Source organism: Paralichthys olivaceus, chromosome 6 (assembly GCF_024713975.1).
Source record: "Paralichthys olivaceus isolate ysfri-2021 chromosome 6, ASM2471397v2, whole genome shotgun sequence".
Lineage (NCBI taxonomy): Eukaryota > Metazoa > Chordata > Actinopteri > Pleuronectiformes > Paralichthyidae > Paralichthys > Paralichthys olivaceus.
In genome coordinates, this window is record NC_091098.1 from 27,829,422 (window position 1) to 27,901,510 (window position 72,089).

A 72,089-nucleotide genomic window follows, 5' to 3' on the forward strand; every position below is an offset into this window, starting at 1 on the left:
CTCCTTGTGGAGCTGCAGGTCTGAGTGTCATCGTGTCAACGACCTCACTTCCTCCTGCACTTGAGCACGTGCATGTTTGCATGTTAATCTTTGGGTGCAGAAGTTTCAGGGTTGAACTGAACAAGTCAGAAGGTGAACGAAGGAATCAGGAGGAGAAACAGATAAATGATATTCATCAGGTTCATCTGCCTCCTCCTCCTCTTCTCCTCCTCTACTCCTCCTCTTATCGACTCTGTCTAATAACATCCTTTCTTGCTGGATGTTGAACCCAGTCCTCCCGTGTGTATCCCCTTGTTATTATCGTCCCCTCCTCCTCTCACAAAGCTCCATCGCAGACTAACGTCTCATTTCTGCCTCCTCGTTCCTCCTCTTCTCCTCCTCCTCCTCCTCTAAGTGGGGAAATCGTTCTTTGCAGTAATCATTAATTAAACGTGTTTGATTCCTGTAATCAATCACGTCTCCTCATTAGTCTGTCTGTCCGTCCCCGGTCTGGTGTGTCTGGTGTCCAGAGGATGAATGTGTCACTGAGGCTCCTGTGATTCATTTATGTAATAAACTTAGTCTGATTCTATTCTAACAAGTTGTTTTGAGTCAAACACAGTTTCCTCTTCGTTAGTGTGGTTTGTCGTGTGATGGGAGCAGAGAGAAGCAATCAGACACTGGTCAGACCAATGACTTTCTGTCATGTCCTCCAGGTCCTGTGCAGCTGAAGCATTGTCACGGGTCGATTCCCCAGAACTCACGACACGGTGTCGTCTACGTGTTTCCTCCTGTCACAGATAAACACCAGAGAGAAATCTGCACGTCTCTCCCTGGACGGCAGACGGGTACGTTCAGTGGGGACGGCCGGGTTGTGGCTCGATGATTGAACCGTCGGTGGGAGTTAAACAGTGTTTACACCTGGCTACAGCGAACAGGATGTTTGTTGTCATGGTTACAATAATAAGGTTAAGGTCATGTTTCACACACGATCACGTCTCCTGTGTGTCGTCCACTCATCCATCTTCTCCAGGCTTTGTTCCCGTCATCGACACCAATAAAAAGAAAGTTGCAGTTATTTTACAGGAGAACAGTTTGATCGCTGCAGCTTCCTGTTCCGTGACTGAGCTCATCGATCACAGCTCGGGGTCGGACCCCCCGTTATGTTCATGATCCGGAATAGATTCAGAGATAATGAAAGAAATCCAAACTGCTGCTGCACTTTTCTTTGTCCTGACTCAACTGTCAGTGAATATTGGTTTAATGTCAGTAATGATCCTACGTTAACTTTATAAAAACACATTTACACATGGTTCGATTTCAATCTGAGCAACGTGCAGAGATCAGATCATCAAGTTTAAATAGGAACCATCCTGCATCTGTTAAGATTCAACCAGGAGAGTCTGGAGACAAACTCAGATTCAGACATTTGAATCGATGCTGCTGCATGTTTCCTGCTTCACAACATGTTTCATGTATCTATCACAATAAGCTCATATATTATTATGAGTCATGTTTTAGGCTGAGCTCTTTAATGAGCGAGCACAGTGCTGTATCAATCTGCTGCAGCCATGTGAAGCTTCTTTTTCATTCTGTTTCTCCCTTCATTAGCAGAGTGCCAGCTGAGGACACACACTGTCCTTCACATGCACACCAGTCAGGCCTCGTGCATGCTGCCCGAGCACAGTGCTCCACTGTCGGCCGCTGAGCTGCTCCACTCCAGAAGTTGGCAGAGGAGCTGTTGGATGACAGGGTCGTGAAGATGTCCTGCTTCTCTCAGGTTGTTGCTTTGCCTTTCGACTAGTTTGGCTGTTTCCTGCCACCGTTTCAGTCCTGCTCTACTGAACTCTCACACACACACACATATATACATACATATATCTATATATATATATATATATATGTATATATATGTATATATATGTATATACACAAATGAAGACACATTGAACAACAAAGAGAAAAATCACAGCACTAGTACAGGACTGGACAGAATACTGGAGTCATAGCTGAATCTGCTGTACGAGAGGAAACAGCTCGAGCTTTTGTTTTCAGTTGTTCACGCAGCCGAGGGCGACGAGGTCAAAGGTCACTGTGACACATGTGGCAGATGCTAACGAGCCTGCAGCTGCACATTCCCTCATATCTGACACAAAGAAAATAGAGAGGACAGGTCACAGCCCCCCGGAGGTCAAAGGTCATTCTGTGGCAGGAATAGTACCGTGAGTTTGTCACATGCGTCATCATCAAAGATTACAATAATAATGATCGACATCTTTTCTCAGCTCAGAGATTCTATGATGCATTTACTGGACGAAGCTGCAGGACGACAACCTTTGACCTTTGGAGCGGACCAATCAGAGCCGAGACCCTGAGGCTACGTTCGTACGTTCCAAACAATGTCCGAGCAGCATTTTAGATCCGTATCAGACCGAAACACATCACATGAACTCTCGTGCACGTCACACATGGCTGACTCCGCTACGCTATGTGGCGCTGTGGCCCTTTCAAGGTGGTTGTAGAGCCACTCCCGGTTGACCCACACGTCACAGCAACAACAAACTAAGATGGCGTACCGGGTCTCCTCGTCCGTCCAGAAGTGAGTTGTTGATTTCGTCGAAGCCATGGTGTCATTTGACCTTTTCCGGAAACAACACTACTATTTATTACCAGAGCCGTCTCCTTCCACTTCCGGGTAAAGGCCCCGGCGGAAATTCTCAAGCATGCGCAGAATGCAAAATTTAATTTAGCTACGATGGCTGAGCGTAAATGGCGTTAGACCGCCGACAATGAACGACTTATCCAGGTGTCCTTTTCCGATTTTGAGATGTCCTTTATGGAACGTGGAACTCCACTGAGTGACTTTCATGACGGTTTGATATTCCTGAGTATTTGTGAAATTGACCCTGATGACTGAGCAACAGCAAAGATCAGGTTTCATGAGGATTAATAAGAATAATGGTCTGGACGGACGTCTCGTCTGCTTCTGTGAGCGCTGGACGTTTGATGTGAGAGGACGGACAGAGCTCATCAGCAGCTTCACTGTGATCCAGGAACCATCAGAGGCTGTTGACAGATCTTTTCTGGACCAAAGTGTTTGATGGATAAAAAAAACCTCAGTGAAAAATCAGTTTTCTGTCACTTCAGAGAAAAACAATCTGGAGGAGCTGGTGTTCAGAGCGGAAACACCCTCAGGGCCGGAACAACGACGGGAGGAAATTGCTTTGACCTTTTATATCTCACAACTACTTCGATACCTGCGAGGCAGGAACTCCAGAAAGAATCTGAAAAGGTCAGAAACTCAGTAATTCATTATTAACGTTGTGTCCTTCAGGGACACGTTCTGTCCCCCCCACAGACGATGCTGAAGTGTGTGTTAGCGGCTCAGCTGTAGATTATTTATTATGTAGCAGGTTTGATGCTTGTGAAAATGGGGGACAACAGCCAGAGACCAAGCAGTTGTCTTCAGCTTTTTATTCTCAAGACATTCAACCAACTCAACTCAAAGTGGACATGTTTCTGCTGGAGGGACAACTCATGTGTCTCATGTCTCTAATGTGTCTTCATGTCTCCTCATGTGTCCTCATGTGTCTCTAATGTGTCTTCATGTCTCCTCATGTGTCTCTCATGTCTCTAATGTGTCTTAATGTGTCTTCATGTCTCCTCATGTGTCTCTCATGTCTCTCATGTGTCCTCATGTGTCTCATGTTTCTAATGTGTCCTCATGTCTCTCATGTATCTCACATGTCTCCTCATGTCCTTCATGTCTCTCATGTGTCTCTCATGTCTCTAATGTGTCTTAATGTCTCTCATGTGTCCTCATGTGTCTCATGTTTCTAATGTGTCTTCATGTCTCCTCATGTGTCCTCATGTGTCTCTAATGTGTCTTCATGTCTCCTCATGTGTCTCTCATGTCTCTAATGTGTCTTAATGTCTCTCATGTGTCCTCATGTGTCTCATGTTTCTAATGTGTCTTCATGTCTCCTCATGTGTCCTCATGTGTCTCTAATGTGTCTTCATGTCTCCTCATGTGTCTCTCATGTCTCTAATGTGTCTTAATGTCTCTCATGTGTCCTCATGTGTCTCATGTTTCTAATGTGTCCTCATGTCTCTCATGTATCTCACATGTCTCCTCATGTCCTTCATGTCTCTCATGTGTCTCATGTTTCTAATGTGTCCTCATGTCTCATGTCTCCTCATGTGTGCTCATGTCCTTCATGTCTCCTCATGTGTCTCATGTTTCTAATGTGTCCTCATGTCTCTCATGTATCTCACATGTCTCCTCATGTCCTTCATGTCTCTCATGTGTCTCATGTTTCTAATGTGTCCTCATGTCTCTCATGTATCTCACATGTCTCCTCATGTCCTTCATGTCTCTCATGTGTCTCATGTTTCTAATGTGTCCTCATGTCTCATGTCTCCTCATGTGTGCTCATGTCCTTCATGTCTCCTCATGTGTCTCATGTTTCTAATGTGTCCTCATGTATCTCACATGTCTCCTCATGTCCTTCATGTCTCTCATGTGTCCTCATGTCTCATGTCTCCTCATGTGTGCTCATGTCCTTCATGTCTCTCATGTCTCCTCATGTGTCTCATGTTTCTATGTGTCCTCATGTCTCTCATGTGTCAGTTCAATCATGTCTTGTCTGTATTTAAACGTCCCAGAGTTCATTAGTCAACATGAGCACAATGTTTGATGTAAATGCAGCAGAGTGTCTCATGTCTCTAATGTCTCCTCATGTGTCTCATGTCTCTCAAGTCTTAGTGTCAGTTGATGTCAAGGACAACAGACCATCAGATCACTGACAACTCTCTGCTCTGCACCAACACGGAGCAGATCCATGAATCTTCTGACTGAAAACACTCAAGCAGGAGTGACACACGACCATCAATCATTTATTTCATATGCAGAGAAAATACACAATTTAAAATTCAAGCTCAGACAACAAGCGAGTGTAGTAGTTTCAGTCTGCGGACAATACGACACGTTTATGCAGCTACAGCCAGAGTCATGTGATCCAGTCACCTGACCACGTCCATCACACACGTTCAAATCCCACGAGAAGCAGCGTCACGATCACATTGAAACAGATATAATCACTTTTTATGCATCAAGCTGATTTCCATTAGAAGAAGAGACAAAGGTCTCATGAACGGTTTCACGACTCCGCAGCGATCAGAACGCAGCGCACAGAAAATACAAAGAATGTACAAAGATACCTGCAGAGCAAAGTAAATGATCTTACAACACGTTCTCTTTGATATCGTTATATTCACAACATGTACATCGTATGCTTTCAGTTTGGATGAACAGATTCTTTATTCGACATTCATGTGGTCTGTAAAATGTAAACGGATGAAGGGAATCTCCCTGCGTTTGGATGCACAGGCAACAAGTTTACATCGTCTTCATTTCTACAGCGAGAGCAAGAGACTTTTATACTTTTACATGTATTCAAACAGGATGTCTGTACAAAGCTGGATGACACGAGGAGTTCACCCTCCTGGAGTTCTCTTTAAGTTCTGTGCTACAAAAAACACCAAACAGTTATAGAAAATATCCTTTCACATTTGAACGGTGACACTTAAGCACAACGAGCATCACAGCTGCGTTATAAGACGTTTTCTATCGTCTCCATACACATCGATGTTGAAGCCAGTGTCCTTGATGCTTCAGCCATTTTTCCTACATCTGCCAGGTTGTACAAAAGACGAGCAGTATTCATAAAGTTGTCTCAGGACAGGAGGGAAACACTCACTGAGCAAAGTTAGTACTCACTGTTCAAAGAGTTAAACGATCCCGTCACTGAACACTAATCTGAGGTGAGTCCAGTGTTCTCTCCACAGATCATCAGGTTTTTATGGTGCTCATGACGTGGAAACTTAAATCTGGTGAAATGAGTTTGTAGAGTTTGACGGCCCCTCAAAGCACAGGTGTTGTTGCTATGGTTACCATTAGTAAAATGCACTATGAACGCTGAGTGGTGTTTTTACCTCATTGACATAGTTTATTAACAGCTAATGTATAAATCAGTTTGTTTAATCTGTGTCAGATTGAATCAGGGGGAATATTATTCATAATATAAATCTGAGTTCTGCCGAGAGTCTCTCTGACTGAAAATCTGTAGTTTGTGTTTAACTCGTTAAATTCTGCTGTGGAGTTTCAACACGTCAGAAAATCATTGATTCACCTTGATTAAAACAATAAAGAGACAGATTTCATATTTACAAAGGTCTCGTGAACGTACATATTTTTGAGTAGCACGGTGAACAGAGAAAATACTACGTGATCCAGGAGCACGTGATTGAAGAGCGAGTGTAGTGAGTGATTGTCAGTGAGCGTTTCCAGCCGACACATTAGTGGCTGCTCTCAATGAAAAGATCAATTTACTGTTGTGGTCACAGTTTAAAGTCTGAAGATCACTTTTGTCCCTGGGTTACTGGAGTGATCACATTTTAATAGGCCACAGAAGAAAAGGGCTCCAATTATGATGTGAGGGATAATTAACTGTGACTTATTATTTCATTCCAATTATCAGGAAGAGGAGCTCTGTCAAAAATAACATTTCAGTGTCATCGCTTTTTAAAAATGTCCAATAAAACACAAGAGGATTAATCTGACACTTCAGCAAGTGTGGTGTTAATAGAAGAAAGGCTCAGAGAGAGAGAGATTCAAACTACAACGTGATCCTCTGTCCTGATGACTTCTTTATGAATGCACTTCTGGACCAATATCAACAAACAGCGAAGCACCAGTAGAAACTAGAACACGTTTTAAATCCAGCCAGAGAGCGACTTCACTTCATATTTAAGGCAAATGTACGTTCAGAGAATTGTTCCTCTCAAACAAAAGAAGAAAATGAAAAGAAGGATTTTCACAAATACAAATATTAGTTTGTAAAAAGAAGAAGAAACACATCAACAGTTCAAATCATGTGGAATCAACTTGTTCTCCAGAAAATAATTCAAAGTACAGAGAGTTTAACCAAGAGAACGAATAAAACAACAAGAAGAGACACAATAGAAAATTTAAGGGAAACCGACCCTGACCTCACGTTACCATCTGGACAGTTTGACCATTAACCGCTGAATCAAACTCAACAAACACGTTTAGATTGTTTCCTGAAGATTTGATCACATGAAGAAAGTCGTGACATGAAGAAGCAGTTTGTCAAAGTGATGTAACGTGACCACAGTTCTCGTCTTCACCATCTCGACCAGAGAAAACTGTGACGGAGGACAAACAGGTTGTTCAGGTCTGATTTAAGATGATTTAATCTTATTTGTTCCGTCACTTGAGTCGACGGACTTCAACCGATGATGTCATCGTCCACAGAGTAACACTGAGGTGGGTCAGGGCAGATTTCCCGGGTAAGACACTGAGAAGAGAGAGAGCCCCTTTGTCCCTTTGGAGCGAGGTCGAGCACCGTGACCCCGCCTCCTGCTTCACCTCCGAGGTGCTGGGAGTCAACTGAGCTCCTGTGTAACCCCCCCCCCAACCCCCCCCATGGAAAAAAAAACAACTCAACTCAGAGTTCACCCCAAACCAACCAGAACCAGAACCTGACTCAGACCCTGACACAGACCCTGACTCAGACCCTGACTCAGACCCTGACTCAGAACCTGACTCAGAACCTGACTCAGAACCTGACACAGAACAGAACCAGACCCTGACTCAGACCCTGACTCAGAACCTGACTCAGAACCTGACTCAGAACCTGACTCAGAACCTGACACAGACCCTGACTCAGAACCTGACTCAGAACCTGACTCAGACCCTGACTCAGACCCTGACTCAGAACCTGACACAGAACAGAACCAGAACCTGACTCAGACCCTGACTCAGAACCTGACACAGAACAGAACCAGAACCTGACTCAGACCCTGACTCAGACCCTGACTCAGAACCTGACACAGACCCTGACTCAGACCCTGACTCAGAACCTGACACAGACCCTGACTCAGAACCTGACTCAGAACCTGACTCAGAACCTGACTCAGAACCTGACACAGACCCTGACTCAGACCCTGACACAGACCCTGACACAGACCCTGACTCAGAACCTGACTCAGAACCTGACTCAGAACAGAACCAGAACCTGACTCAGAACCTGACTCAGACCCTGACTCAGACCCTGACTCAGACCCTGACACAGACCCTGACACAGACCCTGACTCAGAACCTGACTCAGAACCTGACTCAGAACAGAACCAGAACCTGACTCAGACCCTGACTCAGAACCTGACTCAGAACAGAACCAGAACCTGACTCAGAACCTGACTCAGACCCTGACACAGACCCTGACTCAGACCCTGACTCAGACCCTGACTCAGACCCTGACTCAGAACCTGACACAGACCCTGACTCAGACCCTGACTCAGACCCTGACTCAGAACCTGACTCAGAACCTGACTCAGACCCTGACTCAGACCCTGACTCAGAACCTGACTCAGAACCTGACTCAGACCCTGACACAGACCCTGACACAGACCCTGACTCAGAACCTGACACAGAACCTGACTCAGACCCTGACTCAGACCCTGACTCAGACCCTGACTCAGAACCTGACTCAGACCCTGACTCAGAACCTGACTCAGACCCTGACTCAGACCCTGACTCAGACCCTGACTCAGAACCTGACTCAGAACCTGACTCAGACCCTGACTCAGACCCTGACTCAGAACCTGACCACCATCTCATCAGAGGGTCGAGGCTTCGACTGGAACAGTGAGCGCCTCGTTCCTTCACTTCTGTCGACATCAGGAATTCGGTGACGTTCCCACTGCAGAAACTCACACAGGGATGAAGGCGGAGTTTTCTACAGAGTTTTTCATGACCTACTTTATACTCGGTCTATATTTTACACCTCCAATCATCTGGAATCACAGTCGGATGTTCTGGTTCAGCAGACGCTGAACATGTGCATGGCAAGAATAACAGAAACAACGATATGATGACAGATGCATAATGTCCAAAACGCTGCGTTCACACCGAATGTCTCTTTAGGAAAAGACAAGACGGGGACGACAACTGATGGTTGAACCAGTTGAGAAAAGGTCACAGAGGAAGTTTCACTGTCTTCTGCCGGCGTCTGGAAGTCCGATGGTTCTGAGCCCCACCAGTCTGGTGACCCACCGGCTGGGATCAGTGCCAGGACCCGTCTCCAGTGACTTTCAACAATGGATAGAATAAAGTTTGATGTGTAGAGAGGCGTGAACGCTCCATCACAGTTTGCCTGCATACGTACAGGACAGTAACGATGCTTCACATGTAAACTTGCTCAAGTGGTTAATGTTGTGGAGCCGTCGTCAGTAAAACAACTTGACACATAGATGAACAAAGGTTCTGTGTGTAAATCCTGAATCACGCCTTTTTTCATCACTTCCTCCTAAAAGCAACAATCATGAGCCGACCAGCTCAGAGGACATCACCGTATTTATATGACTTCCATGAGACGATGCAGATACTGTGAGTGAAAGGTACAATCACAGATGTGTGATGAGTCTGGTGAGCCGGCCTCAGACTGTCCTCATGATCTTCATTATCATTAATCACTGGATTTATCTGACAAATGATGATTCCAGGTGAACTTAAGGCATCTTATCTTCCATAAGTGCTTGATGTAAATAACAGAAACAGCTTTTACGTTTTTTTTACCAGGTGATGTTCAAAGATTGGTTTTGGCAAAAGCTGCAAATGTCATAAAGGAGTTTTCCTGTTTGGATCAAGGAGAATTCATAATTCACATGTGGACGCACCACAAACAGGAACCGTCCCAAAAACTCTGGATCTCTCGTGTGTTTGAATTTGTCGTCCCTCACTAACAACTCTACATTTCAACAGCCCTCAGGTGACGGTAGAAAGTTTTCAAAAATCACAAAAACTCTAAGAATCGGTTTTAGGAAAAGAATTCTTAGAATTGTTTCACTTCACGTTTAGAAATGTTGCTGCTGTGAGAAATAACATTCATGTGACCGTCTGTGGGTCGAGACACAGCTTCGGAAATATAGTTCAAGATTGGTCTGTTTGTCATCCAACGTCTAATTGAAACATCGTGTCACACACTGTTCAGACCTGATATCACACCAGCAGCAGATTATTCAGTCACAATCACATTTTTCTGTTCACTGCTTCAAACCACTGGGGATCAAAAGTTCTTTCTACAAGCAGCACACGGTGGTTTCAGAGATTTGGTATCAGCAGCTCCTTCACTTATTGTTTGTTCGTTCTGTGGAAGTTACGCTCCAGCCTCTCCAGAGCTCGAGCTGCAGCGGCTGGTTGGTAACAGACCTAGTTTTTGTTTTGGCTGAAGTGTTTGGAGCTGCAGTAAAAGTCAGATTACATCATGTCTACGTCCATCAAGGTTTCTCTCATCTGTCGCTCCATCGTAGCACGAAGGGTTCAGCTGCTTCTGGCACTATCCTACCCAAGGTTTCTACGTATCCCTCCGCCCATCACGAGCACTCTACCCGTCTTCGTTCCTAAATTCTTTTCCTTTCGGCCTCATCCTCTTCATCTCCCTCCCCCCCGCCCCAGGCAAGTCTTCTAGTCGGAGGGCGGGAGGGCTCGTGCCGCTAGAGAGCTGTAATCTGAGTTAATTCTGTGTTGGAGTTCCCTGTGCCCTGCGTCTCCCTCCTCTGCTGGGGGTCTACCCCCACCAAGGGGAGCTCCACGCCTAGTCATGCGGGATTAGGTGTCCCTCCACCGAGCCCCCCACCATCTCCAGCCTTGCAGCTGTAGGCGGCTGCCACCTCCCTGGCGATGCTCCTCATCCTGCCTGACTGCTGGGTGTCGAGGCGGAACGGTGACGGGAGGCAGAACTCGCGGAAGCAGCGCTTGAAGTTCTCATCCAGGAAAGCATAGAGCACAGGATTCAAGCTGCTGTTGACGTAGCCCAGCGCGATGCAGAAGTGCATCAGGACCAGTGTGAACAAGCTGCTCAGGTTGAAGCCCAGCGACTGAGCCAGGACCATGATCTGGATGGGCGTCCAACACACCACGAACGCTGCCACCACCACCAGAACCATCCTGGTGATGCGCCGCAGGTTGCGGTCCTTTTCCTTGGAGCCAGACAGGATGCGGACGCTGCGTAGGCGCTTGACCATCAAGCTGTAGCAGATGCTGATAATAGCTACAGGGATGAGGAAGGAGAAGAAGAAGACGCAGGTGCCGAACACAGGATCCCAGTGACTCCTTGGTTCAGGTAAAACCATGATGCACTCAACACCTGGATGTATTGAAAAGAAGCAAATAGACACAGTTATGTTGGAGATGGTGTTTGGGTCAAAGATTTACTAGAATCAGTTAAAGAATAAAAGCACAGAAACTTTGCTGGTTTTATTGTTTTAGAGCTGAACACGTGATCAATTATATGATTGTTGAGCGAACTGGAGACAACGATGCATCTCAAACCTCTGCGATCGGTTGTATCTGAAATGAACAAAGACCCGAACTCACAACTTCCTCCAGGATCAAATTAAACATCTGCTTCAAAGATTTCTACCATTTTGTTCCACAATGGACAAAATCTTTTTCAACCAAACCGAGAAAAACTAGAAGCACAAAAAGAAAATCTATTTTCTCATATGACAAAGGTGCAGTTCCAAAAATAAACCATTATTCCCTCAATGAAGTCAAACTGGGATCAAACCCACTTTGTCCATTATCTGAATACTAATGTGCACTGAACATGTAAATGAGGCAGAATGCTATAATAACATCAGAGGGATTCAATCTTCATCTATTGGTGGAACATGATGACAAAGGTAAAAGGAGAGAAAGGATGAAAGGATGAATAAAGAAAGAAAAGAGAGACAGAGTCTGAATGTTCATGTCGCAGATTCTTCATGAAAATAAGAAAGAACAAGTATCAGAACTTTGCAGTGACGTCAAAACATGTCCCCGTCCTCCTGATAGAGCTTATCTGGACACATGAATGTTTGGACACAGGAGGACAATCCTCTTCACAGACAGGAACCAATCGTTTATTTAGAGCAAAGCCGATAAAAATGATTCATCACACTGAAGATGACATCATCAGTGTTGTTGATCACAGCTCCTGCTCGGACATAAAAAATGATATGCTAACACTAATGCTAAAGGCAGAACATTTTGATCCATGTAGCATGTAGCATGTAGCATGCACAAGTTAAAAACATGCTGTCAGTGTATTTCACTAAAAGTATCAACCTACTAATATTTTCAAAGTTGTAAAATGTGTCTTTAGGGGACCATGAAGTTTTTTATCAAACTTCATCGTCAATCCATCCAACGATTTCCGTCTGGACCGAAGACGTGGACACAGACAGACACTGACACGAGTCAAGCTCAGAAATCTCCATCATGGCTCTGAAATACATGTGACAGTCGTCTGCAGATGGTTTCACCGGACAACACAAAACTTTCTGTCTTCAATTATTGATTGAATTTTTCTAAATCTAAATCTATTCTGTGCCGGAGAGAATTGAAAACTTGTGTTAATGAAATGTGTTGATTATCAGAGGAAGACAACACAGTGTGAGTCTGGAGCACGAAGACGGAATCTTACATCGAACAAAGACATTTCATGTTTTAACCATAACTGAAGATTTGTTTGTGTTGTTTTATCCTGAGGCGACTTTTAAAGGGCAAGAAATCAAAGCTGAGTTTAAGTGATGTAAAGAGGAGATGAAGTGAAGCAGGAAGTAGAGAACCTCTGACTGATTATTATCCTGTTCGTTAGTGTTGATTAAAGTGAAAGCTCGAAGACAAGAGCTTTAAAAAAAACTTATTCTGATTTCAAACCATCTTAAAAAATTGTATCTGTATTTTTTCAAGACAAAATCCTCACATGACGTCTCACACCTCTGATTTAATGCTTATGGTTTTCAAAGAAATAAAATGTTAAGGACACACAGGCAGACACACACATAATCACAATAACGTCAGATCAAACAAATCGGAGGGGCCGGGAGAGAGTGGATGTATTATTCCGTTTGGTGGAAGCTTTTATGTGACGCACCGTCACCGGTGCACATGATTTACAGTCGGTAATAAAACCCAAAGCTCCATTACTGCACATTCCAGCCGCTGATCAGAGACACAGTAAAAGTGTGTGAGAGGACGGGAGCAGTAATAACACACCGACAGTTCATGTGTTTTATAAAAGTGACTGTCGATACGAGTGGGTTCCCGACGGAGATCTGGAAGAAACAGCCACAGAAAACCCAAACAAATAGAATAATGGAATCGATCCCTGCAGGGAAATAATCTGTGTTGACCGAGGGTCAGAGGCCAAACGGAACAACAACCAAACGTAATGCTGAATTCACACTTTTCTTTTCCTGTGTGACGAACATCACAGCCAACGTGCCTGAAGACGATCGTCTCAGTTCTGCCTCCATGTTCTCACCCGTCTCCGTCCGGATGGATCTGCTTCCCTCTGTTTATCAAACGCTGCTGACAGTTCTGACAGCGAATCTCACAGACACTTGGATTTATTATCACTGATGTCATTCTGCTCACAGATGGGCAGCTCATCTGCACACGGATACACACCTCAACATGCAGACACCAACAACTGCAGCCGAGCATTAAAACATCTGAATATCCTTCTTCTGGTCTGAGTCCTGAAGAAACACGTAATGTTCCACCACAACAAACTTCCCAAGAGATTCAAATCACGTCCACACGTCATTTCATCGTATCAAACAGATATTTCTCTACATCCAAGGCACCAGAGAAGAGAACGTGTCAAAGACGCCAGAAATAAGAATAGAAACAGAATCTAGAATCGTTAAGATCAAAATAAAAATACTGGCTGTTTTATAAATGTACAATAAAAAGATAAAAGTTGTGTTATTTTAAAAATTCCTTGTAAAACACAATCTGTGCAACAGTTTTTCACACACACACACACACACACACACACACACACACACACACACACAGCAGTGTCTCTCTTTGGATGTTCTTCAGTAAAACGTCGAGCGCCTCACAACAGAAGGTCGAGTCCTAATCACTTGACAGCTGTTAGCAGCAATCACTCGATGGCTACTGGAAATATTTCACCTTCTCAAATGTCGGTGGACTTTTCCTCCCGTGTCAGTTCGGTGACAGACGGGTCTGGATTCAGACAGAAATGATGAGGATTCATAGAAAACGTCTCTCAGAGACAAATATACAGAAAACCAGTGACTTCCTGCTGAGCTGTTGTCTCCTGATTCGTTATCTGGAGCTTTCCTCCTTATTTTCTTCTCTTGAAGCATCTGATGTGTCGAATGAAACACATTGTCGTTCTCTTCTTCTCCTTCAAATGTTTAAAAACAGGTTTTCTCTTTCTCGTCTTTTCTTCTATTCTCTCTCTCAGTAAGAGAACTTTGTTCATGCATCCAGATGAATTTCCACCTGAACTCATGACAATGATATTTACCAGGAGCATTAGACGCCTTCTTACTGAATGAGGGATGATAAAGGAAACATGATTCCACTACTTAAATCATGTGGAATATCCTTCACCATGGCTCATTAAGTGAAATCCACTTACTGGGTCACTGATAAAGCAACGGAACGTGAAATGAAATCACGCTGCACATCATTTACTGACTTTCTCATGAAAGTACAAGGTTCCCTGATATTAACTGGAGTAAAACAGTAACAGAGCTGGATCTGATCTGCAGGACGTCATCGTGAGAGCAGGTGAGACTCACCCCGGCTCATTATTCTGTTCATGTCCTCACACACACAATTTACAATGATCACGAGCAGATACACGAGTTAGCGTCGACTGATTTTACAAACAAAAAGTACTTTTGATGACGACCTTCGTGATGTGGAAATAAGCCATGACACGTTTAACAGGAGGATTAATAAAGAATCACGCAAACAATCGCCCCCTGGTGGCTGGCTGCAGTAAACAACATGTATTTTAACCAGAAGTAACCATATTTGGAGGAGCAGGGGTGGAGCCTGACTGAGAGCTGGAAGACACGCCCATCTACTTAAAGGGATAGTTCACCCAGAAATACCAATGACGTGTTTCAGGTGTTAACAGAGTTAGAGCGGAATCCAACGGAAGTGAGCGGAGATCGATTCTTCAGACGTAACAAAAGAACAGAAAGAAACACAACACGCCTCCATCCTGCTCCCGTGATGTCATCACGTGTCCACAAGCCAGACATTCAAATTCAATGGGAGTCAATCTGAGTCATTTGCACCGTGTCCACTCAATGTCCACTGTGATCCTCCGAGCTCTCCTGGAAATCAGCAAATCACAGGGCAGACATACATCTGCATGTCGTCATGTCCTGAGACTGGAGCAGGACGCTGGAGTCAGAGGACAAACTGAAGCTGAAGCTCCCAACGTCCCATCCAACTGTCCTGGTGGCTTCGTGAGGTCTCTGCAGCTGTGACTGCAGGTTATAACTCTGTCTCCTCTCTCTTCAGAGGAGACATGAAGACCAGCAGGGACCAGAGGAACATTCCTCCTGAACGTCAGTTCACTCAGTCATGGGACAACGAACAGAGGAAGAGACAGAGAGGGACAATAGAGTGCAAACCTCTGCCAAGGTTAAGTAACCTGGTTCTTAGAGTAGAAGTGCTCTATCCCCTCAATGATTGGTCTGTTGATCTGATTAATGGGTCACATCCACCACTTTAGAAGCTTTAGAAGCTTGTGAAGCTCCTGAAGCTAATGAAGCTCCTGAAGCCTGAGGAGCTTTAGAAGCTTGTGAAGCTCCTGAAGCCTGTGGAGCTTTAGAAGCTTGTGAAGCTTGTGAAGCTCCTGAAGCTCCTGAAGCTCCTGAAGCTCCTGGAGCTCATGAAGCCTGTGGAGCTTTAGAAGCTCGTGAAGCTCCTGAAGCTTGTGAAGCTCCTGAAGCTCCTGAAGCTCGGCTGTAGAGTGGACTAATATAAATGATTATAGGATGAGACCAGAGCAGAGACTGGATCAATATCTAAACACTGTTGTCTCTTCCTCTACAACGTTCTCCTGGAATCATCAGCCCCATAACAACTGAACAAGAACGTTAGATTCTAAGTTTTATATACACACTGTAGTTTTATAACCCTGTTGGTTAGTAATATTTTATATGAAATACTGTATATGTTATGTATTTGACCTCGCTCTTCAACCCCCCCATGTGATTGTTTGGCCTTTGTCCGGCTCCGAGGTGTGAAATCAGTTCCTATGTAGAAGAAACAAGTTTAACATGCAACACTTTTAAATCCAGTGGAGGAGCCCCTCCTGAAGCCAGATTATTATTCATCGTTAACATTTAAAGTGTTATTTGTACTTGTGCTGCATAACTTTTCTACTAGAGCCTTCACTTTTAGTTTTTAATAATGTCAAACACTGTGTCTGTGACACCAAGTGCGACTTAAGCTGTCATCAAGTGTGAGAATGTAAAACCACTGATGCTTTATCTTCAAATGATGAAACTTCTCCTCTAACTTAGTTCAACATGTTGTAAAAAGGAAAGTCACTCTGTCACAACACAGATGAGTGAGATCGCTGACGGAGCCGAGTGTGAAACAGACCAGAGACCAGGAATCTTTGTTCTCTGATGAATTACAGTGTTTAAATACTGGTGACATGTTGTGGTCATTTCTGCTGCAGGATTATTGTGTACACACACGTAAACACACACACACACACACACACACGTCATTATCACTCTCACACGACCATATAAGGTAAACACAGAGCTGTGAACTACACACAGTGTGAAGTGTGTGTAGTTCACTTCAAGATGTTTCCTTGGATATTAGACCATAACTGTGTGTGTGTGTTCTCTAAACTAGAATACATGAATGGCTAAGTGAGACTATTTATGGCAACGTGATGTGCACATACATGTACACACACACACACACACACACAAAGGACCCAGATGGATCCACTCAGTAAAGTGAAAAGCAGCTTGAAGACAATGAGTCGATGTGAAAGAGAGAAGCTGCTCTTTTCCATCTGGAGTCAGTGAACAAAGCTCAAACCTGGAGGCCACTTAAACACAGAGACTGAGCTGCAGCCCGAGCACACGGACAGAATCAGAACCATCGGATTATTAGATATGGTCGATATTTTAAAAACTATTTCGGGTCTTTGTTGATGATACAACACATTGAAGTGAGGCGCAGCAGCAACGTGTTAAGGACGAAGATCATTGTAAATAAATACTTTTAGATTTAATGGATGAGCCAAATGATGAGTAATGAATTCTACAGCTGTATGACAACATTTGTTTACCAAATTACCATAATATTTGATCACTTTATCTAAAAAAAAAAGTCTTTTTATTTCTGCAAATTTGTATTAATTTATTTAAAGGTACAGTGTGTAGAATTTAGTGACATCTAGAGGTTCAGTAGCATGTTGCAGCTGAACATTTAGGCCCAGCTTCATACTTCACACTTAAATAAAGCAGCAAATTCTTTTTCATTGAAAAAGATAAAAAACAAAACACTTGCATGGAAACATTTTTTAAATTAAATAATCGACAGTGTTTCCCAGCATGCAGTGGGACTGGGACCTTATATAAGCAGGTGTCTGATCAGTTCCGTCAGTGTTGAATCGTTGAGTGTTGGAGGGACTCACTGTTGTGCTCCTGCTCTTCCTCAACATTCCCCATCACCATGGCTGGAATCCCGAAAGCCGAAGCCAACACCCACACGCAGATGTTCACGACCTGAAGACAACATGATGGTGATTCACTTAATAATATTAGCAACATCTTCTACATTAACTTATAGATCAAATAACCCTCATGGTTTTTATCTGTTCAATATAATAATAATAGATTTTCATTCAGTTTAGTTTTAATATTTAAATCAATAATAAATATTAACAGTTAAAAGTCTTTGGAATGAATCAAACCAGATCCTTTTGATTTCACTTTGACACATTTAATTAAAAATGATTTCCTGAACCTCCATCAGACTTGTTGTTGTGCGAGCTTCAGATCACACACACACACACACACACACACACACACACACACACACACACACACACACACACACCACACTCACACACACACACACACCACACTCACACACACACACACACACACACACACACACACACACACACACACACACACACACCACACTCACACACACACACACACACACACACACCACACTCACACACACTCACACACACACACACTCACACACAAACACACACACACACACACACACCACACACACACGCACTCGTACCTTGGCCTTGTGGGGCGTCCTCATGTCCAGAGCTTTGACCGGGTGGCAGACGGCCACGTAGCGGTCCATGCTCATCACCGTCAGGGTGAAGGTGCTGGTGAACATGTTGTAGTAGTCGATGGAAACCACCACTTTACACAGAGTGTTCCCGAACGGCCAGAAGCCCAGAAACACATCGGTTCCCTGGAGGCGTCCGAAAAACACAGCATGAGCAGAGAGGACAATATATCTATATATATATATATACTGTTTATATATATTGTATATATATATATACTGTATATATATATATATATACTATACTGTATAAATATAACTTTAGACTGTTAATATATAACTTCATACAGAATATATATCTTCAGAAAGAATATATAACTTCAGACTGTTAATATATAACTTGAAACAACGATTGCTCAAAGGAAAGGAAACATACCTGAAACGGTAACGTAGCGAGGAACAGAGAGTCGGCCAGAGCCAGGTTGAAGATGTAGATATTTGTAGCTGTCTTCATCTTCGTGTATCTGGAGGAAGAAGAGAGGAGGAAGAGAGGAGGGAGAGAGGAAGAGAGGAGGAAGAGAGGAGGGAGAGAGGAAGAGAGGAGGGAGAGAGGAAGAGAGGAGGGAGAGAGGAAGAGAGGAGGAAGAGAGGAGGGAGAGAGGAAGAGAGGAGGAAGAGAGGAGGAAGAGAGGAGGGAGAGAGGAAGAGAGGAGGAAGAGAGGAGGGAGAGAGGAAGAGAGGGAGAGAGGAAGAGAGGAGGAAGAGAGGAGGAAGAGAGGAGGAAGAGAGGAGGAAGAGAGGAAGCTCATGTTACAGGAGGTCACGTCTTTAACACTGAAATCAAACACAAGCTGCTTCAGGAGTGAACTCAGTCTGAGGGGTGTGCACGTGGCTGCATGTGCACTGTCGGTGTGCACGTGGCTGCATGTGCACTGTCAGTGTGCACGTGGCTCAAGGTGGCGATGGATGGATGGAGAGATAGATAGATCACATGCACACGTCTGATCACATGCACACGTCTGATCACATGCACACTTCTGATCACATGCACACGTCTGATCACATGCACACCTCTGATCACATGCACACGTCTGATCACATGCACACGTGCACACTTCTGATCACATGCACACTTCTGATCACATGCACACGTCTGATCACATGCACACTTCTGACCACATGCACACTTCATGCACACCTCTGATCACATGCACACTTCTGACCACATGCACACTTCATGCACACCTCTGATCACATGCACACTTCTGACCACATGCACACCTGTGATCACATGCACACCTGTGATCACATGCACACCTCATGCACACATCTGACCACATGCACACCTCTAATCACATGCACACCTGTGACCACATGCACACCGGTAATCACATGCACACTTCATGCACACATCTGACCACATGCACACCTGTGATCACATGCACACCTGTAATCACATGCACACCTCATGCACACATCTGACCACATGCACACCTGTAATCACATGCACACCTGTAATCACATGCACACCTGTAATCACATGCACACTTCATGCACACCTCTGACCACATGCACACGTCTGATCACATGCACACGTCTAATCACATGCACACATCTGATCACATGCACACGTCTGAACACATGCACACGTCTGATTACATGCACACGTCTGATGACATACACACATTTGATCACATGCACACCTCGTGCACACGTCTAATCACATGCACACCTGTAATCACATGCATACGTCTACATGCACACCTCGTCCACACGTCTAATCACATGCACACCTGTAATAACATGCACACGTCTACGTGCACACGTCTGATCACATGCACACGTCTACATGCACACTTCGTGCACACGTCTGATCACATGCACACATCTGATCACATGCACCCCCCCCACTGCCCCCCTCCCTTCATTCAGTTCGGCCTCCGGCTCTCTTCTCCACCTCTTTATTCTCTTCTTTCTCTCTATCCCGTCTTCCTCCCAGTTTCAGATGATGTTATTAACACTCATATCTTTGGGTCTCTCACTCTTCTATTCTCTTGCATCTCAACATCTGTGTCTTCCCTCTTTCATCCTCTCATCCCTCTCTTTACATCCTTTCGATTTTTACTCCTCTTATTAATTTGTAATGTCTTCACAGCTTCAGCTCTCTCATTCTTCTTGCATGAATCTTTTAGGATTTTTGGTTTTAATTACTTATTTGATTATATAAAACCGAGCAGAGACATCATGATTGACAGCTGAGACTGACTCAGGATGTAGTGTAGTCAGATGAAGTGCGTGTACGGGCGGAACATCGACATCGTAGTTCCTTCCCCGATCAATACTGCGCAGACTGACTGCAAATGCACAAGATGGTGGAGTTTGTATCTGAGATATTTTGGCTTAATTTCTTCTCCATCTTAATTTACAGTTTATGTAATTGATGTTATGACAAACATAAAACAGCTTTTCTCGTTGAGACCCTGCAGGTACAGAACAAACTGGCTCACTTGGACCACAAACACTGAAACTGTGGAGAAACTCACAGCACCAGCGTCACACTATCTTCAGGTGAACTTTGGAATGAGTTTCTTCACAGAACAAAGACTGTGGGATTTTATCTTTAGAGTCTGATCCTGTTATGAAGGGATAACGTCATGACCGCTGTGTAGAGGACAAATGACTGCACCCACCAATCACTGAGTGTATGTAATATATATTCATGGATGTATGAGGCAACCGGCCCCTGCAGGAGCCCGGCACCAGACTGAGATAAACCATAAAGTTGCTCCGTTGTTGTTTCTTTGTTTTCTGTCTTTCTCTTTGTCTCAACATGTTTTAAATCTCTTCACACTTATTTCCTCTTTGTGCTGACTCACATCTTTTCTAGTTCTGTCTCTTTGTGGTTCTACGTCTATTCTGCAACTCCTCCCTTCTTTACTCCCTCTATCACATCTAAATATGACTTCATCGCTTCTTTCTCTGCATCCCCCCACCCTCCCCCTCCCCCTCTCTGCGTACTGCGGACCTGCAGGCCGACCATCTTCAGAGAGAATATTTCATGGCTGTTCAGCGATCCTCCTCCTCTCTTTCCATCAGGGACTGAGCCCAGTGTCTCTGTCTTTCTCTCTCCTGCAGAATATTGTGTCTTCTCTAAGACCATGTCGGTCTCTTGTCCTCTGGCTTTCTGTCTCTCTTCTTTGGACATAAAACTACCAATGTTCTGACCTGTTCCATACACAATCTCATTTTCTCTCTTGCCTTCCTCCCCTCCTCTGTCTCTGTCATTCAGTGAAAGTATGAAATCAGCAGCAGAGAGACGAGGCAGAGAAAAATAACAGAGGACGTCGTGGGAAAGGAAAGGACAGAGATTGAAGCCCCAAGCAAAGAGAAGGTGCAGGCAGTAACTGAAGCTGCTGTCAGACATGCACTGAGCTCCAGAGGAGTATGTGTGAATGCTAATATCCGAGTGTGAGCCTCTGGAGTTTCTGCAGACTTTCTTCATCTGGTTTAAAGTCTGCAGGAAGTCCAGAGGAGCTGATGTGAGACCACAGCAGGAGATCGACTTCAGGATCGAGAGCGAGTCAGAGGGTTGATGAGCTTCTGTCACGACGCAAAACTGAAAAAACCAAAAAGAAAACCAATATCTCTGCGTCAAGGAAATGTGGAGTCACAGACGAAGACGTGAAGAGAGTTTGTGGGGATAAGAGCTGATGACGGTGTGATGTCAACATGATCACATGATCTCTGCAGCTGAATCATACACAACATAATGCAGGTGTTTCTACAGGAAAACAATATCACACAGAAAAATACAAAGAATCAAATCAACGGACTGATCCAAATGTCTCTCATATCTAATAATTCCTTTGAAATAAAAAGTTAAATCTTGGTGACTGGATTTTCAGAAAAGATCTTCAAGGTCTGACATCAGTAACTTAATAAGTCAAATTGTCTCTTTCATCCAAGTCGAGGCTTTTATTTGATCAGATATGATTGACAGCGGCGTCTCCCTGGCAACGCGACCCATCTGCTGTCATCAGCTGATGACTCCGCTGGACGAGAGGAGGATGAGGCTCAAAGTCAATTTTCTTTTTTCTCTTTTTGACAAAGTGTCGTCAGGTTCTGGTTCAGTCTTTTATATATCGAGTGGTTGTGATTGGTGTTGGGGGGGTGACGGGAGACATTGATTGTACCAATGATGAGCACGTACGTGATATTTGTGATATGGAACATTATGCAGCCTCTGCTCCTGGTGAGTTTTACATTATAAACACATTCGTCCTTCTCTCACCTTCTGTTCTGACCACTTGTGTTTCTTTAATAATCTACAGGTCTGATGCAAAGTTCACTTTGAAAATGACAGAAAATGTGATAAAGCTTTGACAAAAAGCTCAAATCTTCATTTTAACGGGACACAAACTCTTCTTCCAATTAAAGGTCAAATTTAAATCCAACATCCCAACAACTGCATCTGTGATTCCAACACACACACACACACACACACTTGAAAACAAATCTTGTAATTGATAAAAAATACACAATGAAATATTTTGTTCCACAAATGCAGTGATAGAAAATAGTCCCATCAAACTGTCTGGAGGAGTTGGGGGGGGGAGGACAGGAAACGAGGAGGAACGTATGCACCACCTGAACGGGACCTCGAGGTCGGACCTCACTCTGAACCTGGAGACCTGATGAACTGCTCTCAAACACAAGTCTCGTCCAGACTGACAGCGTCTCCAAAAGACTTGAACTCAGTTGAAGGAATTCAAGCTGAACATTAACGCCTCTCTTTGTTGTCCCGCCCTCACGTCCCTGTGGTTTTGGCTCATTTCCTTCATGTCGATGAGGCTTTATTGTTTGTTTTTAGAGAGGAGAGCAGAAATCACATTTTCAGTGAAAGCGTGTTCTCGTCTGTGGAGCCACTCGAGACAGATAACATCATCCAACCAAACAAACTGAAGAGGGAAACAATCGCTTCAAAGATATCACTCTGTGTGACTGATGTGAATCCTCCTCAGTAGAAATCACATCTATAAATCTGCACAAACTCAATAACAACCATATGAAAATAACAAAAATCACGAATCTCTCTTCCTCGTTGATAATATTTTCTTTTTCCTTCCTTCCAGAAACAATTGCACAAAGAAGACAGTCTCCTGCTCAGATCACTCAGCTCCTCTCCTTCGCCCTTTGATTGCATGTTTCTCTTCTAATCTTCACCCCCCCCTTCATCTTTCATCTTTATTAGCACACGACTGTGATCTTGCAATTAATGGAGAACCTCTCTGAACCTCAGGAAACACATTTGCAGCTGATTATGAAAGAGGCTGGATTTGCTGGTGCACGGTGCATAATGAGGGCGACGTGGTCAACACCGCTGATTCCATCGTCTGTCGCAGGACGGACGTGCAAATCACAATCACGAGCTCAGCGGCAACAAATCATGGTCAAATTTAGTCAGTGTTACAATTCTGTTGCTAATGAGAATGCACTCACACACACACACACACACACACACACACACACACACACACACACTCACACACACTGAAGCTGGTTCTGGTAAAGCACCAAATCTCTACATTATCTGAAGGCACTTCACACAATGTGGAAAAGACCTCAGATCAAAAACTCAACAGTTCCCACAATGAGACCAATTCAAGAAGCAGCAGCTGAAGCAGACACACACTGTTGTGTAGCTTCGTGCTGAGGAACTGTTGCTGAAGACTGGTTACGCTGATTAGAACTTTATGATAATAATAAACATATAAACCTGAAATCATCATATTCACAGAGAAACACGCAGGAGAGCTGAACTGCATTATGGGAAATATAGTTTCTCTCGGTGCTCTTAGCCTGTAAAGTTTTTAATGTAACGTTTCAGATGATGACAATCTAAGAGAGGGGAGCGACACAGATCACAGACGAGTTCATTAAGGAAACGATAGAAGACAAATACTGACTTTATCAAATGTTTTCAGAAGCTGAGAAATTCAAGTTGATCAGTCCTGTAGAAAAACCTTGAGATCCTTCAGTCTTCATGGGTCATAAGATGATAAGAACAATGATGATAAGAACTATAAGAACTATATAACACATTATTATTGTATAAGACATGTTTATCTAATTCATTTATCTATAACACCTTTTTTAGAAACTTTCCCTGAACTAAACCAAAACAACCTGTGGAGGACAGAGAGCTGCTGCTTTATCTTCTATCTCTAGAGTCAAGACTCAATACACAAGTTATAGTTGTTCCCTTTTTTCAAATAAGAAGCCGACAAACAATAAACCACCATTTCAATCAGAGAACGTTCGAAGACACACGACAAAAGGTTCGCTTTCACATTAGTATGTGATTATATATTAGTATATATATTAGTATGTGATTATATATTAGTATATATATTAGTATGTGATTATATATTAGTATATATATTAGTATGTGATTATATATTAGTATGTGATTATATGTGATTATATATTAGTATATATATTAGTATGTGATTATATATTAGTATGTGTATATATATTAGTATGTGTATATATATTAGTATGTGATTATATATTAGTATGTATATTAGTATGTGTATATATATTAGTATGTGATTATATATTAGTATATATATTAGTATGTGTATATATATTAGTATGTGTATATATATTAGTATGTGATTATATATTAGTATGTGATTATATATTAGTATGTATATTAGTATGTGTATATATATTAGTATGTGTATATATATTAGTATGTGTATATATATTAGTATGTGATTATATATTAGTATGTGATTATATATTAGTATGTGATTATATATTAGTATGTATATTAGTATGTGATTATATATTAGTATATATATTAGTATGTGTATATATATTAGTATGTGATTATATATTAGTATGTGATTATATATTAGTATGTATATTAGTATGTGTATATATATTAGTATGTGATTATATATTAGTATGTGTATATATATATTAGTATGTGTATATATATTAGTATGTGATTATATATTAGTATGTGTATATATATTAGTATGTGTATATATATATATATATATATATATATACATATATATATATATATACATATATATATGAGTATGTTGAGTCTGACTGAAGACACGTCTCTGTCTGACCTGAGGACCTGCTGGGTTTCACTCGGCCTCAGGTCTGAGGACCTGCTGGGTTTCACTCGGCCTCAGGTCTGAGTCTCTGGTGAATCTTCATGCATCTGATTCAGTCGCTAACATTCTTCATGAAAGTGAAATGAAACATTGAGTCTTTGCAGATGATGTCGTCCTGTTCTTCTCCTTCATTTCTCACTGAGCTTGTTCTCTCCATTGATGGAGGGAGGAGTCTGTGTGATAACTCTTTCATCTGCCGAGCTGTTCGCTTTCAAATATTAATCCTCGACTTTGAATTATTCACACGCTGCAGGTCTGCGCTGTCGGCTTGGGCCGTCACTTGTGTGTGTGTGTTAATGAAAGATTGTCCGTGTTGATCTAAACACCACAGAGACAAGTGCAGAAGATCACATCTCTGGGAAACAGGACAAAGGCAGGAAGGACAGAGACAAAGAGCGAAACGGAGAACTGAACATAGAACAGAACACAAGTAACAAAAGCCCCAAATACGACAGACAGCAGGTGAGTCCAGAGATATATATATGTAGATATATATATATGTAGATATATATATATATGTAGATATATATATGTTTAGAAGTCCTGCTTTTTATAAAGCTGTGGAGAGCAGAGCCCTTCAGTTCTGACAAATGTGCAGGATAAACATCATTGGACAATAATCCCTCTGATTTCTCTGTTGTGTCGTCCTCACTCTCTTCTGTCCCTCTAATGACAGCGTTTTATAAAAACCTATGAATCTGTGTCCTGCCACAGTAGAAGACCTTTCACATCCCTGTTTGACTTCAGAGGAAAGAGCTCTTGAAGAAAAAACTATTGTGGATCACAATCACACAATCCCAGCTGGGTAATATGATCACAGCCCTCCTCCTGTGACTCCAGCCCGATGTCTCTAAACCTGTCGGCGTCTCACAAAGCAAAGCTGAGGATGTTCTATTATCTCCGTGGAGCCGACAGGGGATTCAGTGAGCAGTGAGGGATTATGGGAAAACACATGCTGATGTCAAACAGTGAATTGTGGTTGGCTACAGAGCCACGGAGCTGAGGGGTGTTGATCTGAAGCGTTTCACACACATCACCACCTGAGCTGATGTTCAGTGATATCAAAACTTTCATTTCACACAAAAGTCTCATCGGAGACAAAGATGAGTATTCATGTGAAGTAATATTAAAGTCTGGTACTTCTGATCATGTTTTCTTTTTTTTTAGGATAAAACTTTTAGTTCAACTGTAAAGTTTCATATATAACTTCAAGGCTATATATTGGCACATAACTAATACGTGAAGTATTATCATCAGCACCAAAACATCTCTGGAGCTTGAGCTGTGGTCAAAGGAAGAAGTTTGGTTTTTAAAGTTATAAATCAAGATGTTGCCCTCAGTTTGCCTCTGTTAATGATTATATGTATAATATTGTATACACAACTATATTTAAGGCCTTCGGTAAGGTCAGAGACATTTTGCAGTTATTTATAACATCTTTTATCTTCATGAGTTGAATAGAAATAAAGCAGAAGCAGACGTTTGACACACACACACACACACACACACACACACACACACAGAACATCAGTATCCCAGCAGGTACAAATAATAACTTGTCAGCAGGAGCGTTTTCTTTTCCTTCCAGTAGATTCTTGAAAAGCTGAGTGATGCTCCCGCTGGGACAGGAAATGGAAGGACAGAACCAGAGGACAGAACCAGAGGACAGACGCTCCTGAGACGGGCGGTTTTACCATGACTGCAAAATGTAGGCAACACTTTTCTCCAACGAGCTAAAGTTACTCTCTGACCGCTGCAAACATTCAAAAGACGGAATAATTGACATCCCTAAAAAAATCTAAATAACAAATCTATCAACATATCTAAATAACGTGTGGGTAAGTAAAATACGTTTCAGACCAACGTTAGATTTCATCTTTTCAGCTCCAGCTTTAAAATAGACCTTGAGCTCGACACGAGCGTGAAATCAATCAAGCATCTGTTCATGTCCTCGTTATAAACGTGAAGGTGACAATTAGATCCAGTCTCACACGTGTTCATTCAAAAACCATCACAGCTTCTTACTGTGTGAAAAATACTTGAGTGTGAGAATCAATCCAGAGTTTTTGTCTTCAGAGAAATAACTGATCCATTTATTGTCTTGTTCCATCCTGAGGACATGAGCCGGAGGTGTGAGGGATGTGTGAGAGGTGAGTCTGCGTTCAGACGACTGATGCACAAGGATCAACCACCTTTTCATTGACATAATGTGAACACAGTATATTGGAGAAGGTCTAATAGTTTAATGCATAAGAACAATGGAACAATGGGAACATCATTTAAACCATAACTCGTGGTATCGTCATTACACAGCAGCCATATTGATTCCTACACACCACGTCTCACTGTTTCCTAATGAGGCCGGCTGCTCATTTAAAATCATGGATATTGATATTATGACTCAGGATGCAGTGAGATGCTCACACTGTAAAACAGGAAACCATTAATGTGTTCTCGAACGTCAGCAACATCTCTCACGGACGGAGTCAGAATAAAACAACCTCTTTGAGACAGGAGACAGGTTCTGGTCAGTTCAATCGTTGTTGGTGGAGGTTTGTCCTCGGTGGACGGAGATGCATCTTTTTTGAATGTAGTGGTCAGTAAAACATTATTGCATCATTGATTTTAAGCTTAAAGTCACTCCCCTCATGTCCATGTCTCAGTGTCCAATGAAAAGCTCCTGTAAAGTGACTGAAATGTGTTGTAACATGCACTGGTTCAGTCCGTATTTATATAAATACACTGTATATACACACACACACGTATATCATTTAATCATTTAATACACTGATCTCCTGAATCCCTTGTTTCTGTGGATGTTTCAGAGTCAGTGACGGACACCAGGGTTTTAAACGTGCACATCAGACTGAACGAAGCTGCTTGTGTGAAGGTTGTTGATCTGCAATCAGCCGAGTAATTCAGAAGCAAATTAGGAGCAGAGGTTTTCAAATCATTCGCTAGAAGCACTTTGGCTTTGTTTATCTTTAAATGTATCTGTGGCTCACAGAAAGGACTTCTAGTAAATGGTTGTTTAATGTGTCATCTGCTCTGTCGCAGCTCGTGTGCAGAGGTGATGTCGTCCGACGCAGCTTCACTGTAACAAACCTACAAACATGGAGGACGGTTACATTCACTTTCATTCATTCACTTTGAGCCACTGAGGTTAATGTAAGCAACATCAAGGCTCCTTGTGCTTTTCACTCCACACGACCACTTGAGTGTTTTACACAGACACATTCCAATGATACAATTGTCTTTTCCTCTTCCTCTGTATCCTCACATCATGAAGTGTAACCAGGGCCGTGCAGAGACAATGTGAGTATAATGTACTGGCTGCTTATTTGTAGATTTCTGAGCCGGTGAACACGTTGCTCATGACGGCAGCAGGTAAGTTTGAATCTGCCACGCTGAGCTTCATGCTCCACATCTGACGCTGCAGGGGCTGATTTACTTTTTCAACTTTGTCATAATTTAAGTTTCAGAGCGTCTAAATGACACCCGGGCTGATGTATGTCGGGGGGGTGTTGTGTTACACTTTGGAAGTTGGGAGGAGGGAATGGAAATTTATACAAATGAGACCTGGGTGTGATTGCCGTCACCGACTGAGCTCCACAGAGGGTTTGTGTCATTGATTGAGGATCTGGGAGAAGCAGGAACAAAACCATTTGCAGCACTGTTGTCAGCTTGTTTTAATTGTCAAGGAGAACAGTGACAAAGAGGAGGAATTAGGTTTGATACGTCAATTCATGAGCAGCGGTTTTTCAAATACTCTTAATTCAGTCAGTGACCTTGTTATTATTAACACCATTAAATGTTCTTTTTCCTTTCATTCAACGTCCTTCTGCAGAACAGAACCTACACTTCCCTTCCACACGTGTTTATCCAGCATCAGAAGACAATTAGTTGACGTGAACAGTCTTAATTAATATTCTGCTGCATTTGGACGAAGCTGAGCAGCTCTGAGATTCTGCCTCCAAACCCTGAAGTCATCCAGCTCACAGGCAACATGACTGTGTGTGTGCACGCTGGACATAGAACCAATAAACATGTTGGCCGACTGTTAGAAGTTCATCTTGAGTTCACTTCATATCGCCTGAGAATCTCCTGTCATCATTCGTTATTGTTTGAGGGCACAGGTGGAGTCATGTGTGAAATGAGGTTGGATGAGGTTGGATGAGGTTGGATGAGGTTGGACTGGGCTCCGTGTCTCAGTGGAGAAATATAAAGCGATCTAATTACAATGTGGAGCGAGAGAGCAACGACCTGTGACCTGTTTATCTGATCAGGATCAGCAGTGAAATGATTCAGGTTTGTTTTATTTTAGCTCCACATGTTTGTCTCCATGAGACTCGAGACATGTTTCTCCAGATTTAACGTTTCATCTCCAAAAAGTGAAGAAACCTTTTAACTAAATACATATTTGCTGCCAGAGATTTACTGCAGGTGAATATTCAAACTTAACTTGTGAAGAAACAAAGATCTAAAAGAACAAATCTCACAAAGAATCATTTAGTTAATTCATCGCTGCTTTTCTACATTTCCTTCCACAATCATGTCCTCCTCCTCTTCCTCTCCTCCTGCAGCAGCTCTTAACTCATGTCATCCTCATCTTCCTCTCCTCCTGCAGCAGCTCTTAACTCATGTCCTCCTCCTCTTCCTCTCCTCCTGCAGCAGCTCTTAACTCATGTCCTCCTCCTCTTCCTCTCCTCCTGCAGCAGCTCTTAACTCATGTCATCCTCCTCTTCCTCTCCTCCTGCAGCAGCTCTTAACTCATGTCCTCCTCCTCTTCCTCTCCTCCTGCAGCAGCTCTTCTCTCACACTCATGTCCTCCTCCTCTTCCTCTCCTCCTGCAGCAGCTCTTCTCTCACACTCATGTCCTCCTCCTCTTCCTCTCCTCCTGCAGCAGCTCTTAACTCATGTCCTCCTCCTCTTCCTCTCCTCCTGTAGCAGCTCTTCTCTCACACTCATGTCCTCCTCCTCTTCCTCTCCTCCTCTAGCAGCTCTTCTCTCACACTCATCTCCTCCTCTTCCTCTCCTCCTGAACAGAAGGACCTGTCGGAGGGAGGCAGCTGAGGGAGGGGCTCACTTCCTGTCACTTATCTTGGAGTCAGTTGTTTGTGGTTGAAATCAGAGTCGTGCAGCTGCTGCATCCTATCACATGGTCGCACCAGTTTTCTCTTATAATGAATACTTTGTGTACAAGTACCAGTCTTCATGGTAGTTACAGTAGTACAGCAGTATTAGGCTACAATCTACATCCTTTGCTTCGGCTGCAGTTTGTTAGTTGAGTGTGTAAAACTGAATTGGAAGCATTGTGACATCGTTAGTCAGGTGACCGGTGACAGGCTGTGACATCGTTAGTCAGGTGACCGGTGACAGGCTGTGACATTGTTAGTCAGGTGACCGGTGACAGGCTGTGACATCGTTGGTCAGGTGACCGGTGACAGGCTGTGACATCGTTAGTCAGGTGACCGGTGACAGGCTGTGACATCGTTAGTCAGGTGACCGGTGACAGGCTGTGACATCGTTGGTCAGGTGACCGGTGACAGGCTGTGACATCAGTCACACTGAACCTGATCCCAAAGTGAATCTTCTCCATTCAGATGTTTTTAAAGAGTAAAAGAAAGAAGCACACGTCTTCTCGTTTCTTGGCTCAGATATTTTCTACACTTTCAGCTCATCCTGTCTCATGAACCGCCGTCTTGTTATCTTTTCTTCTTTTAATTATCTTCTGTCTCATTACGTCTGCTCTCTCTCGTTCCACGATATATTTTTTCCTCATAGACAAACAGTGAGTTCCATGTCCGACCCGTCTCCGTCCTTGTTTCCCAATTAAAGCCATGAGAACTAAAGCTTTCATCTCCGCCTGCTCTCAGTCCGGCTCTCGTCTAATCGTCTGTCAGAGCCTCTGCTCTCATTAACCTTGTTATCTTTCATTTCTTTAACCTCACACCTCTCGTTTCCTTCTCCATGAGACTGGGCTCTAGTTGTTTCTCTCTGATAATGTCACAAATACAACTGATGGGATTTTATTTTATTTTTTTATTAAACACGCTGGCAACATTAGTCTTTAAACTTGAAAGAAATAATGATTTTGATATCTGTCGTCATGAACATCAACATGAATATATTTATCTTTGCAGTGTCTTCCAGTCTCTGACATTTAAGCCAGTGAAAATGTTGAGGAATACTTAATAACCTGTAATATAGTATGAAATACGAAGCTCTGAAATAATGTGACAGGATTATTAAGCTTGTTGAGATTTGCAGTTTATTTCTCATCTTGGAAACAGCAGCTGATAAAACAGTCTGTACCAAACGTTCTAATTTGAATCCCACAGAAGCAGCAGATTGAGTTTTCTCAAGCAGAAGCGTCGAACGAGTGCTCGGACTCTAGAAATGACCAACGTCATGGCAACAGAGAAAACGTGTCCAGCTGATGATGAGTGTAATTGATTGAAAAGGTTCAGATCAAGTGGTGCTACAGCTGAAAATGTTTGGATTATAAAGTGTTCTCGGTTCGGGCTGGTGCACATTCACGTTTTTTCAAATATCAAACACATGATATGACATATCTGAAAAACATTCATGGTATTTAATCTAATCAGCTCCAGAGGAATACTGAGCATAAAGCTGCAACAGCCAATGAGAGCGAGCTGACCGGGAGGCGTCACCAAGTTGTTCCGTTCGACTGCAACTAAAAAACAATACATCTGTAACCTCACGCTGCAAAAGCTTCTTCCTCTCAGCCACGACTTCATTCACTGTTATTTTTCTCTTCTTTGTTTTTCACTGCAAGACGTCCATCCTCCTCCATGTTTGTTCTTCTGTTTGATCACCAGTTTGTCACATTGTCACGTTCTGTTCAATAATATTATACATTTATTAAATCTGTCGCAAAGTCATTTATAAAATGGGTTAAGAGTTGAAAATCCTCTATTGCTCACCAGGTGACGGTTAAAGATTACTGCTCTTTTTAAGCTCAATTCTTTAAAGGACGCAGTTGATGTGATTTCTCTTTTCCTGACTTCACACCTAAAATCAGCCCTGCTCATAAAAACCTGCCTGAATCATTATATTTCCACATTCATTCCTTCAATTCATCACCGCCTCTTACTGTACAGTTGCGCAATGAAGCGCTCCCTGGTCAGAAATCAGCCGCAATCCCCACTGATCAGAAATCAAGAGAAAGTCCAGAGGCCTGCTGGTGAAAGGCTCCTGCCGGGGACACGGCCGTGTCGTGTTCTGGTCTGGTGGAGCCCAAATTAGCCGTGATGATGGTAAATGTCCCGACTCTGATTCACCATCTGAGGCCTCATTAAGGGAAATGGCTCACAGAGGCCCAGAGCAGGGATGAGTGCTCACACTGTGAACCCCGACACCAGTGTGTGTCTGTGTGTGTGTGTTACATCTCATCTACCCACTGTGATGAGATGATGCTTCACTTCCAAACCACATGTTGCTTTGTAATTATCACCAGATAAAAACCAGATAAAACGTGTCAGTGTGAACAGAAACTACTTTGAGAAGGTTTAAGGTTCCACATTATTCAGAGTTAGAAACAGATGTAATAAGCTCAGACCTCCATCAACAGTTAAACTCAATCAATTGCAGCAAATCACACATGAGCCAGTTCTTCTAAATCGAGATTCATGAATCATAAATTGTAAAAACACTGAAATTTAATGAGAAATTCTCTGAAACTGTGGAAATCATCCAGTAAACAATCTGCTTGGCTCAGGTAACAATTACACCACATGTAGAACGGAGAGGGAATAAAATGGATCAACTGAACTTCTGGTTAAAGTGTTTCTCAGATTTCAGTCCATAGCTCTCAGATGAATTTGCACTGTGTTGTTTGACGGTAATGTGATCCTGTCTGTAAAGTGGAACCGAGACAAAAGTCTAATATTACTCACATGTTTCAGTGTACTTCATTACTTAGAGCAGAAAGAGACAGATTGTCCTGACAGTAGGGTCCTGATTCGTTTCTCTCTGTGAGATCTGACGTTTCCATTTCTGTCATGTCGTATATTAAGAAGCTTTGACCCAAAGGATCATTGTCGCTGATCATCAGAACACAGCTCCAATGTTCAGCTTTTAATCGATGGAGACGTTTTCTCGTCCTCTTTTCATCAGTCGTTGAGTTACACAGAAATGATTATGGTTGGTTGGACTGGAATCTTTACATTAATGACTGATTACAGTTGACTTGATTTGTGTCCATAGATTGATGATGAAAACTAAATATCACGTACAAACACAGAATGATTGAGAACCGTCTCTGTATCACTTACTTAGTCTGGCTTCTCATTAGAATAAGAGTTATAGTTGAGGACGAGCGGCGGCCTTTTTTAATGGAGGCTGTAATTTCAGTCAAGTCAGTTTAAAATGCATCAAGTCCCAAAGAGACAATTACACATCAGCAGGAAGAGAAACTCAAGCTTTAGAGCAGTGGTGTCAAACTCAATCACAGAGAGGCCAAAATTAAAAACTGGACCCAAATAACTGACACCCAATCCTCAGCAGGTGAAGAGGGGCATCGCTCCGTGTGCGTCTAGCCGGGCTTTGCACATCGCAGCTCGGCCTGTGGAGCCCGTGGACTCTGCCTGGCTCCCACTCGGCGAGTGGCACCGGGGGGAGGTGAGCAGGAGCGCTCGTTAAACATCAGGGATTCACCTGGCGGAGTCCGCTCACTGGCCAACAACATGGCTTCTCAGCAGAACAAACACGCCCTGTGTTTGACCGAGACCTGGCTGGGTCCATCCAGTCAGGACTTCGCAGTTCCTCCGTGTTCTCCCTGGAAGTGGTGCATGTGTGTCCGGGTCACCAGCCGCTGTCAGCTGAGTCATCACATCTTTAAGTTTATCCTCCAGGGACCAAGACAGTCAACGTGAAAGCTTTCTAATGATTTTCATAAAGTTCAAACCCAGTCAGGTGACACCTCGCTCCCCTACAGCCGAAGATACATAACCCGACTGTCTGTGAGGGTCACAGGTTTCAGACTGGACCCTCTGCCAACATCCTACAGAACCTACTGACAACACTACAGACGCTACTGACAACACTTCAGACTCTACTGACAACACTACAGAACCTACTGACAACACTACAGACTCTACTGACAACACTACAGACTCTACTGACAACACTACAGACAACACTACAGAACCTACTGACAACACTACAGAACCTACAGACAACACTACAGAACCTACAGACAACACTACAGAACATACTGACAACACTACAGAACATACTGACAACACTACAGAACCTACTGACAACACTACAGACTCTACTGATAACACTACTGACAACACTACAGACTCTACTGACAACACTACAGACTCTACTGACAACACTACAGAACCTACTGACAACACTACAGAACCTACTGACAACACTACAGACTCTACTGACAACACTACAGAACCTACTGACAACACTACAGACTCTACTGACAACACTACAGAACCTACTGACAACACTACAGAACCTACTGACAACACTACAGACTCTACTGACAACACTACAGAACCTACTGACAACACTACAGACTCTACTGACAACACTACAGAACCTACTGACAACACTACAGACTCTACTGACAACACTACAGAACCTACTGACAACACTACAGAACCTACTGACAACACTTCAGACTCTACTGACAACACTACAGACTCTACTGACAACACTACAGAACCTACAGACAACACTACAGATGACACTACAGAACCTACTGACAACACTACAGAACCTACAGACAACACTACAGACAACACTACAGAACCTACTGACAACACTACAGACTCTACTGACAACACTACAGACTCTACTGACAACACTACAGAACCTACTGACAACACTACAGACTCTACTGACAACACTACAGAACCTACTGACAACACTACAGTACCTACTGAGAACACTACAGACTCTACTGACAACACTACAGACTCTACTGAAAAAACTACAGTACCTACTGACAACACTACAGACAACACTACAGACTTTACCGACAACACTACAGAACCTACTGACAACACTACAGACTCTACTGACAACACTACAGAACCTACTGACAACACTACAGACTCTACTGACAACACTACAGAACCTACTGACAACACTACAGTACCTACTGAGAACACTACAGACTCTACTGACAACACTACAGACTCTACTGAAAACACTACAGTACCTACTGACAACACTACAGACAACACTACAGACTCTACCGACAACACTACAGAACCTACTGACAACACTACAGACTCGACTGACAACACTACAGAACCTACTGACAACACTACAGAACCTACTGACAACACTACAGACTCTACTGACAACACTACAGAACCTACTGACAACACTACAGTACCTACTGAGAACACTACAGACTCTACTGAAAACACTACAGTACCTACTGACAACACTACAGACTCTACCGACAACACTACAGACTCTACTGACAACACTACAGACAACACTACAGACTCTATTGACAACACTACAGACTCTACTGACAACACTACAGACAACACTACAGAACCTACTGACAACACTACAGACAACACTACAGACTCTACTGACAACACTACAGAACCTACTGACAACACTACAGACTCTACTGACAACACTGCAGACAACACTACAGAACCTACTGACAACACTACAGACAACACTACAGAACCTACTGACAACACTACAGACAACACTACAGAACCTACCGACAACACTACAGACTCTACTGACAACACTACAGACAACACTACAGAACCTACTGACAACACTACAGACAGCACTACAGAACCTACTGACAACACTACAGACAACACTACAGAACCTACCGACAACACTACAGACTCTACTGACAACACTACAGACAACACTACAGAACCTACTGACAACACTACAGACAGCACTACAGACTCTACTGACAACACTACAGACAACACTACAGAACCTACTGACAACACTACAGACAACACTACAGACTCTACTGACAACACTACAGAACCTACTGACAACACTACAGACTCTACTGACAACACTGCAGACAACACTACAGAACCTACTGACAACACTACAGACAACACTACAGAACCTACTGACAACACTACAGACAACACTACAGAACCTACCGACAACACTACAGACTCTACTGACAACACTACAGACAACACTACAGAACCTACTGACAACACTACAGACAGCACTACAGTACCTACTGACAACTCTACTGACATCACTACAGACTCTACTGACAACACTACAGTACCTACTGACAACACTACAGTACCTACTGACAACTCTACTGACAACACTACAGACTCTACTGACAACACTACAGAACCTACTGACAGCAATACAGACTCTACTGACAACACTACAGACTTTACTGAGAACACTACAGAACCTACTGACAACACTACAGACTCTACTGACAACACTACAGAACCTACTGACAACACTAGAGTACCTACTGACAACACTACAGAACCTAATGACAACACTACAGACTCTACTGACAACACTACAGAACCTACTGACAACACTACAGAACCTACTGACTACACTACAAACTCTACTGACAACACTACAGTACCTACTGACAACTCTACTGACAACACTACAGACTCTACTGACAACACTACAGAACCTACTGACAACACTACAGACTCTACTGACAACACTACAGAACCTACTGACAGCAATACAGACTCTACTGACAACACTACAGACTTTACTGAGAACACTACAGAACCTACTGACTACACTACAGACTCTAGTGAGAACACTACGGACTCTACTGACAACACTACAGACTCTACTGAGAACACTACAGAACCTACTGACAACACTACAGACTCTACTGACAACACTACAGTACCTACTGACAACTCTACTGACAACACTACAGACTCTACTGACAACACTACAGACTCTACTGACAACACTACAGACAACACTACAGAACCTACTGACAACACTACAGACTCTACTGACAACACTACAGAACCTACTGACAACACTACAGACCCTCTGCCAACATCCTACAGAACCTACTGACAACACTACAGACTCTACTGACAACACTACAGAACCTACTGACAACACTACAGACCCTCTGCCAACATCCTAAAGAACCTACTGACAACACTACAGACTCTACTGACAACACTACAGTACCTACTGACAACACTACAGACTTTACTGAGAACACTATAGAATCTACTGACAACACTACAGACTCGAGTGAGAACACTACGGACTCTACTGACAACACTACAGACTTTACTGAGAACACTACAGACTCTACTGAGAACACTACAGACAACACTACAGAACCTACTGACAACACTACAGACAACACTACAGACTCTACCGACAACACTACAGACTCTACTGACAACACTACAGACTCTACTGACAACACTACAGACAACACTACAGAACCTACTGACAACACTATAGACTCTACTGACAACACTACAGACTCTACTGACAACACTACAGGCAACACTACAGAACCTACTGACAGCACTACAGACAACATTAAAGAACCTACTGACAACACTACAGACTCTACCGACAACACTACAGACTCTACTGACAACACTACAGACTCTACTGACAACACTACAGACAACACTACAGAACCTACTGACAACACTACAGACTCTACCGACAACACTACAGACTCTACTGACAACACTACAGACTCTACTGACAACACTACAGACAACACTACAGAACCTACTGACAACACTACAGACTCTACCGACAACACTACAGACTCTACTGAGAACACTACAGACTCTACTGACAACACTACAGAACCTACTGACAACACTACAGACAACACTACAGAACCTACTGACAACACTACAGACTCTACTGACAACACTACAGTACCTACTGACAACACTACAGTACCTACTGACAACTCTACTGACAACACTACAGAACCTACTGACAACACTACAGACTCTACTGACAACACTACAGACTCTACTGACAACACTACAGACAACACTACAGACCCTACTGACAACACTACAGACAACACTACAGAACCTACTGACAACTCTACAGACTCTACTGACAACACTACAGACTCTACTGACAACACTACAGAAACTACTGACAACACTACAGACTCTACTGACAACACTACAGAACCTACTGACAACACTACAGACTCTACTGACAACACTACAGTACCTACTGACAACACTACAGACCCTCTGCCAACATCCTACAGAACCTACTGACAACACTACAGACTCTACTGACAACACTACAGACAACACTACAGACTCTACTGACAACACTACAGAACCTACTGACAACACTACAGACCCTCTGCCAACATCCTACAGAACCTACTGACAACACTACAGACTCTACTGACAACACTACAGACTCTACTGACAACACTACAGAACCTACTGACAACACTACAGACTCTACTGACAACACTACAGAACCTACTGAGAACACTACAGACTCTACTGACAACACTAGAGACTCTACTGAGAACACTACAGACTCTACTGACAACACTAGAGACTCTACTGAGAACACTACAGACTCTACTGACAACACTACAGACTCTACTGACAACACTACAGACAACACTACAGACTGTGACCTCGTGGGAAGCAGCAAGACTCAGAAGGATTAAAATGTCCAATCACAGTCAGATATTCAGGTTATTGTGAAAATAAACAGAAGATAGAAACACAACTGTTCTGATACTCTGATACTCTGATACCCTGATACCCTGATACCTTGATTCTCTGATACTCTGATACCCTGATACCTTGATACTCTGATACTCTGATACCCTGATACCTTGATACTCTGATACCTTGATACCCTGATACTCTGATACCTTCATTCTCTGATACTCTGATACTCTGATACCTTGATACTCTGATACTCTGATACCTTGATACCTTGATACTCTGATACTCTGATACCTTGATACTCTGATACCTTGATACCTTGATACTCTGATACTCTGATACCTTGATACTCTGATACTCTGATACCTTGATACTCTGATACTCTGATATGTAGATGAGATGTGATTATTTTCAGGACCAGCATCATTAGAACATTTAATGATTTTCATGCTGCATTCAGGAAACAAACAGACTCACATTCTGTGTAAAAACTACAACACACATGCCCATTAATTATAAATGAAGACAAAATGAAAATATAACACAAGAAAATCAGAGTGTACATGCCCTGAAATATGCAAATTAGGGTGTGTTTTATAGAAACAGAAGTCATGTCACAACCAGCTTTATTTAGTGTACACATGTACACACACACAAGTCCATCACACACACGTACACATGTACACACACACACACATGGAATATAAGTGTTGCAGCTTCATTGAGTTTCAGCTCTAGTTGCGTATTTTTCAATCTTGGGATTCAAATCAAAAACAGCAACATCCACATTTGTTTTTGACGAGTCGTCAGAGCAGTCAACAGGCTCAGGTTAGATCAGTGTCGCTTGACGTCGCTCTACCTGCTGCTGTTCTCTCCTCTCTCTTTCTCTGGGTTCTTCCATCCCTCCTTTCTTCCTTCACTCCTCCTTCCAGCAACATTAAACGATGATGCAGTGTGACAGAAACATGGCCGCTCTTCACTGATTGAATTAAGGCTGTTATGAACCAGGAGGAGTTGGGGTTGCGTGAATGTCTGGAGTCACACACATGCTTCATGGACACTTTTCCTGACTGTGAGCTCTGCGTCTTTTCAGTTCTTGCTGCTGTCAGAGAACAGTCGACAGAACTTTTGGGCGGCAGAGCGCCGCAGTGCAGGTGTTTGCAGCTCATTGCAGCAACAAGAGCCACGAGCGGGTACGAGCATGTGATTAGAGCTACAGACTCCAAAACAAGAGCAGCAGAGGATGGCAGAAAGACACAAAGATATCTGATGCTATTCCTCTTCCGTGAGAGGAAACTGCGGCCTGGAGGGAGTCTTCTTACGGAAAAGGGATTTTGTTTCCATGACAACAGACAGATCTACGTGTAGGGCATTATCAGCCCGTAGCATCACTTCAGAGACATAAGATGAAGACTTCATCAGAGCTAAAAACACGGGGCAGTGGAAAAAAAGGATTGATCTCAGAGCCATATACCTACATACTCAGGAAAATCAGCTGAATGTGCTTTAATCTGCAGGCACCAACACAGCATGAGAGCAAGTCTCAATTATTTTCAGATGAAGACTCAGGAGGACAACGTCTAAAGCGTCCGATCATAGAGCTGCTATATGTTTTACAATCATTAAACAACTTTCTAATGACGTCTGCTTCTCTCCTGAAAATGTACTTTCTGTAGTTGACAACTGAACTTAATGAAAACAGGTTTTCAAGTCACAAATATGTTGATACTCAACATGTGTTAGAATATCTAATCATTTCCAATAAACAGTTGTGACGGCAGCATCGCCACAGTGTTGTGTGGTTCTATAGAGAACTCGAATCCCATTTACCCAAAAACACAATTTACTTCAACAAAGAGCTTTTTTTTGCCAAATGAAAACTAAAGGTGATGCGCTGAACTTCAGTGCGACAGCCGTGCACTTAAACGCGACCACATCCCGGTGACTCCTGTCGTTACTGTACTTTGAGTATCATGTGTTAATCGTCATTATATAGTTCAGTGTCCATTTTGTGCTTTAGTCTGATTGCTGTGTACATCGTGTGTTATTTGTCCCTGGTTGTATAAATATATTTATACTATCAACTGTATTTTAGTCAGCGGGATACCAGTATTAATTATGTCATATACGTTAGTAAGAAATACAAAGTGAGAAAGTATTTAATATCCCATATACAAAGTAAGAAAATAGGTGGCTTACACATGTGGAGAATTAATGATCAGTTTGATGTTTTGGATGCTGAGATATGTACAGGTCTTATTCTGTGATGTGATTTTAGAAAAGTATATTTAAATTAATTATTTAAATAGTATTAGGTTCATAGGAAACAAATACAGCATTTTAAATTTCAGTACACATGGCTCATGGTAGCACAGGTTCATCTTTCACTGCAGTCTCTCTCCATCATACAGAAATATCTTTACGGTAAAAAACCTCTGACCAAAGCAGAGGTGTCATCTTCTCTATTACCCACAATGCATCTAAACTCCAGAGACGAGAAGCAGATGTGTGATGAGGTCACTTCTCTCAAACTCCTGAACTCGTCGTCTTTATCCTCAACTAACTCTGACTCTGTAGATTTGTGGCCTCCTCTCTCTTCCTCTTAAACAGGACCTGGATTATATGCTCTGGTGTTATATGCTCTGGCCTTATAAGCTCTGGCCTTATATGCTCTGGTGTTATATGCTCTGGCGTTACAAGCTCTGGCGTTATAAGCTCTGGTGTTATATGCTCTGGTGTTATATGCTCTGGCCTTATAAGCTCTGGTGTTATAAGCTCTGGCCTTATAAGCTCTGGTGTTATATGCTCTGGCCTTATAAGCTCTGGTGTTATATGCTCTGGCCTTATAAACTCTGGTGTTATATGCTCTGGTGTTATATGCTCTGGCTTTATAAACTCTGGTGTTATATGCTCTGGCTTTATAAGCTCTGGTGTTATATGCTCTGGCCTTATAAGCTCTGGCGTTATAGGCTCTGGCGTTATAAGCTCTGGCGTTATAATCTCTGTCGTTATATGCTCTGTCGTTATAAGCTCTGGCGTTATAAGCTCTGGCGTTATATGCTCTGGCGTTATATGCTCTGGCCTTATAGGCTCTGTCGTTATAGGCTCTGGCGTTATAAGCTCTGGCGTTACAGGCTCTGGCGTTACAAGCTCTGGCGTTATAGGCTCTGGCGTTATAAGCTCTGGCGTTACAGGCTCTGGCCTTACATGCTCTGGCGTTACATGCTCTGGCGTTACATGCTCTGGCCTTATAGGCTCTGGCGTTATATGCTCTGGCGTTATATGCTCTGGCGTGACATGCTCTGGCGTTATATGCTCTGGCCTTATAAGCTCTGGCGTTATATGCTCTGGCGTTACAGGCCTCTGGCGTTATAAGCTCTGGCGTTATATGCTCTGGCGTTATATGCTCTGGCGTTATAAGCTCTGGCGTTATATGCTCTGGCGTTATATGCTCTGGCGTTATAAGCTCTGGCGTTATATGCTCTGGCGTTATAAGCTCTGGCGTTATATGCTCTTATCTGGGCTCGTGGTTGAAGCATCATAAACTGGTTTAAACTTTTAAACTAAACGATGTTCAGTGCTCATGCAGAGGTATATCTGTTTGCTGGATGTGTCTCTCGTTCTATCACAGAATGATGAGGTAGTTGCTCTTCAATTCATCCTCCTCATCCTCACTCCACCAGCCTCATTTACCCAACTGATTAAAATGGGGTAAGTAAATGGCATCGAACTCAAACCACACAATTTGCCTCCTCCTGAGACTGATTCTGATTTTGTTTGTGGAGGTTTAATCATTTCCTGATGACCCAGACTTTTCCCGGGTGTGAGCATTTCTATAAAATTATTTTTATATAATTATTATATAGTCCCATCTGCTGGACTGAAACCATTCTTCCATTAGAATTTTCATGTTCTTCTTAAATCTCTAAAGATTATATAAGATAATAAGAACAAATTCTGAAGGATGTAAATCAAAAAATATATGATTAATTACACAGAAAACTATAAAGGAGGGAAATATATGTCGTGTAAATACACAGTGTAGTACAGCTTTCAGCCAGAACTGCCACAACTCTTCTAAAATGACCAGATATTCATTTCATTTCTCACCATGACTCGTTCATCTACTTTTACTGTCACTAACTGTCCTCACGCTCCTCCTCACATGAACGTCTCAGACATCAACACCTTTCTTTTTCTTTCTGCTTCACATCAAGTCTCAGTGAACCTCAGGAGCCGCGTCAGTAAAACTATCGAGAGCAGAGACCTGCTCCCTCCTCGGCCTCATTTGCTGATGGCAAGTGTTATGGTCGGCCATCTTGTGCAATCAGACCTTTCATCCAACCCGACACGGCTAAATGACGGAGGCTGCTGCCTTCTGACACCCTGGATAAGTGCAAGTTGTCGGGGGCCTCCAATTTTTACAGAGGACAACAGCTGAGCAGAAGGCAGAAGTAATTCAACACCTGTGTGTGTGAGAGAGAATCATTTCTATTTAAAGTTGTATGTGTTTGAATGAGAGAAGGTTTAACAAAGATACTGACAATCTGAAGCAGCAAAGACAAATAAGAATAATTAACATTAAATATAAACACAAGGAAATATAAAAATATGATTAGATTAGAAATAATGAATCCCAGAGAAGAAGGAAGAGATTTGAAATCAGAAATGTTTAGAGGAAACGTTCTGACAGCGTTTGTGTTGTGTGAATCATCTCCACATGTCAGGTGTTTGTGTTGTGACCTCGTGGGAAGCAGCAAGACTCAGAAGGATTAAAATGTCCAATCACAGTCAGATATTCAGGTTATTGTGAAAATAAACAGAGAAAATCATTGTTAAAGGTTCAGTGTGTAGAATTTAGTGACATCTAGTGGTGAAGTGTCATGTTGCAGCTGAACACCCCTCACCCCCCCTCTCCTTCCAAACATGATAAAGAACCTGCGGCAGCTTCAGTCGTCATAAAAACTCAAAAGGTTTTAGTTTGTTCGGTCTGGACTAATGTAAAAAACATGGCGGCCTCCGTAGAGAGGGTCCCCTCCATGTAAACACAAAGTTATATTTTTAGACTTAATTATCTGTAGGTGTATAATTTGTGTATAATTAATATGTTTCACAGTATTCCATCCTATGAGTTTGGATCACTATAGCAACAGCCTTTGATTTAAAGGACCAGGCTGCTGTTACTTCACTGGAACTGTTTGTTGTTCACAATATAAACTCTCAGATTAAATTCACTTTGTTTCTGTCCTACCTTATGATGACATACATGACCAGGAAGTTTCCCACCAGACCGATGACACAGACGATCATGTAGACGACCACGATGGTGACCTTCACCCCCATCGGCAGTAAAGCTTCGGTCTCGTTGTAGGCACCGGTGAAGTTGTCCTGAAAGAGCGAGTCGTTGTAGAGCTGCAGGTGACCCAGCTCGGCCAGCAGGAAGTCATCAGAAAACTCCATCTCTCCAGGTTTACAGACACCTGACAGAAGGAAGACGGACATGGTGTCATTTCAAACATCACCAGATAATAGCATGACAGAATCACTGTACACTCAGCTAATATGGTTGTACTTCTTTATATTTAAGATGTTTCTTTATGAGATTATAGGGAATATTTCACAGTTGTCATATTAGGCCCAATTTTCAATCCAAGCTGGACCAACACTTCAGCTCCACAGGAGGATAATTGATGACCAGTGTGAACACAGATTGTGCCTCTTCAGTGAAATCATGTGCTGTGAAGTCCTTCCATAAAGAAAGAGCAAGGCACCAACAACAAGCACATTTCCTGCTTTCTCTTCTGCAACAGCTTTCCCACAGACTTGTTATAAATGAGCTCAGAGTGCAACAGTGCCAGCAATTACAGCTCCCCAGCTCCCGCATGGACAAGTGAACACTTCGCACGTTTGCCCACAACACAACCTGTGAGACCTCAATCACACAGGTTTCCTTAGGAAACCATATATATACATATATATATACTTGTCCATATGTGTATATATATATATATATATATATACTTGTCCATATGTGTATATATATATATATATATATACTTGTCCATATGTGTATATATATATATATATATATATATATATATATATATATATATATATATATATATATGTTACATATGGATGTTAAGGTTAATTGGTTTTGGTCATAGAAAGATCATCTTCATGGTTTAGAGAAGCAACAGGAGACAAACCCTGTGTGACAGTCTCTCAGTTTCCACCCGACTGTCGTGGCAGTAGACACTTGTTTGTCAGTGTTATCAGAGGCTACAGCTGAACGGTGGATGAATAAAGCAGGATGGATAAATGTGACCCACAGAGGACGAGGAGGAACATTTAAATGAATATATTAAAAGAAGGAGAATTTGTTATTCACGATCAGATTCCCAGCTCCCCCATGACCTGTAATAATGTGAAACCGGCTCAGAGTTGAAGATACTTGTCATGTGCTATGCTAACACCATTGGTTTCTCATTAGCATTAGACAGCATGGTAGCATGTTAAGCTAGCACTCACATTCACACAGGAAAATCATTGAATCTTGCTAGAATGTTCTATACACAGAGTATCCACGCACCAACAGGTGGAAATAACCTCACGAGACATTTTTATTTCCCAAGCATTTATTCAATATTATTTAAACACATATAAAATACATCAAATATGGGTTCAAGCATCTTGTTGTATTCACCCTGCTCCACCTTCATGCAGTCTCCTGGTCCCACTGGCAAACAGGTGAGGGAGATTCCAACTCCATTTGTAGAGGGGGGAATCTGGAGTGTACCACATGATGGCCAGTCCAGAGGGGTGTTATCAGAGAAATGTTCCATCAAGTGTCCATATCATCAAAATGGTGCCTCTCAGGACCAAATCACCCAAACTGAGACATGTGGTGAGTCACAGACGGCAGGTTCTTATGATCCTTAAAGACAACACCAGAGAACGTGTCCTTCTTTTAAAGGGGTTTAATGACATGCTGTCTGTTTCATCGGAGACGATGAAGTGCTTCGAGTGTGGGGAGGAGGAGCACCTGGTGCACTCCTGCCCGGTGAAAGGTGGAGAGCAGCGATCCCCCCAGTAACCAATGTGTCTGATCAGGCAGGTAGACAGACTGACAGCCAGAGTCAGATAAACAAGAACAAACTGTAAATGAAAGGAACGAAAAGAACGACACTGAGGAAAAACTGTTGAAATCAAGCGTTGCAATGATGGCGTGTGAGGAGCTCGGTGAAGACGAGTGATGATGAACTGTTCAAAATGTCACAGAGAAGAAAGAACTCACGGTCTGGGCACAGCGAGGCCAAAGCCTGCAAGGCAAGCTGCGGGGCACAGCTGAGACAGGGGAGCCACCGGTCCTCTCGTTAGACACACAGTTTTTATTCACCTGCAGAAATCTAAATGTTTTTAGAAACAACCAGAGGCCAGAGACCCCCCTCGGTGGAGGACCTCTTCTCCGACCTGAGACGGTTTTTAAAATCAGCCAAACCACTCACCAGGAAAACAAGCGATGACGAGGTTTTAACACATAAAGAAATCTACAGATTAAGGAAACTCGTCCTGAGAGTAAGAAGCCAAATGTTGACTGATGATGAGGAGTTTGCTTTACTCTCTTTTACTGACCTGGTTTTTACTGCTTTCTTTTTTTTATCCATGTGTGATTTTAAAATCAGAACCTTAAATGTGAACGGAGCCAAAGCGGATTTTAAAAGAGCTGCTCTTTTTAAACTCATGGAGATAAAAAGAATAGATGTCGTGTTTTTACAGGAAACCCACAGCACCAAGACACTGCGAGTGACTGGAGGAGGGCTTTTAATGAGGAGCTGATTTTAAGCCACAAGTCCAGCTGCAGTGGGGGGGGGGGGATTCTCTTTGCCAGGAGTTTTTTACCACTTTCTTTTAACGTAGAAGAAATCATTCCAGGTGTTCCACCAATGGAGCGGACAGGATGAAACACTTTAGATGACTCTGTTCAATCCTGTAGTGGTGATGACTTTATGTTTTTAGGAGGTGATTTTAAAAATCCCACCTTAGACAGGAAGCACTTAGAGCCACATCCTGCATCACATCGTCGCCTGAAACTGAAGCACATGAGCTGTCTGATGTGTGGAGGGTTTTTAACAGTAATCATAGACAATACACCTGGAGTCACACAAAAGAAAAGGTTTTATCCCTGGCCAGACTGGATCGCCTCTATTGTTTCAAACACAAGGTGTTTTATTCAGCCTGTGGGTTTTTCTGATCATTGATGAGTCTCCTGCTCTGTTTTGATCAAATATGTTGTTTAAAGAGCACCTACTGACATTTTAACACAGCCCTTTAAACCACCAGGCTTTCAGAACTGCTTTGAGGTTGTCTTGGTTTTCCCACAGAGAGAGCAGGCCTGCCTTCAACAGCATCCATCAGTGGAGGGACTTTGGAGAAACACAAATAAAACCACTTTGCCAGCAGTTCACTCGCAATGTCACCAGAGAAGTAACCCGGACTGTGAAGGATCTGGAGAGACAGGTAGAAGAACTAGTCTTTAGTAGCTTCTGCAGGAAATCGAAGACTCCCTCAAGTCCAAACAGTCGGCTGTAACCAACCTGATGAACGACAGTCTCCAGAATGGAAGGCTCCCTCTGAGCTGCAGGAGGGCCGTCATCACCTGCTGCCAAAGAAGGGAGACCGACAGGACCTGAAGAACTGGAGGCCGGTCTCTCTGCTGTGCACGGATTACAACATCCTGTCCAGCTGCCTTCCGCCTCCAGTTCCTCTAGAGGTTGCTGACTGGACCAAGGGACATTCATGGCAGCGAACACTTTTGTCTCCCTGATAAAACAAACAGTGGAGGACAAATGTCCATTCTGTGGCAGGAGAGAAACTGTTTCACTGAGTGTCTCCGTCTGTCTGGACTGTTTCTGGTTTTATCAGTTTTAAGGATGTTTTTAACAAGCAGGTTATTATTTATGGTTTTAGATACACTCACCCGCACAAACAGAAGAGCCAGCTTTAAACTTTGTTTTAGGGCAGAGCCAAGATGGACGTGTACATAACCAGGAAGAGGAGGGTGGAGGAAAGCCTCCACACTGAGCCGCTCCGTCTGTGTCAACAGGACTAAATCCACAACATTGGTTGATTTAAGTTTTTACAAAGCAGCAGGTGACCTGGACTCTTTTCATGATCTCTGGTGTTTCCAAAAGTTGTTCTGTTCTGTGGAGCTGGAGAACGTTTGAATTCTTTATTTAATTATTTCTTTATTTATTCCCGAAATGTGTTTTTTTTAATTATTCATTAGGTGGTGACTGAAACAATGTGTACAGTTAAAAATAGTGCCTAATAAAGTTGTTTTCCAAAAATCTAAAATCTCTCCCACCCTTCCTCTGTCTCTCCCTCTGTCTCCCTTTGTTTCTCTGTCTTTCTCTTTGTCTCTCTGCTCCTTCTCTCTCTCTCCCTCCCTCCCTTTCTCTATCTCTCTCTCTGTCTCTCTCCCCCTTCTCTCTCTCTCCCTCCCTTCCTCTGTCTCCCTTTGTTTCTCTGTCTTTCTCTTTGTCTCTCTGCTCCTTCTCTCTCTCTCCCTCCCTCCCTTTCTCTATCTCTCTCTCCCTCCCTTCCTCTGTCTCTCCCTCTCTCTCTCTTTCTGTCTCATCATCATGAATATTCATCAAATCAAAACAGTAAAGTAACTCTGCTGTGCAGCTGAATTTCCCCGGGGCTCCACACACACACACACACACACACACACACACACACACACACACACACACACACGTGTTATGTTTCTTCTTCTCTTTCTTCTCCCCTTTTCCATCCTCCATTTCTCCCTCCTTCTCTGTCTGCATCTCATCATCCAAACACTCCCATTCTGACAGAGCGTTCTGTTTTCCAGATTCAATCTCCACTGCAGCCGCAGAGGGTGTGTGTTTCTGTGTGTGTGTTTCTGTGTGTGTGTGTGCGCGTGTGTGTGTTTCTGTGTGTGTGTGTGTGTGTGTGTGTGTTTCTGTGTGTGTGTGTGTTTCTGTGTGTGTGTGTGTGTGTGTGTGTGTGTGTTGCTATGAGCTTTGATGAATTAGCAGTTGAACTCAGTCTGAAGTGTGTGTCCATGTAAGGCCTCAGTGACTGTGGGGGGGCTCTGTACCACTTCCACTATGTGTGAACACAAAGACCAATGGAACTGATGGTGTTAACTGAACAAGCTAAAGAAACTTCAATTACTGTGTAATTTACACTAAGACTGACAACATGAAACACAACCACGACAACAACCAACATGAAACACAACCACGACAACAACCAACATGAAACACAACCACGACAACAACCAACATGAAACACAACCACGACAACAACCAACATGAAACACAACCACGACAACAACCAACATGAAACACAACCACGACAACAACCAACATGAAACACAACCACGACAACAACCAACATGAAACACAACAACCTTAAACTCTTCGAAACCTAAAGTAACACATTGACATCAGGATTCAAGAGCAACAAAGAAGAGCTTCACATTTCTTGTATGAACAAATCAAATGTTAACTTTAAGAGAGCGTGTTATTTTCTGAAGTTGGTAATAAACCTCTGCTGCTGGATACTTGTGTATTTAAATGGTTCTAAATGGAGGAAACAGGAGATGATTACAATTGAGTGTTTGTGGAGTTTTATATTGAATAATCCTTCTGACAAAGTGCACTAGAGAATTATGAAACCTGCAAATTATGATCGTCCAGGTCAGTGTCAGAATCCTCCAGATGATTCAATTCATCGTGTTTGTATAGTGACAATTCATTCTGTACTTTACATCAAGGCCCTTTACTTATTAACAAATTACAGAGAAACCAACAGTTCCCACAACGAGCAGCTCTGAGGGCTGAGAGAGAAAACTCTTCAACTGGAAGAAAGAACCAGACAAGCTTTAGAAATGTAGAGACTCTAGAACCCAGAGCGGGAGCTGGTTCCACAGGAGAGGAGCCTGGTAGCTGAAGGTTCTACCTCCTGTTCTCCTCTTACAGACTCTAGAACCCAGAGCGGGAGCTGGTTCCACAGGAGAGGAGCCTGGTAGGTTCTACCTCCTGTTCTCCTCTTACAGACTCTAGAACCCAAAGTGGGAGCTGGTTCCACAGGAGAGGAGCCTGGTAGCTGGAGGTTCTACCTCCTGTTCTCCTCTTACAGACTCTAGAACCCAAAGTGGGAGCTGGTTCCACAGAAGAGGAGCCTGGTAGCTGAAGGTTCTACCTCCTGTTCTCCTCTTACAGACTCTAGAACCCAAAGTGGGAGCTGGTTCCACAGGAGAGGAGCCTGGTAGGTTCTACCTCCTGTTCTCCTCTTACAGACTCTAGAACCCAGATTGGGAGCTGGTTCCACAGGAGAGGAGCCTGGTAGCTGGAGGTTCTACCTCCTGTTCTCCTCTTACAGACTCTAGAACCCAAAGTGGGAGCTGGTTCCACAGGAGAGGAGCCTGGTAGCTGGAGGTTCTACCTCCTGTTCTCCTCTTACAGACTCTAGAACCCAAAGTGGGAGCTGGTTCCACAGGAGAGGAGCCTGGTAGCTGAAGGTTCTACCTCCTGTTCTCCTCTTACAGACTCTAGAACCCAAAGTGGGAGCTGGTTCCACAGAAGAGGAGCCTGGTAGCTGGAGGTTCTACCTCCTGTTCAACTCTTACAGACTCTAGAACCCAGAGTGGGAGCTGGTTCCACAGGAGAGGAGCCTGGTAGCTGAAGGTTCTACCTCCGGTTCTCCTCTTACAGACTCTAGAACCCAGAGTGGGAGCTGTGTATCTCATTCTGGATCAAGAAACTTCTGAACACACGAGGACAACTCAGAAATACTCCAGTATTTCTGAAATACTCCAGTATTTCTGACTCCAGCACCTGTGGAGCTGCAGCAGGAGTCAGAGTCTCCTGTGGACAGAGAACGAGACGTTACTACAAAGAAAAACTTGACTTCTATATATTTTAGTAAATATTTGTCTGTTTGTGTCACATTAAAAAATGTCACTGTATCCATGCATTAGTATCAGGAGACAATGAAATACAGTAAGTATATAGGCAGGTATGGTATACACAATGAATATAAGTATAAAAGGCTATGATATATATATAAATGCACTAATATACATATACATTTTCACAATAATAGTTCTACGTGTGAAATAATATAACATTGGTAAAAGTATTACACGATGTGAAATGTTTACTCTGTAAATAAAAGAACCTCAAGAGGAAACATCTCAGTTTATTTCTGTTATAATAAAATCTGCTGTCAGTAAAATTCTCAAATCCAAACAAACTTCTAAACTTTCTTGGTATTTTAACGTGATTCAGTAAATCACATTACAAGTTGCTAATGAGTTGTGTTTTGCTTCATACATGTAACGTGTGAATTCTGCTGAACATACATGTCAGTCAGCAGACGTGACACGGTAATAAAGTTTCTTACCTCATCCTGCTGCACTTGTATTTCAGGACCGTTCAACGTTCACCGTTGTTGTTCATGGATGTGCGTTGTTAGCATTAGCAGCTCGGTAACTCAGCTCGGACCCGACTTAGCTCAAAGGACGCGAGATCTCTGACGACCAATCACAAGAGACCAGAGCAGCTGGCCAATCACAGCAGGCGAGGGGGGGCAGAGTTTCCCACAAAGAGCATCAGCAGCAAAGAAACGTGCGAACGATGGAGCCGGAGAAGTTCTCGAGTAGAGACCACGTCAAAGTATGAACCCGAAGAGCAGCACGTGTTCTTCAGAGCAGAAAACTTCACCTGACGACACGACAGGAGCTGAAGAACCTCCACACGCTACATGTCATTCATCACGTCAGGACGTCTGAGCTCAGACACTGATGATGTCACGTGATGAAGTTCTCTCACATCTGTGCACCAAGAGTCACACATATGTACACACACACACACAAGTCCATCACACACACATGTACACACACACACACACACACACAAGTCCATCACACACACATGTACACACACATGTACACACACACAAGTCCATCACACACACATGTACACACACACACAAGTCCATCACACACACATGTACACATGTACACACACACAAGTCCATCACACACACATGTACACACACACACACACACACGCACACACACAAACACACGACTCCATCACACGCACACAGACACAACCATGACTCCATCACACTACACACACATCGCTTAAAAGCACCACGTGCACTACAGACACACAAAACGCATGATTGCTGCGCGTGCACCAGAAGTGTGTGACGCACGCGCCGCGCCACGCGCCATCAGTACTGATGTTACAGCTCCACACAAACAGTGACAGGCTGCACGCGCTCAGAGGCGCGTTCCCTCACGCACTGTGGTGCTCTAGGATCCACATAGACACGTCCACATGCGTGCACTCACATGTACATAGTGTGTGTGTGTGCGTGTGTGTGCGGGCACGCGTGCGTGTGTCTCACCTCTGGTCCACACAGCTCCTCGGATCCCCGCAGACCGGAGCTCTGCACCGCTGCTGCTGGAAGTTACTGTCTCTGCGTTACCGTGCGTAACCGTGCACACTCCTGCTCGTGCACACGGCTGCTCTCTGCGTTACCGTGCACACTCCTTCTCGTGCACACTCCTGCTCTGCGATACCGTTCTGTTTCCTCCCGTCGACATCAGCATCAGTGTCCGCAGCCAAGATCCGTCAGTGTGAGTCCGTCTGTCCTGATTCAAGAGAGAGGGAGAGAGGGAGAGAGAGAAGGGGGGGGGGGAGACAGAGAGAGAGGGGGGAGGGAGACAGAGAGAGAGGGGGAGAGAGAGGAGGGGGAGGGAGACAGAGAGAGAGGAGGAGGGAGAGAGGGGGAGAGCGAGAGAGAGAGGGGGGGGGAGACAGAGAGAGAGGGGGGAGGGGGAGGGAGACAGAGAGAGAGGGGGAGAGAGAGGGAGAGAGGGGGAGAGCGAGAGAGAGAGGGGGGGAGACAGAGAGAGAGGGGGGAGGGGGAGGGAGACAGAGAGAGAGGGGGAGAGAGAGGAGGGGGAGGGAGACAGAGAGGGAGAGAGGGGGAGGGAGAGGGGGGAGGGAGAAAACACTGCACAGTGGGGGGGAGAGAGACACAAAAGAGAGGAGGGAAAGAGAGAGAGAGGGGGAGAGAGAGGAGGGGGAGAGAGAGGAGGGAGAGAAAGAGGGGGGGGAGACAGAGAGAGAGGGGGAGAGAGAGGATGGAGAGAGAGAGGAGGGAGAGAGAGGGGGGAGAGAGAGTGGGAGAGAGAGGAGAGATAGAGAGAGAGAGGAGGAGAGAGAGAGAGAGAGAGGAGGAGAGAGAGAGAGAGTGGGAGAGAGAGTGGGGGGGGGGCCTTTCTTCCTCTGCTTTGTCTGCACCTTTGGATCTGTAAGCAGATGTGTGTGTGTGTGTGTGATGAACATGGGACAATTTAATGTTTTAAACACGTCAGAGAAGAAGAAACTCCTCCAGCTCTGCACCAAGCTCTGGGTATAATTCCACAAGAAGCATAGAACATCTACGTACAACATATATATATCTATATATCTATAGATATATATATGTTGTACGTACATGTTCTACATATATCTATATATAGATATATATAGATATATATAGATATGTAGATATATAGATATATATATATATATATATGCACTGTTTGGGCCTGGGTCTGACGACACTCGTCCTCACTCTTCACAAACTTGAAGGGTCTTTAAAGAAATAAGTTATTTTCTGTCCGAGCTGTTCTCACAAGTTCTGCTTCAGGATGTTCTCCTGAGTGTTCTGCTCTTCTGACTTTGGTTTGGTTCTTCCACTGGTTTTTAAGCTGCCCCCTCTTGACCTGTTCCATTTCCTTCTGGACTTGGTTCCATTGTTGGTGTGATCAGTTTTCTCTGCGTCACTCTAGATCAGAGATGTCAAACTCAAGGCCTGTGGGCCACTTCCGGCCCGTGGTACAATTATATCTGGCCCAGGATAAAATATCATATGTCTATCTTAAATGGCCGGTAAATAGGACGCACACTGTTTTTTGTGAAAAAAAAGCTCCATAAGCCGAGCCACGGTGCTCAGTAGAGCGAGCGCTCCTCTCCACCCAGTTGCAGAGTAAATATGTTTATATATATGTTTTCTTTTTGCACTTTATCCAATATCCTGTCTGTCCTGTTTAATAAATGTTGTTGGGCCCTCGACATAGTCCCAGTTTTGAATTCTGGCCCTCTCTGTGGTTGACTTTGACACCACTGCTCATGATGTTCCTCTCAAGCTTGGTCTCGACTGAGGTAACTGAGGTAACGTCAGACCCCAGCTCTCTTTGCATCAAGCTCTTGTTTCCTTGGTTTATTTTCAGGAGTTCTTTTGCTGTATTAGCTTCTTGTTTGGTTGTTGCCTTCCTCTTTGTCGTTTCAATTTCGTTGTCTGAACAATAATTTAGATTCTTTCCCAGGTTGTTCTGATCAGATGATCACACAAACTGAGAACAGGACCAGTCCACAGATGTCCCTGAACTTCTGTCGTCCATTTGTCCTGAACCTGATTTGACTTCATCCTTTGATTCATTCTTTCCTCTCTTTTTCATTATTATCTGTTTTTACAGCCTCAGTCACCTTCTGCTCTGATATGTTTCCTAACACTGAGTGCTTTCCTCCACAGTTAGAACATCTCTCTGTCTCATTACTGCCTCATTCTCCATAATGTTCTCCTCCACATGTTGTTTTCCTTCACACACATTCACAGTGTCCAGATCTCTGACATTTACAGGCACATATATTTAACCCACCATCACTTTTCCAGGAAGCACATCATCATTAAACTCAGGCTGAACTTCAGTAAACTGTCCCTCCATTTCTATAATAAAAAACAAACACTTGGTTTTAAAGGTTCAGTGTGTAGAATTTAGTGACATCTAGTGTTGAAGTGTCATGTTGCAGCTGAACACCCCTCCCCTCCCCCTCTCCTTCCAAACATGAAGAAGAACCTGTGGCAGCTTCAGTCGTCATAAAAACTCAAAAGGTTTTAGTTTGTTCAGTCTGGACTAATGTAAAAAACATGGAGGCCTCCGTAGAGAGGGTCCCCTCCATGTAAATATAAAGTATTTAAATATAAAGTATTTGAATATAAAGTATTTAAATATAAAGTATTTAAATATAAAGGGTCTTTTCTGGGGTAAAGATTTTCATCTTATATTTAGTAAAACAACATTTAAAATCACTAGACAACGTTTTTTTCAAGTTCTGAGACTGGATGTGGTTACTGAAAAGTGTAGAGTGAAAAAAGTCCCATGCTGCGTGTTCTCAACCGACCATGAAGAACGTGGATCAGTTCGGAATCGTATCACTGTCGCTCCTTAAAAGTCAAAATCATCCGTATCACGTTACAACATGAAAGGTTTCTGTTATCTTCAGGTCTCTGGTGGCGGTCGGTCATCATTACACTGCGGTAAAGTAAACGAATAAATGAAACAACGTTAAAACAGTGGCAGATGAAGTTGTCTCCCATCAACAGCCAGAGACAAACCATTCTGGTTTCAACATATTTATTATTCTACTAAACATAAATTGACCTGTAGTTTCCTCTTTCTGTCTTTTAATGGTCAACTCGACTCAGCTGCCAATCAACTCGGTTCAGCTGGAGGTTTTCCGACAAGCTCCATTCAAACCAACCATGTTGGCTCTGGAGACAAATGTGATGAAGCCAGGATGTGGTTGACGTGCTGCAGTGGAGAGGACTGCCGCCATATAAAACACTTCGACTGGAAAAGAACAGATTCTCTCAGCAAACATCCCAGATGACGTCGATGAGACACAGAAGTAACAGGAAAGCCAGAGGGAATCGTTTTGTATTCATGGTGCCGATTATTTATCGATGGTGTCTAAAGACCAAAGAGCTGAAGAAACCTGGAGACCCCAGGGGACTCATTAAGCACGTCTTCTGCTGCTGATGGACCTTTGCTGACCTGAGCTCAAATCATGTCCCAACCTCCCCCATGAGAATCTCTCAGGTTGTCATCTCGAGTAGGATTTATAATGCTCTGAATGCTCATGATGTCAGCAAACGTGGCCCCGGGGCCGGTGCTCAGATGCCACTTGAGCTTGCAGGATGTTGTTTTGTTATCTGGCTTCATTAAGTCTAACAACCCACCGTCACATCAAGTGGTCACTGGACTGCAGATATCGTCAGAGACCCGTGTTTCCCCAACACACTCACATAGTGTTCTAACTAATCACACACAGGTCGGCAGAGCAGCCGAACATTTCATCCAGGAACAGTTAGAGCAGGTGAGGCAACAGCAGACCATATTCTGTTCATCTTCAGGTTCATTAGTCATGACTTCAAAATGTTTTCATGCTCTAATATTCAGAAAACACTTTCTGCACCGTCCACTGCTGCAGCTCCTCTTTTCAGCCTCTGCCTCAAACACTTGTCTCTTTAAGAGCCCCCCCTCCTGATAAAGCCCAGTCTGCTCTGATTGGCCAGTTGACTCCCCTCTGTTATGATTGGTCAACAGCTTCCAGGGACAGGGGGCGTGTTAGACTAGACTCTCGCCATGTGATATGCAAATGAGGGTTATTGTGATGCCATGTGACCTCGACGGTGGCGGTTCCAGGAGCTCCGGTGTTTTTCCCTTTTAACATTTGAACTGCAGACACAGTCTGAGCTGTTAACGTGTTACACTAGAACCTGTGAACGCTGGGGCGGATTCTACTTTTTCCACATCCATCAATTTTATTGTTGCACATTTAATCATGAAAATCTAATGTTAAAGAAAAGTTCATATATTAAACCCTAACTTTCATTTTTAAAAGTTAATAGTTTCATTGAATCAACCAGAGACAACTACTACATTCAAATATTTGTCAAACCCACAACCACAGACTTTGCTCATACTCACGTTCACACAGTGATTAGGCCACTTTTCAGTTCTCCACATAATGAACACATTAAGTAAACGCACTACATTGAGAATAAATGAGTAGCTCTTCACTGGAGTTAAAGCAGAGTGAAGTGTTGTCCTCAGGGACGCAGACGTGGAATTTAAATTGAGACAGAAAAGCTTTCACACACAGACCTTCAAATATTCAGAGCATTAATCTGCAGTTTAACTCTGGATTCTTTCATGTTCGTTAAGGCTGTGGAGTAAAAGCTGAAATACACAGAAATCATTTTGCATCACACTCACTTCAGCAGCGTGTCTCTGTGGGCTGAGGTCACTAACAGGAAGTCATTAGTGTGTCTGCTCTTAAACTAAAAGGTTCCACTTTAAATCAAGTGAAGAGGAATTATTCACTCACCCTGATGTCTTAATCTAAAAGTCCTGTTAGGCTTTGACCTTTGACCACTGAGACGTGATCAGTTAATGGGTTAATTCTGAGGTGTGGCAGATGGATGATGAAACAGAATCTGAGGCGTCTTCTCTAAATATAAAGACACATTTTACACTGAAGTGTAAGTGGCTTTGTTCTGCACTGAATTTATTCTCTGTCCTCAAAGTGGATTTCAGGATCAGGGAAAGACCAAACTGTCCGATCGCTGGTTGTTGACTGAGAAAGTAAGAAGCATAACTCTGGCCTGTGTTTACGCCCAGTGAACCGCTGCAGGGAACATCCAGTCCAACTCTAATCATTCGAAATATCATGTTAATAATTGACCTGCAGGCTTCGGTCGTGATTTGAACATGTGCAGGAGACAAACATACTATTTCTGTCAGGTATTAGAAAACCACTGAGAACCTGTTTGTGTTGAAGAAAAAGAATCCCATCCTGAGGACGTTGTGTGTTTAATGGATCATGGCACAACAACAGTCTGTCGGATCTCTTCCACTCCATTACTCTGGCTGAGCAAGTGTTGGGCTGTGTTCGCCGTAGGGCCCCTCAGGAGGAGGAGACCTCATCAGTCAGTCTGTCAGTCTCTGGTCTCAACAGACTCTGAGACAAGAACAGAAAGGACGACCTCACTCACCACTGGTCCCAAAAAGGTCAAGGATCCTCCCCACTGAGAATCAGTGTCAGAAAAAAACATGGAGACGTCTCTTCTCTCATCAGCATCTTCTTCAGGCTTCACTGCAACATGCTGGAATAACACATCACGACGCCGCCTCAGGATCTGGACGTGTCTGATGAATGTGCAATAACTGAAGTGCTGATTCAATTCAAATAGTAAAATCAAAACATGCATCGTTTTAAGCTCTTTATATAGACAGATGAAGGTCTGGTCACACGTTCATGAACTTTAGGGCAAAGCCAATGATTTATTTTTATTATCTTTTATTCAAGGCTGAGAAAGGTTTCTGTACTTTAGCTCTTAATGTGTTCAGGGACAATTTTACTTAATGTCCTTTATTGCATCGCAAACACTTTGGACAGAACCATTTTAAATTCAAAACTATTGACACATTCATGCTTCCCTGAGGATGAACCCTGTATTTTTTAAATAATCTTTGGTCTCCAGCACCACCACTTTCAGCCAAAGTTTACACTTTAAATAACAGAGGAGGACTGGATTTCATCACACATCATAAAAGTGATTTAAACAAAATCTAAAAACTGAATCTGTGATACTTCATTAATGAGTTGGAAATAAAGTGAAGTGTTCTGTTCCTGGACTCAGACTCGATCAGAGCTAAATGAAGAAATGATGGAAACACACGGACAAGCTCCAAGACTGCTAATAAATATTAAATATCTGCGAACATATCTTTTCTTATTGGCAGTTTTCAGTTTTGACAGTCGTCTTAAACCTTCACAGTGATTTTAGAACCTGGAAACAGAATTCACAAAGAAATAAAGGAAGAAGATATACGACCACAGAAAATATCTCCGACACGTTTACAGCAGCTGCTTCCTGAATATCTGAGGCTCGACAGACGCTCTTCAACATGACAAGTGCTGGAGCACATTTGATTGTATTATTCCATGAATGTCAAAATGTAGAACCGTTCAACCAGTGTCAGTGTTGTGTTGCTTTGTTCTGTGGAGGAATGATGTCACTGGTATTCACCTATAAACTCAACCTTTATCTTTAACTAAAGCCGAATGAGGTTTGTGCCTGAATCGAATCAAACCATGAATTTGAACCATGTGCTTCTGTTGTTGCCATGATGACAAATGTCTGACGCGTCCACCTGGAGCTCAGGATCAGTTTAGTGATAAGAATGAAACAAACACATCAAACGTGTTGAAAGTGATTTTACGTTTTCCAGCTTTTACCATCTGTCACAGCAAGAAGCTTCTGGAAACCATCCCACAGTCCAGAATGTTTCCCACACACTGTCCTGAGCTGTGAAATAGTCCTGTGTTCTTTCTGAACAATGATCTTCTCATCATGACTCACTAGAAACATGAAATTGTAAACACGCCCGAGGAAAAGCAGTGGAATGGATGAAATGGGAGTGAGAGCTGAGAGAGGAAACACGTCAACTTTGTGATCTCCACATTCAAACTGATGACAACACTCGCACACACTCAAACACACAAACACATACTGATGGTGTCAGCTGGATTCATGACGAGATCAGAGGATGAACTAAAGTTTAGAATCAGTGTGTAACCTCAGGATGTCTTTTCATCTGTAATGATGGACAACATGAGACACTGGCTCCAGCTGATGTCATCAGTGCAACATGACACGTTTGTATCTCGGATATTTCAGATTCATTTTGGATAAAATGGGACATTTTCTTATCCTTTTCCTATTTGGCACCAGAGAAGAACCTTTCATTACTTTTATTTCTGACTGGAGAAGAGTTTATTAAAGATAAAGTTTCCTCTGCAGTTACACACACAGGCAATATTCAGACCATCGTCCTTGGTTCAAGTAGAAATCAGAGTTCGGCCGAGGCAGCAACGTCTCACACACACAGAGATAGATAGAGAGAGAGAGAGAAAGAGAGAGAGAGAGTTAACTGAGAGAGCGTTTCATTGCTGCTGTAATTCAGTCGGGGGATGATGAAGAGGGAATCAGTGAGTCAGAGTGTTTCACTGGAAGAGAAGAAGAGAAACAGGAGATACAGGACAACAGAAGATCTTTAGTGTTATTGAACTCAGATGGGATTATTTTGAAAAGAGAGACAGAACCTGGTGAGTCAAAGTGTTAAAGAAATGAAAAGGTATGTATAGAAAGAGATTAAAGAATATATTGTGGTGAATGAGTGGGTGGGAGGACGTTAACTTATGAAATCAGAGACAATCTGACAGCCACATCCTGCGGGATTTCACCCCAAGAAAAATGGTTTCGTCCTTTACACGAAGAAGCAAATCACATGTTTCCACCATAAAGAGTTTTCATTAACAACAGAGGAAAACAAATAAAAGAGACAAACATTCAGAGGGACGAGGCAGAGATTCAGAGCTGGGGGGGGGGACTAAAAGCTTCACATACAATAAGAACCACACAAACACTGTATGATGGTGATGATGTGAAACAACAGTCTTAAAACTGATCTGACACAGTCTGTCAGGTCCAAAGTATTAATACTCTATAGGTTATGTTGTCTTCATGTGTCTGATGTCCACTTCCTGTTTTATTTTGTGTTACTGACCTTTCCTCTCAGTTCAGACACTCATCATTATGTGTTTTGACCTTAACTTGTCTTTGACTGTGCTTTCTTTGATTAGCTTGTTTGCTTCGCTGCTTGTGTAACGACTACTTCTTTTAATAGGAGTCTGATTTCATTTCCCTCTGAGTCTTAACATCAAGTAATACATAAAACAATATTAATTGCATTTAGTAGGCAGCCATGTATTTGTAACGTATATTGTGTATTTTATATACTATATTTTAGAGTATTCTACTACTATATGTGTCCCGCCACAGTTTCATAATCTCACGAAAAATGTTTAACAAATTGAAAAAGGTCTCCAATCTTGTGTTTTGCTCTCAGGGGTGTCTCAAGGGACTTTGGGGGCCCCAGGGAAGAGGGTCCTCGAGGGCCCAACATTAAACCAAACCCCTCACTCTTGTTGTCAAACCTCTAAAGTTATGAATAATTAGGCAGAAGCAAGTTTCACTGGCTGGTTTCTGATAACTGTGTAATTTGTGTTTACTATGGATTAATATGATCAGCTGTTCTTTGTGGCAACCTGCTTCTCTTTCTCTCACGTTGAGCGTTTGACTGACCACGGGCAGCACCGGGGAAAACGTCCATAAAGTTTTTACTGTCCTCAGCAGGCAGGTAGGATTCAATACTACACTTGTAGATGCTGGTGTGTTTACAACACTAGCACTGCTCTGGAACAGCCCATCGTTCTTCAGGCTTCATATTATCGTGACAACAGCTCAATTAGCTCCAGGGTATCAAAGAGCAAAAGGTGAATTGAGGCCAGAGGCAATTTGGCAACAATGACAATGTGCAACATGAGCATTTGTAGAAGGAGACAGTGAAACATCGGAGAGAGAAGATTCCACGGCTCCCCTCCAGCCATGCACAGAAATTACACAAGGAAAAAATACAAATAAAGATAGAATATAAAATTTAAAAAATGAAATAGAATATATAAAATAAAAAAAGTAGTGCAAATATTGTAAGGTGCAGAGAGACGAATTATGGCAGATGGGAGGAGTTTAAAAGTCTTATGGCCTGGGGGATGAAACTGTCTCTGAGCCGGTGCCGATGTTGGTGATAATGCTGGCTGAAGTCCTTTTTCCTGACAGACGGAGGCCTCAGAAAGTCAAACAGCCAGTCACAGAGGGTGGGGTGCAGAACGAGTGTGGAGAGTTTATGGATGAGTTTGTTGGGGACGACCATGTTGAAAGCGGAGCTGTAGTCGACAAAGAGCATCCTTATGTAGGAGTCCTTGTTTTCTAGGTGAGAGAGGGAGTAGTGGAGGGCAGCAGCTGTGGTGTCTGAGGTGGACCTGTTGGGCCTGTAGGCATACTGCTGGGGATCCAGAGTGTCCGGTATGCTGCTCTGGATGTGGGCCAGCACTGCTCTCTCAAAGCACTTCGTGATGATTGGAGGGAGTGCTACTGGCCTGTAGTCATTCAGGCCGGTGGGTGGGCTCTTTTTGGGGAGGGGAATGATGGTTGTGGTCTTGAAGCAGGTGGGGACGGTGCTCAGGCTGAGGGAAAGGTTGAAGATGGAGGTGAGAAGATCAGTCAGCTCATTTGCACATGCTCTCAGGGCACGCCCAGGGATGTTGTCTGGCCCTGCTGCCTTGCGGGGGTTGATCTTCCTGAGAGCTCTGTGTACCTGGCCTGATGAGACTGTTGGTGGGGGGGAGGGGGGTTGGGTGATCCGGGTGTGTGTGTGCCTCTCTGTGCTGGAGCTGGAGGTCTCGAAGCGGGTGTAGAAGGTGTTGAGGTCGTGTCTGTCTGTGGAGCTGATGGAGCTGGTGGTGGTCCTGTAGTCGGTGATGTGCTGTAGGCCTCGCCACATCCGCCCGGAGTCAGCAGTGGAGCAGAAGCCATCCAGCTGCTCTCTGTACTGCCTCTTTGCCGCTGTGATGGCCTTTCTCAGTCGGTACTTTGCAGCTTTGTACTCAGTCTCATCGCCTGATCTGAATGCAGTAGAGCGAGCACGCAGCATCTGACGTACTTGACTGTTAATCAGGCTTCTGGTTGGGGAACTCCCTGACTTGTAATGTGGGCACAATGTTGTCGACACAAGTGCTGATGTAGCCAGTCACATACTCAGCGTAGTCCTGTACGCTGACAGAGGAGTCCTCCCTTGTGGCTGCAGCTTTGAACACATCCCAGTCTGTTTGAGCAAAGCAGTCCTGCAGGATGCCCTCAGTCTCTGTGGTCCAAAGCTGAACTGACTTTGTGACAGGGTTTGAGTGTTTCAGTTTTTGTCTGTAAGCTGGATACAGGATCAGTGAGATGTGGTCTGAGTGTCAGAAGTGGGGGTGGGGAGCTACCCCGTATGCACCACGTATGTTGCTGTACACGTGATCCAGGGTGTTCTTATCACGGGTGGGGATGTCGATGTGTTGGTAATATTTGGGAAATACAGTCCGTAAATTACACTGGTTGAAGTCTCCAGCGGTGATAAGGACGGGACAGCTGGGACGATTGTTGTGGACAGGTCCCACACAGCTGTAAACAATCCCCTGGTTCCCTCCGTCTCCCGTCACTTTTCATTATGTCTGATGAGGTTTGGATTGATTCTGACAAGCAGGGATATTAAAGTACGATAATGTCATATCCCCAAATGTCCATAACGCTGCAGAGAATAGAGCTTGACAACTGTTCATCTGTGAGGGTTGGAGGTGGAATTATACTGCAGAGAATGAGTGAGAGGAGAGAAGACACCTAGTATTAATACTTATAGTTAAAATGTGTGCAATACAATGCATTGTTGGAAACAATGAGTGCACTGTATAGGGTATAATTAATTGACCAAACCTCCGGACACAGAGTAAAAGGAGGTGTCATCTGTTCCTGGCAGTAGAACATCTGAGCGAAGCAGCAGATGCTCCTGAACGCTCACTGGGGAGACGGGAATGGGAGCCGCTCGTAATATTATTAGTTGTCTTTGTGTGAAGGAAAAACTATAAATGAGCCAATCCGAGGGTAAAGTACTTAATTTCAGTCAGAAATGGGATGAGCCTGTACATCTGTATCGTCAGATCTGATACGAGAGTGGATTTCTACCATGACACAGTGAACAGTACACAACTAAAGCCTACTAATACCTTATTTTATTAAATTACGCTGCAGTTATGTAACTACATCGATAAAGTGTAGATGCAGCAGAAGAACAAATTAGGAATCAATCATCTCGGGTGTAATGAAAACGAGAGTTAGCAGAGTAAACTGACTGAACACTCACAAATGTCCTTCAAGTCCACTGACAGAAGAACAGAATGTAGCCGGAGCGGATCGGATTGTAAGAAACACTCATCTTTAATTTTCTACTCATGATGTAAGCAGCTCTGAAAAGTCCTTGACTTCTTTTGACTGGAGTACATCACATATATGCAAATAAAAATTCAGATGAAGAGTTTAACGACCACCATTATCTTCAAATTAAAATCCGCTGAGTCTGAAATGTCCTCAGACTTTAAGAGAGTTTAAGTGTGTGGGAAGATGTGAACAAGGAACCGTAGTGGATCACTTTCAGAGTTGGTCAAAAAGCACTTCTGACCCTTGTTGCTCCAGGTTATTTTCTGACACTCTCCAACAAATGAGCACTCATTCTCAGAAGTTTAATATCTTACAGAGCTCGGGGGGACTATGGGTAATTACATAGAAACACACTCAGCCTCAGCAGGAAAGCTTCCCTCTATAGTTTCTACTTCACCAGCTCCTTATTTCTGGATTTCTTTTCCGTCAAATCGGAAAAGATTTCTGCTGAGTCCTCTTGAACTTTGATCGCTGGACTCATACGTCCACCTTCACCTTCAGGTCTCTGAAGGGAAATTGTTGCCAAACCTGCAAACTTTGCGACCTGATGATGTCGCTGCTTTGTACTGCTTTGTACTGCTGGACCGAGGGGAGGAGATGGTGGTGGCAGGAGTGGAGGACGAGTCGTGAGGTGTAAAGGACAGGATGAGCCCACAGGCCATGTCCACTGCAGGTGTCGTCTCCTTTGGTGGAAGACCTCGCGAACTCAAATGAGACGGACATCATCAAAGGATTTGTCCTTATTGCTGTTGCCCAGCAACAGAGCTGCAGTTGGACGGAGAAGGTTTAATGCCACTTGGGTTTTTGACATGTTTACTGTTCGCTGTTCATTTGAGTGAAGCAGTGGATGTCTCCCTGTACAATGAATGTATAAATACATAAATACAATGATATCTGGGACAGGGTCCACCTGATGAAGACACACGTTTGTTAGCTGCATTTGAAGGAGCTTTTGAAATGTCTAGTCACTGCTGCAGTATAATTATAGTATATTATAAACAACACCTCCTCCGTGTCAGTGGATGGGACAGGGACAGCTGGTGTGAGACTTACAAACATCGAGACAAATATCAGAATCAGGAGACTGACTGAACGAGGGGCAGCAGCTTGTTGATGATGTTGTGGTTCTGCTGGTACATCGACACAGAACCTGCTGCTGTGAAGACAATACTATACTTTGAGTTATAGATGAAGTAAAACTTTAACAATACGCACAAGAAACAAACATGAATATTAACACTGGGTGAAGGTTCAATACACGCCACATTTAAGGTTTACAGTTAGAGAGCTTAGACATGTGCTCACCAAACTACATAGAAAATATTATGGAGCACGATTCCAGCGACATGTGGCATCATGGAAATGTTCAGCATCCGATCCGACAGTAAACGATCAGCAGCATATGCGCAGGTTAGATTTCTGACCTCACAGCAGCTTCCTTTCATACGTGGTCTGTTGTGAAGAAATCTGTGTTGAAGCTGCAGCTCTTCATGTTGTTGTTGTTTTCAGGGAAAGCAGCAGGACTCCCTCGAGACAAAGCGCCAGGAAAAGACGAGTGCAATTAAATCCACAAACCCTCCAACGCAACAAGCCACTGCACAGGACCACTCAGTCCATGTGCAAACACACACAGCCACATGCACATCATGTGCAAACACACACAGCCACATGCACATCATGTGCACAATATAGGGTGCACACACACACACACACACACACACACACACACACACACACACACACAGCTCTCTTGCCTTCTCTTCTCTATAGGTTCAATAAACACCATTTTCTAGAATAAGGAGTCGAGAAGAAAGAGAAAACAGAGGGATGAAATAGAAGAAGACGAGGTTTGAGTAAAAGGGAAGAAGGATGAGGTGATAAAATGAGAGGGAAGCAGAAATATGAGAAAATTAATTATGTAGAAATGATTAAAGGATGTGGAGCATAAAGGAGGAAAAAGAAAGGTTGATTGAAACAAAAGAAAAGCAGCAGCTTTTCAATCATTCCTGTCACAGAGTTCAGGATCATTCAGGTTAATTTGTTCAGGAAATCCAAAGCAAGTGTGTGTGTGTGAAATATGTGTGTGTGCATGTAGGTTTTAATTAAAGGGTTTCCTTTAATCAGTTTCTGAGTATAGTGTGTGTGTGTGTGTGTGTGTGTTTGCATTTTAATTAAAAAGTTGCTGTGTGTCTCTCACTGTAATTAGCAGACGGTGAACATGCTTCTTAATGAATCACACTGACAAACAACTTCTTCTGACCCACAGAAATCAGTCTGTGACAGAAACGTCCTGTGATGATAGAAATCAAACTGAATCAAAGCCACAAAATATGTTGAGAACAGACGAGGGGAGCAGTTATTCCACAGGAGGAGCTTGATGCTGAACGCTCTGGCTCCTCCTCTACTTTTAGAGACTTGAGGGACAACAGACTGAATTCTGGGAGCTCAGGGCTCTAGTGGTGATATGGTACTTTGAGCTCTTTAAGGTTTGATGCTGCCGTATTATTCATGTAGGTGAGGGGGAGGATTTTAAATGTAACAGGAAGCCAGTGTAGTGAATCTAATAAGGAGACATGTGGTCTCTGATCCTGGTTCTTGTCAGGACACGTGCTGCAGCATTTTGGACAAACTGCAGAGTAACGACTCACTGCTGGAGGCTGATAATACAGAAGAACAATAATCAAGTCTGTGTGGGACAAAGACGTGGACCAGTAAACTCTGAAACAGCAGCATTTAGACACAGTGTGGGAACCGGACTCAGGCTTATTTCTGGCCCAAGACGACAAGGTGAATAAAACATTTTCTTCCTGTGGTGTTGGAGCAAATCCACAGCTTAGCATGGAGTTCAGTTTTGATCCATGTTGGTTTGTGTGACTGTGTCCTGACAAATGTGAGCTGACTAAGAACAAAGTCCTCTGTCCCAGAGAAAAGTTCTGAAAACTATAACCTAATAACCACTCTGAACACGGCCGTGCACATTTCAGACCTCCGGTGTTTCCAGGTAACAGTGTCTTCAAGTCCCAGTGAAGGAGGAAACCACACTATGGTGCCAAACTCACTTAGTGGTGACAAGAGATGTTTGACGTCAGGACTAACGAGCTGGACATGGAGAGGCAGCCTAATAAGATCAGGTCTGTCTCAGTCTTCAGAGGTCGATCTGGTTTCAGAGTGAGACAGGGTGGAGAGAGTGAACAATATCTATAATGACCAAGATATGAGCTAAAGTTAATAAAGACAAAAATAAGATAGATTTCTTGCTGAACTTCTATTTACAAAACAAAAATGAGTTAGTTGAATCTGAACCATTGACACTCAGACTCTGATCTTGAGTTCATCATCTTGTTACGTGATGTGCAGACGTCGACATCCCACCAGGTCCAATTAATGTTACATTGCGATATCATGTGGAACACTACCTAATCTCACAGTGGTTGCAGTTGGTTCCCTGAATGATGGGAAAACACAGGAACCTCTTCCAGCGTCGCTAACGAAGTGCAGCGGCTTCGTAAACAAAGACAGGATCCACTCCTCTGCTCTAACAAGGCGGGCTAACAAGTCCCCCTGCACCCTGACAGCTTCATTAACTAAACTCAATTGTCTGGACCACGTTTACCCTGAAGAGGAGCGAGAGGAGCGCAGAGTAAAAAGAATGATGTGAAGCATTCATTGAGAAAAGTGGCCAGAGAGAGACTATAGAGTTAGAGAGGTGGAGACAAGATAAGAAAAGAATGGGAGTGGAGGAGACTGTTGCTGTTATCTACATCGAGCTAACGTTTCCCCTCCAAGCTCAAGGACAGAGAGAAGAGAACTCTGCTCAAGATAGTCAAAGAGACATCTGCTGAAACATGAGCTGCAGTCGAGTCATGTCCTGAAGAAGGGCCGTCTGCTGCGTCTCCACTTCTGCCTCTGTGTGTATATATATATATATAAACACAACTTAACATCAAGCACTAAAAACTCACTTTACTTATCACACACCCTCAGGGTCTCCTTTGAGCAAGAGGTCGACTCTCCTTTGCTTCTCAGGATTGAACGTGGAGGTGAGGGCCACAGTGTCGTGCTCGGGCTGAGGTGCGTCTCACAGCGAGCGTGGAGGTCAAACTATAAAACCAGCCTGACAGGAGGGACGGAGGTGGATTCTCATGAAGTAAAGACGAGCAGATATCAGGTCACACGTGTGTTTACGCACTGCGGGTCTGATCGGGCCGAGTGCAGGGTGAGAACGAGTTTTATATTAAACTCTTACAGGCTGAAGCCAATAAGAAAAAGAACTGAGTCGTTCTTCAACACATCTGCTTCTGCCTGCTCTTCTCTGCAGCAGCTGTGAACCCGGTGAGGAGAAGGACGTCTCAGAGCAGCTGAAGGTGAACTTCTCAAGCCTCAGGGTTTGTTGAGCGAACCCTCAAATGGAAGCTCACACAGTAATGACAGATTTTGTGGTTGTTGCCCATGTGTTGCCTCTCAGGTCCCTTGAGTTTACTTCGTTTGTATGACGTGAACGTGATGACGTGAACGTGGTGACGTGAACGTGATGACGTGAACGTGATGACGTGAATGTGATAACGTGATGACTTGAACGTGGTGACGTGAACGTGGTGACGTGAACGTGATGACGTGAACGTGGTGAGATCATGTGAACCAGACAATCTGACTTATTGACCTCGGCTTAATGAACGACGACACCAGGGGGGGATGGTGGAGAAGTTATATTGACTCAGAAATACTGTCAATGCTCGTTACAATACATTATTATATTCAAGACTTTACACAGAGAAAAACTATCTGCGGGGGAAACACCATTTGAAATCTCTCCTAGACTCTGAGAGGAAACTTATGACTCCTTTTCTTTGGATCCTGATGTTTTCGAGAGGCAGATTTCTGGATTCATGAGATCGAACAAACTATATACTTCTGTTTGCTCCACTTGTCTTTTCTTCTGACTTCGACCGACGAACCCGAGGCCTTCAGCACTCTGGCTGCTTCTCTGTGATCATTGATCACTTTGTCTTTAGACGCTGTCACTCAGCAGCGCTGCGTTGCCAGGAAACAGGTGACAGAGGAATAGACTCGTGCATAGTGACCATTAGACCTGCCGTCAACCGGAGTGTAACCCCCCCGCTCGCCGTCACGTTCCTGTTGTCACAGTAACAATCACTTCACGCTGCAGGATGAGATTCTGCTCCAGATACTGAAGGAAACATCACATGAATATTAACACAATGTGAGTTAATCACTAATGTGATGTAAACCAATTTAGATTTTAATGAGTTAATAAAGCACCAGTGTGAGATTATACAGCACGTAAAAATGAGTGAATGTAACTGACCAACGAACATCTGGATTTCAACGTGAAAATAATAAAACCAAACAGCCTCAGTCATTGTGAATAGTGAAATAATAGTATTGACATATTTAGAACCGTCTCAAGCTGAGAAACAGACTGTCAGCATCACGTCTGACAGCAGACCTCAGAGCAGCGTCACACAGATGTGTTCAATAGCAATACTGAAAACTGGATGTGTTGTGGTCGTACCACTGCGGAGAGTCAATTTCCTGCTAACTGGCATCGTCTCTTGGGACTTGTGTGTCACTATGGCAACAGCCGGAGACAAGATCGCTGGTTGTTGGTTTTTACTCTGTTGACTCTTATGAACGTGTGTTGATCTGTAAAATGTCAAAGTGTGAAGAAATAATTTCATTGAACAAAAACCAACAAACGTCTTCAGCTCCAGAGACACGAAACGCTTCTGATCCAGTTTCCCTGAAAGGTTGGATTCAAAGTGACGTGTGTCAAACTAGTTTTCTGCTTTAGGATCAGGTTATATCTTAGAATATAGAGATATATATATAACTAAAGTATCTGAAGCCACTTTTCTACAATAAACTACAATCTTCTTCTAAACTCGACCGAGTATAAACATAATTCTTATATTAAATAATGCATGAAAACTGTGAAATAAATAGATAGACGGTTCATTTGATCATTAATTGACTTTGTGTTTGTCTGACGACAGAAATCTGTTGAGAAATATTTGCAGTTCATGCATTTAAATCACTTTAAAGCAGCCGACCGGACAAACTGCTATTATAAAGAGATTCATTTTCCACAGACACAAACCCGGTAGTTTGTTCAGATGTGGACAGAGGGACCAGAACTGTGTCGTCCCACTGGATATTACCCATGATCCTCTGCTTCCTGAACCAGAGGAGATGCTGCTATAACAAATCCACCAAACTCAGAATTCTTCATGTTTCACAGTTTGCTGCTGAATATTGGAGAAGAGCTCTGGATGTTAATAACGTCTGTGAGCGTGTTCTGAACTGATCACAGTTTAACTGTCACCATCAGATCCAGACAGTTGAAGCTGTGACTCTCAGTCACTTCTTCTCACAGGAGATGATGATTCAAAAGTTAAATAGTTTTGATTTAACAATTTATCGTTAAGTCATTCTGTCCTGCTCTTCACCATTAAAAATAAATATATATTTCAGATTTTACTTTAACCTGTTAGAGACTCACAGTATTTCTGTATTTAACAAATACTGAATATTCTATAAGAGCATAATAAAAAACCTGAAGCAGGAAATCTGACTTTGAGCTGAGCGTCCTCTCACAGATCATTGTCTCTGATGGTTTTTCTGTGGTGATGAGAAAATGATCCGACCACTGAGGCTCTTGACATTTTGAAGAGTGGTTGTTTGTTGCTGCTCCAGTAAAAAGCTCTTTACCCTCATGTTGCTCCAGATAAAAGCATCTCAGATGTCAGAGTCTCAACTGACTCGGGCCTGTGATTGTACAACAAATTACATGTAATGACCCACTCAGCTCCGAGCATCACGTCCCACAGCAGCAATTACTGATATAAATTTATACTGTGCACGTTTTCTACTTCATGGTGTTGTGGATAAAAGTCTCATAACTCTCGACTGTTACTTTAGATACTCACACAGTTTGTTATTTAGAACTTTCATGTTCAGTTTGGTGAGTGAGTAACTTTAATCTAGAAAGAAACAAGGACCTTCAGACTTTTCACTTTAGTCTGAACCTAAATATCAGAAAGAGGATTGTTCAACAGGATGAACAGGTTCATTGTAGAAATGGTTCACATGTTTTAAATCTGTGATTCTCATCATGTCTTATCCTGATGCATCGACAAACACTGAGCTTTTTAAATGAGCAGTGTCTGTTACAGCCCCAGCAGATAAAGAAGAGAAGACAGGCAGAGCTGTCCTTGTGTGTTTAGGTTGAGGATGGTAAATGTTAGTTTTATTTAGTTTGGTTCGTTTGGTTTACGACATTATAAATGCTTACATCAGGACTGTGATCAAAATCTTGGATGTAAAAGACGGAGGATAAAGAAACTTAAATTCAGGGTGCTGCTCTTTATGCAGATCTGTACCTTCTCTCACTTTCTGAGGTTTTATTCCTGACAATTAAATCTGCTTCAGAGTGTGTGAGAGATAATTACACTCAAGGAGACTCCATCTGAAAATAGAAAAGAATAAAGGTTAATGAAGTGTCATCAGAGCGTTGATGTGAGTGACTCATCTCTCTCTCTTCATCTTTCATCTCTTCTTTTCTGTTTTGTCTTATCGGTATTGGCTCTTTTCTTCAAAACAGAAACTGTCACCAGATTTGAAAATTGAATTTCCATTTTCTTTCCTGAGACCTGCAGTGGAGAATCCAACACGGAATCTTTTATCTCGGTCACCAACGCTGCTGTAGAGGACAAATGTCCGTTCTGCAGCCAGAGACAAACTGTTTCACTGTTTCTAGAGCGTCCTCGTCTCTGCGCTCTGTTTGTTTCACTGGACAACTTTTTTAACGGATGTGAGGAGTTTTTCAACCAGAAGGTTTTTATCTGTGGTTTTAATGACACTCGCCAGAGAAAACACAAATGTCAGCTCTGAAACTTTGATTGAGCTCAGGCGCAGATGCAGCGTATGTGAGCCGAGAAGACGAGTAGAAGAACAACTGAGCGTTGATGTAGTGAAATCCAGACTTTTATTTGATTTTAGTTTTTACAGAGCGACTTGTGAGCCGGAGAGTTTCAGGCTGATGTGGGGACACAGAGAGGTTCTCTGCTCCGTCACAGACCAACAGCTGCTCTAATATAATACAATATAATACAGAAATAATACATTTAGAATTTCTCTATGAGAAAAAAATGGTATCAATGTAATTTATTACGTTTT

At 43.1% G+C, this 72,089-nt stretch overlaps 1 protein-coding gene across 2 annotated transcripts; it reads right to left on the reverse strand.

Moving 5' to 3' along the window:
• Positions 1–8,590: 8,590 nt before the first annotated feature.
• On the reverse strand, positions 8,591–52,795 carry oprl1 (opiate receptor-like 1). 2 transcript variants are annotated; one of them, XM_069526205.1, is made up of 6 exons: positions 45,778–48,517; positions 44,323–44,551; positions 18,612–18,699; positions 18,179–18,361; positions 17,553–17,643; positions 8,591–11,207 (listed from the first exon to the last, which is right to left on the reverse strand). In XM_069526205.1, exons 1-6 carry the CDS (start codon positions 45,914–45,916, stop codon positions 10,660–10,662), a joined length of 1,278 nt encoding a protein of 425 aa, XP_069382306.1. In that variant the 5' UTR covers positions 45,917–48,517; the 3' UTR covers positions 8,591–10,659. The 2 variants fall into 2 exon arrangements, with proteins under 2 accessions (XP_069382306.1, XP_069382307.1); XM_069526206.1 differs by lacking the exon at positions 45,778–48,517 and adding an exon at positions 52,527–52,795 and having other exon boundaries at positions 8,593–11,207.
• Between the last annotated feature and the right edge of the window lie 19,294 nt (positions 52,796–72,089).

Coding starts and splice junctions, on each gene's coding strand:
- oprl1 (XM_069526205.1), bottom strand. CDS start 45,916: ATGGAACATTTCTCTGATAACACCCCTCTGGACTGGCCATCATGTGGT. Junction 18,362..18,611: donor TCGCTACGTTACCGTTTCAG/GTATGTTTCCTT, acceptor GGACGCCTCCAG/GGAACCGATGTGTTTCTGGG. Junction 11,208..17,552: donor GGAAGAGCAGGAGCACAACA/GTGAGTCCCTCC, acceptor CAATACATCCAG/GTGTTGAGTGCATCATGGTT.